At 38.2% G+C, this 72089-nt stretch overlaps 2 pseudogenes; both read left to right on the top strand.

Annotated features, from left to right (window-relative positions):
• Positions 1 to 18316: 18316 nt before the first annotated feature.
• On the top strand, positions 18317 to 23381 carry LOC119231529 (ras and Rab interactor 2-like; annotated as a pseudogene).
• An 8632-nt stretch (positions 23382 to 32013) lies between these two features.
• On the top strand, positions 32014 to 32330 carry LOC119231201 (60S ribosomal protein L36a-like; annotated as a pseudogene).
• The last annotated feature ends 39759 nt before the right edge of the window (positions 32331 to 72089 follow it).

The raw sequence follows: 72089 nt of genomic DNA, 5'->3' as shown, positions 1-72089 counted from the left end.
TAGGGTGAACAAAAGGGACAAACCTCCTGTATAAAATAAATAAGTTCTGGAGCGGTAACGTACAATATGATGACTATAGTTAACTACATTTACGGTCATGCTGAATTCAGTTAGAGTGGGTTTTTGGTGTATGTCACTTACCTGTCTCATAGTTTACATTTTCTGCATGCAAAAAATGGAAAAAGGAAAATGAAGGTATGTTAGACAATAGAACACTCATCCAACATCTTGGTCCCTACTAGACAACAAAAACTCTAGGTCACAGGAGTAATGTACAAGATGATGAACTGCAGTTAACATGCAAATTTGAAAGTTGCCATGGAATAGGCTCAGAAGCAGCCAGAAGACAGTTCCTGACAAATTACACGAACTCAATACACATGTAGGAACAGAATCACTTGTCTTTGTAGGAAACTAAGAGTTTTACATAAAAAATAAATCCATGGTTTTTCAATACTTTGCATAAAGTTTTCAAGAATTAGCTAATATGTTCATTAATATTACCAAAAAAGGAACTAAAAAGACTTATAATAAAATCTAAAGTGCTATATATTAAGCGGTACTTCCTCCTTGATTATCATACAGTATGTGTAAAATTTTTTCTGAGTAAGAGATAATTTTTTTAAAGATTTATTTATTTAATACAAGAACCGGGGTACAGGACAGATGTGCGGAAGGGTGAGAGGATTCACCAGACATAGAGTGGGGAACAGAATAGGCAGACTGCCTGAAATACACTGCTGAGGGGAGCAATGGGTGAGACAGGAGAGGTCTGCCATGCCATGTGAGCATCTCCACAGCTGGCCAGGATCAAACCTGCACTGCAGAGGCTGCAGACAGCTTCAAAGCGCTGCACTCAACAGCCTGTGCCACCAGGGAGGCCCAAGAGATAATAATTTTTAAATGATTGGGCAACAAAACTATATTTGTAATTCAAAAAAGTAAAATAATAAGTTTTAACCATGTGAAGTGAGGAATGTGAACCACATGATGAAAAAATCATCCTGTAATACATATACATGTCAAATCTTTATGGTGTACATTTAAAATTTGTTACATGTCAAGTTTACCAATCAACTATTGGAGGAAGAACCAAATCTGATTCAATGCTGAATTCAATCGGAGTAGGCCTTTGTTGTATGTCATTTACCTTTCTGATACGCTGCTTCTGCTGCATAAAAAGTAACACAAGAAAGCAAAACAAAGGTATGTTAGATAGTGTCTTCCTTACCCTATCCACAGAAAATCACCCATATCTTGGTTTACACTTGAAAACAGGAACCGTAAGCTTACATAATAGTGTTCAACATGATTATTGTAGTTAACAAATTGGAAAGACGCTAAGACATTGACCTTAAAGTGCTCATCAGAAGTAGTATATGTGAGGTGGTGGATTGCAACCACACAATTGTGGTCATCATTCTTCACACATATATATATCAAATTGTTAGTTGTACCTTTAAAATATATGTGATGTCATATGTCAAATGTCTCAATAGAACTGTGGGATGGAGGATAAAATCTAAGGTCAAGGCTGAATTCAATTTGGATGTGTCTTTGCTGTATATCACTTACCATTCCCACTCAGTAACAGTTCTGTCAATAGAAACATAAGGAAGCAAAAACAAAAGTATGTTAGATTGGGTGTTTCTCACTCTCCACATAGACAATCCACCTCAGATCTTGGTCCCCACTGAGTGCAGAAACTCTAAGGTCAGAGAGTTTATGTTCCGATCTATAAACAACACTTATTACATTGACAATTCCCTATTTCTAATATTTCCTTTCTTGTTTATTCCTTTGGATGAGGTCTCAAATCTGAAAATATAGGTGCTAAGTACCTTAACACTCTATCCGTTCCTCCCATGATTTCCTAAAGGCGTGATCTATAACTGACTTTGATATTCTCATTTCATTGCTTGAGCAATTATGAGTTGATTGGCACAGTAAGAATAAGCTGAAATAACTACTAAGAAAGTGTGTATTCCCCTTCAGAAAGTGATTTCACTAAAGAAAGACATTGGGAATGGGGCTGCTTTACTTACTTTAGGATCAATAGACTGGGACCTTTTACACAATCAGATCAAGCAATAATATCTTTCAATATGAAAGAGTGCTAAAATCTAGTATGTTCTCTGGAGTTTCAAAAAGAGAGGTGGTATTCTGAGTCATGACTCCAAATGCTCCAAAACACAGGCTGCTGAGCTGTCCTGTAGCCTCAGGAGCCTGAAGCACTGGATCTTATATTGATCTGAACCTCATGTTGATTTGGCCCCAGAATGGACTCCAAATTCTGTAGATTTAGGGGTGATTGGAATTTCTAAGGTATATTCTGTGAACCATGTCATATTAACTTATCATTTGAGATTTTCTGGTAACAAGAATGATCACTTCCCCTCACAAGTCCATTTTTAGAGGTTTCCTAAATAGAAAACAATCAAAAATATTTGTTGGACAGTGCCAGATTCACACAAAAGAATACTTTTGTGGAGGAAAAGGCTTGTCTCACCTGAGAAAACTCATCTGTGAGTTTAGATGCTCAAATACTCTTTTTTATTGCATAGCGATAAATTTAGATGGATTCCTCAAAGTCCCAGTTCCATTACATAACCTCATTTATGTCCTTCCCAGAGGGACTGACTGTCTAAGATCTTCTTAGAATGCTTCCCTTCTTCTTCCAGAATAAATTGGAGTTTCTTAAGATATCTTAAGAGGAGATCTATTCAAAATAGTTTATGGCCAAAGTTCTTCATCAAAGTTCTCCTTTGATCCTCAAGAGGACTGCTAAGTTCATGGAGTTCAAATCAATAAGAGATCAATTTATTATCATAAGAGATTATTTATTAGACATATCAGATTCAATCAATTAACTGTTTTATGATGTTTAGTCTTGGACCAAAAGAAATAAAATATTAATCTCTTGCTCTTCATGATATGGAAAAATAATGAGCAGAACAAAAATGGGCAAAGAAAACAACAATCTTATTAAGCTCATTTTCTTATCTATAGATATGTGTGGACTGATCACCCTGATCTGGAGCCAGCACAGATCATGGTCTCTCAAAAATGTAGGACATGTGGCCCCAACTGTTGCCTGCACAAAGTACCATGCAATGCAATAATGAGGGGGCATGGTTTGGGGGTCACTGAGTATACTCAGATCACTGGATAGTTAGTGAGGAATCACCAGGCTCCCACAGGGGAAACATGATTCAGGGGAAATGATTAAGCAATAAAATTTTCAGATTGGTAAAATACAAGAACAAAAGCACAAAGATCATTGGATCACTAGAAAAACTAAGAAATGAGGTGAGGGAGTTTAAAAACTAAATAAAAATAGAAAGCACTTACAGAGAAAATAATTGACAATGTGAGTCAAAGCTTATACATACTCTATATAAACAATTTAATATATCATATGAAAATACAAATCCTTTTAAAAAGTCTTGTGTTGGTGTTTGTACATTGGGTTAGCAACTCATAATTAAAAATAAAAACTAATATTAACTATAACATAATAATAAAGCACTCAGGAATTAGAAATAAACAACTTGAGAATCAAATTGTAAACATGCCAGAAATAGTAGAAAAATACATAAAGGTATTTTCAAGTTATTGTTGTGGTCCAGAAAAATTTAACAAATCTACTAAACAGAAATATTTGCTACCATATGAACCAGTAGTTCTTCTTCTATATATTATTGAGGGAAGTGAAATCACTATCCAGAAGCTTATATGTCTTTCCCTGTTCATAGCAGCCTGCTGGACATGGACATGGCAGCAACTTATGTGTCCCAGATGGATGGATGAACGAAGAGAGAGTTTGAAACAGACAACTCACTCTGTGTTTTGTGTTTTGTGTGTGTGCATGAGCGTGCACTTGTGTGCGTCTAGATAGACAGGGTTATAGATAGATATATGTGTACATGTCTATGTATGTCTGTGTTTATATCCACATATATATTGGAATCCTAGTCAGCTAGAAAAACAACAGTTTAATTTTACTTTTTAAATAACATGGGTGAAAATTGATGGCATCATGTTCAGACAAAAATCAGAGAGACAAATGGTGTGTCATATCATTCAGAGGTGTAATTTACAAAAGAAAACCTCACATAAACATTAACTTTTGTGGTTCCTAGAGGTGATGGATGAGCAGTAGGGTGAACAAAAGGGACAAACCTCCTGTATAAAATAAATAAGTTCTGGAGCGGTAACGTACAATATGATGACTATAGTTAACTACATTTACGGTCATGCTGAATTCAGTTAGAGTGGGTTTTTGGTGTATGTCACTTACCTGTCTCATAGTTTACATTTTCTGCATGCAAAAAATGGAAAAAGGAAAATGAAGGTATGTTAGACAATAGAACACTCATCCAACATCTTGGTCCCTACTAGACAACAAAAACTCTAGGTCACAGGAGTAATGTACAAGATGATGAACTGCAGTTAACATGCAAATTTGAAAGTTGCCATGGAATAGGCTCAGAAGCAGCCAGAAGACAGTTCCTGACAAATTATACGAACTCAATACACATGTAGGAACAGAATCACTTGTCTTTGTAGGAAACTAAGAGTTTTACATAAAAAATAAATCCATGGTTTTTCAATACTTTGTATAAAGTTTTCAAGAATTAGCTAATATGTTCATTAATATTACCAAAAAAGGAACTAAAAAGACTTATAATAAAATCTAAAGTGCTATATATTAAGCGGTACTTCCTCCTTGATTATCATACAATATGTGTAAAATTTTTTCTGAGATTATTTTTTTTAAAGATTTATTTATTTAATACAAGAACCGGGGTACAGGACAGATGTGCGGAAGGGTGAGAGGATTCACCAGACATAGAGTGGGGAACAGAATAGGCAGACTGCCTGAAATACACTGCTGAGGGGAGCAATGGGTGAGACAGGAGAGGTCTGCCATGCCATGTGAGCATCTCCACAGCTGGCCAGGATCAAACCTGCACTGCAGAGGCTGCAGACAGCTTCAAAGCGCTGCACTCAACAGCCTGTGCCACCAGGGAGGCCCAAGAGATAATAATTTTTAAATGATTGGGCAACAAAACTATATTTGTAATTCAAAAAAGTAAAATAATAAGTTTTAACCATGTGAAGTGAGGAATGTGAACCACATGATGAAAAAATCATCCTGTAATACATATACATGTCAAATCTTTATGGTGTACATTTAAAATTTGTTACATGTCAAGTTTACCAATCAACTATTGGAGGAAGAACCAAATCTGATTCAATGCTGAATTCAATCGGAGTAGGCCTTTGTTGTATGTCATTTACCTTTCTGATACGCTGCTTCTGCTGCATAAAAAGTAACACAAGAAAGCAAAACAAAGATATGTTAGTGTCTTCCTCACCCCACCAACAGAAAATCACCCATATCTTGGTTTACACTTGAAAACAGCAACCGTAAGTTTACAAAAGTAAAGTTCCTCATGATTACTGTAGTTAACAAATTGGAAAGAAGCTGGGACAGTGATCTTAAAGTGCTCATCAAAAGTAATATATTAAATTTTCACTTGTGTGAGGTGATGAACTGTAATCACACAATTGTGGTCATCATTATTTAATACAGATAATATAAAATCTTGTATGTGATGTTATATGTCAATGTATCAATAGAACTGTGGGACAGAGGACAAAATCTAAGGTCAAGGCTGACTTCAGTTGGAGTAGGTCTTTGCTGTACATCCAACTTACCATCCATATTCTCTGCTGCTTCTGTATGAATAGAAATGCAAGAAAGCAAAACAAGTATGTTAGATTGTGTGTTTCTCACTCTTCACAAAGACAATCCACCTTAGATCTTGGTCCCCACTTGAGTATAGAAACTCTAAGGCCAGAGAGTTTGTCTTTCAATCTATGAATGACACCTATTCCATTGACAATCCCATATTTCTAATCACATACAGATTTCCATTTCAGAATAAAACATTTGACTCACTGATAAATACTGTTGGATTTGTAAATGGCTATATACATGTAAAGGAAACAAGATACTAAAAAGATTCTCTTCTTTCTTGTTTGTTCCTTAGTGAGGAGGTTTTAAGATTGGAAACAACGGTGCTAAATAACCACAACACTATTCTTTCTTCCCAGGATTTCCTAAGGGTGTGACCTAAAACTGACTTTGATAGTCTCATTCCACCTCTACAGCAACTAAGAGAGGCTCTGGCATGTGACAAGAAGAAACTGGAATAACTAATGAGACAGTGTGTATTGCCTTACAGGGAGAGATGTAACTAAAAAGAGGATTTGTGGATGGGGCTGCTTTACCTTGGACCAAAGAGGTTGGTACATTTTGTGATCTCACGCCAGATGCTGTAAGAAAAAGCCATAAAAGCAAGCATGTCTCCTGGAAATTCTGAAATAGGGGTCCTCATCGACCCACACCTTCAAATGCTCCAAACCCACAGGCTGCTTGCTGTCCTACTTTACTTCGTTAAACATAATTTGGATTAAAAAAACAAGCAAAAAAAAACTTTATAAGATCATTTCTCAAAAGTTTCTTATAAATATATATTTCTCATGTATGTGTGTATACATAAATATGGTGAGATTCAGAAGCTTCACAGGCTATTAGTATCCAGCTACACTTACAGAAATGTAAACAAATTAGGGTACAGAAAAATGGACTCACTAAGGAGGTGTTTTCTTCTAGGGGTTGGGGGCAAGCAGCAGTCATTGCTTGGGTGAAAAATCCTAATTTGTCAATGTGTTCTTTTTAAGCTCACACACACACACACACACACACACACACACACAAATCAGTATACTGATCCACCCTGAACCCCACCCCCCCAAATAATTAGAGGACATCTGATTTCTGATAACAGAAAAGGACATATATTCTAATATTAAAGAAGATTTCAATTAACAAGAAATGTCACAGAGCATTTGATTACCTTTGGGATAACAAATCTTGTTTCCAACCCACAAATTTAAGTGCTAAATCACAAATAAACCAAGTATATGTGTCCCTCTTTCTCTCTCAAAATATATATACATTTATATTTATACAAAATACACCTATACATTTATATATACACAAAATATAGATACATTTATATTGTATATATAAATATATTATATATGATATTATAATATATACACAAATATATAGTATGTATATATACATAATGTATAACTGTATATTTATACATGTATATATCTGCATTATTATTTTAATCCTTGTTCATTTTTTCACAATATAAAATTTCTCCCACAAGGTGTGGTCACCATAGATGTCCCACCATTACTACCATAACCCTCCTCCATAGTCTTTTGTGCTCTTCCCACTTCCTACCCCCCGTTTTCTATCCTCCTGGATGCTTCAGATCTATGGTGTGTGCTCTTGATAAGATCTCTGACCTTACTCAGACAACCTCTATTATCTGACCATGTGGAACCAAGAGTGTGTAGTTAGAATTATTTTCTCTTGTCAGATGTTTTTCTTCTCAATTTTAAATGCTAAATATTCCCTATTAGCTTTTCTGACATTTTTGTTATTATGGCCTCTGTTTTTTCCATAATTTCCACCCTCCCGCCCATGATATCCTTCCCACTCTTTTTTGATTTACCTTTGGGTTTTCTAGTATACACAACATATGCAGCACCAAAGGCTACAGGAGCAACAACCAAGAGAGTCAGGAGCACAGCAAACCCCACATTCCAGAGATTGTCCCTGGGGAACAAGGTATCTGAAAAACAGGAGATCTTTCATTTAAGATCCAAGTTGACATGAAGTGACTTGGCTGCTGGGAAGACATTCTAAGAGCTTTTCTCCAGGAGAATTATGGAGACAGAGATTCTAGCCTCACCCATCTCTCCTTGCAATTCAAAGCATCTCAGGAACCCCAGAAAGGGTTCTATTTCCATTCTTCTTCCTATGTACAGATGTATGTTTATTACATAAATTTTGATAATGTTTTAATATGCTATACACATGAAAATAGTGATTCAGATGCCTATGTACCCTCATATTTTAACAAATGTTAATGTATTAACATATTTGTGATATTTAATTCTCTTATAATAAATAAAATGCTACAAATGCAATGAAGGATTGCCTTCCATCCAGCTCCCCATCTCTCCCATGGTGTCCCAAACTGACTTTACCATAAGTCCTTTCTATTCAATTATTTTCTACATAAATACATATGTGATCTTGGCATAGGTGGATGAGTGAGCGGCACATAGAACTTCTAAGATTAAAGACAGGACTGTGAGGTCTGATGGTCTAGATCTCTGAGTTGAGAATTCTATCGCATTAGATGTCTGAGATCTAGTAGCTTAAACAAGTAATAATGGCTGGTTCCAGTATTTTCTATTAAAAATTGTTAGGTCAAATGAGGCACCAAGCACATTTTCACTTAAGGATACCCTCATTTAAAATTCCAACAAGACATTGTGTAATTGTTAACTATTTCTAATACACAAATATAAAATGATTTTTTCTATTTTATCTTCTACATTCATGTTTTCAAGAACTTTATATTATTTTGACTTGAAAGTTATTGATTTTTGCTTTTCTCAGCCCTAACTCATTATTCCATCTTAAATGTTTCAATTCTTTTCTTCAATATAAAATCCCAAGTGGAAGGCTTGATTAGTTTTCCATCATATAACTTTGTTTTTCTAAACTTGTTTTAAAAAATCTACTTTGGGGCCTCCCTGGTGGTGCAAGGGGTTAGCACCACACTATGAAGCAATCTGCAGCCTCTGCAGCATGAGTTCGATCCGCAGCTGGCCATGGAGCAACCCACATGGCTCAGCAGACCTCTCCTTTCTCACCTGCTGCTCCCCTCAGCAGTGTATTTCAGTCAGTCTGCCTGTTCTGTTCCTCGCTCTGTCTCTGGTGAATCCTCTCACCCTCCTGCACATCTGGCCTATACCCTGGTTCTTGTGTAAATAAAATAAATCTTAAAAAAAATCTACTCTGATATATGTGTTTGTCTTGTTCACAATTCTAAGTTTTTTCTTTCTGATTATTTTATACCAGTATGTCTGCTCAAACTCTAGTTTTACCTGTTGATAAAAGGGTACACACTTTTTTTTTTAATTTATACATTGTGCAAAAATATATTGTGACTTGGTATTTTATTACATTGTGGGAATAAAGCAAAGTAAATTCTACTTCTTCTGGGGAGACAGTGAAACATAATCAAAATAATGTGAGAGCAAAGAGGGCACTTAAGATAGAATAGGTTAAATTTGGCTTTCTAGAAAAGAGGAGAAGTTAGGTCTTGAAGGACCAGTGGGAAACTATAAGTTAAGAAAAACAGAAAGATTGTGGTGTTAACAGTCTATGTACATGGTTGAGGATGTAACCAGATTTTTGTGAGAAAGGTGAGTTGGGAGGCAAGGGAAGAGGGTGATAACAAATGAAGCTAGAGAGGAAGAAAAGTACAAGAGATGGCTTTGCTAACAGATTACAATATTTCAGATAAGGAAATTTGCAAGTAAGGGACTTTATAGGATATCATTTGAGCAAATATTGTTTCTTTGAACATTAACATTCAATGTGGTAAATACTGAGAGTAGTCTGGGGTATCTGGGTTCCTCTGCCAGTGATATCACCTATCATGTTGCTCTGAGGTAATCCTTGTAACAATCTTATGAGGAAGAAATTATTATTATACCTATTTAAAAGTTGGGAACCGGGTACAGGACCTAACAGTTGCCCTGGAGTTGCTTATGTTTACAAAACTGGTAGATAAAACTGCCAGGATTCCAACTCAATTTGTCAGATGGGGAAAAGAATCAAATTCTTAAAAGCATCTTTCCTTAAGCAATGGGATTAGGACATATTTAGAAAGAACTCTGACAGTTTCCTCAAAATACTTCATTAACCTTTGAAGCTTTTGTGCATCTGTGTATTCATTTTTATAAAGTAAAACAATGGCATTTCTCTGTTGCAAAGAGAAATACAAAACAAGACAAGATTAATTTTTACTAGCTCTCCACAGAAGAATTACAATTGGATGAACTAGAACATTCTTCTAGATCATTCAGTCTTAGGTCTATGATAGTCAGACCTTCCTGATAAGCAGTGATACCTCAGGATCTTGACTCTCAAGGGAACTGACCTGCTATAGAAATGTGCACTTCCTTCACCTCATTGAGAACTGGGTTCCTTATAAGACAGGACACATCTTCTTTTGAATTTTCATCCACTGTTACAGATGTTTTCACTTCAAATAGTCCATTTCCATCAGTTGCCTTTGTTTCAGAGACTGATGTCAAATGCTGTCCTTGCAGATTCTTCCATTGCACCTCAGGCTCTGGAAACCACCCCGTAGATGTACAGGTCAGCTTAACTTCCTTAGTGTTACCAGGCTCAATGTGAATATGAGGAGTCACACCTGAGGCTGGGAAAATAAAGGAGAGACAGAAAGTTCACTGCTTTCAAGAGTTTTGTAGCAAACTCACATGGGCCAGGGAACTTGTGGTTACTATTTTCTTAAATATCAATTTTGTTATTATAAAGTTGTGATTCAAAAATACTGACCACCAAGAACTTTTTGGAGGAGCAAATTAAATCATGTTTGACATATGCCAAACATGTCCGTATCAATTGTTTTCTTTTTCCTCCCTCTCCTTTGAAACATTGTCCATCATTTTATCTGATAATTTTTAAAGTTGGGTAGCAGAACACTCTATCAATCCATTCATAGCCTGTGAAGTTAAAGGAACACATCAGTTGATGGTTTGTATAAGCAGGGGGGAATTTAGTCACACAGACACAAGGAAAATGGCTATGCCACAATGGAGGCAGAGACTGGGATGATTCTATCACAAATAAAGGAATGCTCCAGGCCTACTAGCAGCTGGAAAAGGCAAGGAGAATTCCCTCTATATATTGAGTTGAGAGCATAGTCTTGATGACATCTTGATTTTTAGACTCTGGCCTCCACAAATCTGAGAAAAGAAATTTGTTTTTGAGTCACCAAGTTTATGGTAATTTTTTTGCTGGAACCCTAGAAAACAAGTACACCCTTCTATTAAGTAAATAAAGGAAAGTCATATGTTGTCATCTGATGTTGCTTGGATGGCCAGACCCGAAGGAAACACCACAGGATGAATAGTGAGTGGTGCTCTCTGCTCCTGAATACCTGGATGATACAATGGTGGCTGACAGTGCTGGTACTGAAAACTTGGTGTGTTCCAAAACCAATGTCTTTTATTTTTAAAAATAGTTTGAAATATTTTGTATTCATTTTTTAAACATCTTGGTTTATTTCTTAACAATATAGGATTTATACCCTCAGATGTGGTCACCACCAAAGAGCCCACAGTCTTTTACAAGCACTACAGCATCATGGTTGTAAGGATAAATTCTAGACTCAAAGGGCAGGGTTTCTGCCTGTTGCCACTAGTCACAAAGTGCAATTAAAGACTGACTCTCTGTGCCTCAATTCTCTCTCTGTAAAATGAGGATAATAACAATCACTCTTGTAAGTTTTAAGCTGACATATTTGAGATCTGTATGGTCTCTGACACAGCACAGGCTGACTTTAATAAATCTCAAATTTTATCAATTTTGAGAGTTTAGAATTTTTACTATCTTATAGTCATAAGGGGAGAGAAAACCTACAGTTTTCATCTGTATAATGAGACTGTGTGATTATGTGATTTGCTATCAAATCACTTAATATTTTATTTCTTATATCTTCATATTTTGGCTAATTTTGATTAACCACCTTTTAATTTTATTTTTAGTTTTTTAAAGATTTTATTTATTTATACACAAAACTGGGGTGCAGGCCAGAGGTGCATGGGGTGAGAGGATTCACCAGAGACAAAGTGGGGAACAGAGAAGGCAGATCTACTGAAATATACTGCTGAGGGGAGCAGCAGGTGAGACAGGAGCATTGGGTGAGATAGGAGAGGTCTGCTGTGCCATGTGGGTCAGCTCCCTGATTGGAGATGGAACTCAAGCCATGTCAGTGGGCCTTCACAGAGGTAATGCAGAGACTTAACCCCTAGGCCACCAGGGAGGCAAACCACCTTCTTTATAGCTGTTCGTAGTTAATTGATGGATTTGTTTATTTGCTTATTATGATAAGTAAAAAGCTAAATAGATGATACAGGTCAATGTTGAGTGGTGACTTTAAAGCAGAACGTAAATCAAAATTCACTGAATTATGCAGAAATTTTATTACCCACCACCCATTTGATATTTAAACAGCACAGAGTAAGTTTGGATAGCTTGGACTCAGGATGTGAAAGAACTCTCTTCTCTAGGAGGTAATACAGGACTCTGGGTTTGCCTGAGAGATTGCATCTCCAGCAGGAACTGATACTGGGCCAAATTTCACTTTTTTAGGATGAGAGGTAGGTCAAGAGATGTGTGTGAAGGGATCAGAAAAAGGTAATAATTATAATAAATTGAAAAACAAAAATAATAGGCAACTATTAATCAGAGACACACTGTGGGGCATGGGAAAGGGAGGGATCAAAATAGGGGAGGGAATGTGTTCTAACACAAGGGACTATAATGATGGAGCACAGGTGAATTGGTGATGGGAATTTTGTGGGGACTACCCCTGAGAGGAGAAAGCATGCATTGTACAAAAAGGAAGAATGATGTAAAATAAATAAATAAACAAATAAATAAATACATAAATACACACACACACACACACACACAACCAAGAAAATAACAGGAAAACTTGAGGTTTCCTAATAGAGATGATCAGGGACTCTGAGGACTTAGTATTTTCCCTCAGACTGGCAAAAATAAGTCTTGATACCAAACAACATCAGGCACTACACTGGTGTGGGTGCTGGGTAAAAGTGAATCTGCCCTAGGAAGAACAATCCAAATTTATGGCAGGCATTCACAGGGAAGAGATAAGGACATAAAACTTTCTTTTTTTGATTTATAAGGTTGAGGTAAACAGATAAAAACAAACAAAAGGGCAGTCTCCCTGGAAAATATCCTCCCCAAATTTAAGGAGCACAGAAATCTTACACTTTAGAAAAATGTTTAGATTCTTCAGAATATACTTATGATTACTTATTATTTCAATAGTGATATATAAGCATACTGTAATAGGCTAGCACATAATAATTGTCTAAATAAGTCCATCTCATTTCATAAATTTGAAATTAATTCCATGGGTACACTATAATGTTTTGCACTGAACATATTATACTTACAATAAAAAATCTACAACAATGAGCAAGTGAGGTGAACTTCTTCATGTATAGTGAAGACTCTGACTTCACAAAAAGGAGTGTGGAATTCATGGGTACTACTTGTATATGTCTACCATGCAAATGAGGAACTTGCCTTAGGCTGTATCTTAGCTTTATTTCTCTTCCTTTGTATTTGGGTGGAAAGCGTAACTATCCTAGCAACTCTCTTTTGGAGAAGACATGGATGTAATTTATCAGAAACTTCACCTGCTGGGATATAAGAGATGGGAAGCTGATTCAAGAAAGTATGCCAGTTAACCTTTGTTGAAGCTCAGAATAAGCTCAGGCACAAGCAAGATGGCTGATTTAGTGCCAATAGCTTCAAGATGGGAAATACACGCTTCTGAAGAATTGGGATAAAGTGGAAGAACAGTGTGAAGCTGTTTTATCTTCAGTGGTAGAATTACTCAGGATAAAGTACAGAAGAATCTAGGATAATGCATATCACACTGATCTAATAGAATGTCATCTTAATCACTGGAGAAACAATAGTAGCAGCTGGCTCTCACAATAAAAACTGTTTACAAAGGTTTACCTGAGACTTGGGAAATGTTTTCAGGACCTCTGGATGTAGGTGTCTAACTCCTAGATTCCTTAGAAATTACCATGCTAGTGATAATCAAAACTGCATGGTATTGGAACAAGAACAGACATATGGACCAATAGAACCATATAGAAAATCCAGAAATAAACCCACAGATTTACAGTCAACTAATCTTTGACAAAGGAACAAAGAATATGCAATGGAGCAAAGAAAGTTTGTTCAATAAATGTTGATGGGAAAACTGGGTCTCTACATGCAAAAGAATGAAGCTTGACTACTGCCTCACACTATGCACAAAAAACAACTCAAAATGGATTAAAGAACTAGACATACGACCTGAAACCATAAAATATATAGAAGGAAATATAGGGAAAACACTACATAACATACTCCTCAGTAACATCTTCAAAGACACGTCACCCAGAGAGTGACAGTGAAGGCAAAGATAAACAGCTGGGACTACATTAAATTAAAGAGCTTTTGTACAGCAAAAGAGACAGTAACCAAAACAAAGAGACACCCCACTGATTGGGAGAAAATTTTTGCTCACAACAGTAATGATAAAGGACTGATCACAAAAATCTACAAAGAGCTGACTTGACTCAACAAAAACAAAGTAAATAATTCAGTCAAAAAAGGGGCAGAAGAGCTAAAAAGAAACTTCTCCAAAGAGGAAATGCAAATGGCCAACAGGCATATGAAAAAATGTTCAACATCACTTGAAATTAGGGAAATGCAAATCAAAACTACAATGAGATACCATCTTACACCAGTGAGAATGGCACATATTAAAAATAAATAAACAAGTAAGTAAATAAATAAGTAAGTTTGGATAGCTTGGACTCAGGATGTGAAAGAACTCTCTTCTCTAGGAGGTAATACAGGACTCTGGGTTTGCCTGAGAGATTGCATCTCCAGCAGGAACTGATACTGGGCCAAATTTCACTATTATAGAATGAGAGGTAGGTCAAGAGATGTGTGTGAAGGGATCAGAAAAAGGTAATAATTATAATAAATTGAAAAACAAAAATAATAGGCAACTATTAATCAGAGACACACTGTGGGGCATGGGAAGGCGAGGATGTGGAGAAAAAGGAACTCTTCTGCACTGTTGGTGGGAGTGCAAACTGGTCCAACCACTATGGAAAGCTGGGTGGAGATTCCTCAAACTACTAAAGATGGAGCTTCTATATGATCCAGCAATTCTACTCCTAGGTATTTACCCAAAGGACACAGAAACATTAATTCCATAGAGCACCTGCTCCCCTGTGTTTATAGCAGCACTATTTACAATAGCTAAGCTATGGAAACAACTCAAATGCCCCAAAATAGATGACTGGATCAAGAAGATGTGGTACATATACACAATGGAATATTACTCAGCAATCAAAAAAGATAAAAAAGGGATCATGCTCAGTGAAATAAGCCACTATGGTCCCACTCATAGCAGGAATTTAGAAAACCTAAATAAGGGGCCAGGAAAAAGACTAATTATAATAAAGTAAAAATCAAAATCAACAAGCAACTATAAACCAGAGACACACTACAGGGGTGGGTGGAGAAGTGAGTAGGATCAAAACAAGGGGGGGTGGGGATTGTACAGGTACTATAACCAAGATGAAAATGCATACACCGTGCAAAAATGAAAAATGATGTAAAAAACAAATAAAATAAAATAAAAATGCTCAAAAAAAAAAAAAAAGCAATTACCATGCTAGAGTGGAAGATTCCCACCCATAAATAGAAGCTTAATGAATGGATCAACACAAAGGAACAAAACTCCACTAGCTTGAGCTGTGCCTGGTTCAATACCTCCAGTGGCAATGGCCCTTGTTTATGTAGAACGGACACTTATAGTAAGAAGCACCATTATACTTATTGAAGGAAGCAAGGTTTCTATAAACTCAAAGAGAATTCTTTGGGGATGACAACTATCCTCTCTATGACCCTGCAAAAATTCTATTAGGGGGTACATCACCAAGGTGTCTGGTTAGAAAAATTTTTTTGGCACAAAAAATTGTTTAAAAATTGAAAAGAAGTCTCTTTTCCATAGTCTTCTTTAATTTATGAGCATCATGTAAGTGCCCACATTTTCTAACATAAATGAGAGTTGAGGACCAAGTAGAGCACATATGGACATGTCACTAAATAGAGTTCATGGGTATTTGCACTCATGTCAGGGAGTCCTGGAGGAAAATTTTTTTCCTCTCTGGAAGCTCAGTATTATTGGACTCCCTCTGATAGATTGGGAGGTTTCTCATAAGGCCCACTATGAGGGAGGTCATAAAGAAATTCATTACTTAAGCTTTGGTCAGGTTCTGTAATGTTTGTAGAGAAAGGGCTGATTCAGACTCAGTGTATGGTTAAGAAACTTTCTTTACACTTGCCTCCCAGCAGGACAGGTATTTTTCTGGGGATAATGTCTGAGCAGGCATGGGATCATAAAGACAAACATGTTCAGGTAATTGTGTAAACAAGAATATTATAACAAGGTCATAGGGAGCAAGACACACATTTGACTAGGAAATAAAGTGTCAACTATGGACAAGAATGAAGTGCAGGGCCTTCCTGGTGGTGCAAGGGGTTAAATCTCAGCACTATGAAGCAATCTTCAGCCACTGAAGCATGAGTTTGATCCCTGGCCAGGGAGTTAACACACATGGCACAGCAGACCTCTCCTGTCTTACCTGCTGCTCCCCCCAGTAGTGTATTTCAGTCAATCCATCTGTTCTGCTCCCCACCCTGTCTCTGGTGAATCCTTTCACCCCCACACCTCTGGCCTACATTTCAGCTCTTGTATGCATAAATAAATAAATCTTTAAATAAAAAATAAAAAGTTCAACATTTAAAAAAAAAGAATGAAGTACACTGTGAGTGAAGACAGGCAGAGAGAGGGTGGGCCCAGCAGGCCCATGGGGAGCAGCAACCACCAGTATGAGTGCCATTTGGCCCACATATGGCTCCATAGACTGCAGGAAAGTTGGTATGGCTGCGCCCAACACATCTGGCCTGTCAGTGAAGACAGGTGGGTAGAGGCAGGGCTCAGCAACCCCATGGGGAGCAGCAACCACCTAGAAGAGTGCCTTTTGGCCCATTACAGCCCCAGAAACTTGGTGACCTCTAGGGTAGCACCTGTCAGCCCATCCACAGCATCACAGTCTTTGCAAAACCTGGTGTAACAGTGCTGGACCTGGCCTGACCATAAGTCCCTGACGTCCCAATAGGAGCACCCTGAAGGAAGCCTGCAGGCACCAGTGGTATGGTGGCCATGCACATAAAACATATCAGAAAGTGAACAATAGGGAAGAAGAAAAATACAAATAGCCAAGCAAGCCCTCTGGGGAACAACACACCACAAAAAGATAATCAGCTCCCAGAACTCAACAACACCAACATGGAAGAATTTCTTTGCCTGAGAAAGAGAACTCAGAATTGCCAAGAATAAAGAATATAAAGGAAAAGAATGATATGAGAAATATAATCAATGAACTGGAGAATGAAAATGAGTCTTTAAAGAAGGAAATAAAGAAAATGCAAGATGTTAAAAGATTAATAGAGGACCTGAAGAATTTTGGGAAAAGCAACAAAAACTGAATTGAAAAGGAAGACTGAATCAGTACTCTCGAAGATACAGATGAAAAAGAACCAAGAAAGAAAAAGAGAGATGGGCAAAGGAAAGAGAATGAAGAAACACTTCGAGAAATATTCAACCCAGTGATGAAAAGAAATATAAGATTAATAGGAATCCTAGATTGTGAAGAGAGAGACAAGGAAATAATCAAAGAGAACTTCCCAAACATGAAGAAAGAATAGAAAATAGACATACAGGAAGCTAGAAGAACACCAAATTACAACAATGAGTGGAGAACCACAGCAAGACATAATAGTGAAGCTTCCAAAAGTCCAAGACAAAGAAAAAATAATAAAGCTGATGAGGGGGATGAAACAGATAACTTATAAAGGAAAACCTATTAGGCTAACATCAAACTTCTCTGAAGAAACACTATGGACAAGAAGAGAATGGAGCAATATATTAAAAAAACTCCAAAATAAAAAATGCCAGCCGAGAATACTTGTGAAACTCTCCTTCCTATATGAAAGTAAAATAAGGACAGTCCAGACAAAATTTTTGATTAGATAAAACACAATATAAGTTATCTGAGGGTATTCATTCCCAGAGACTCACCTGTGACCAACACTTCAAAAAGTGCGTCATCATAGTATGAAGCACTTTCAAAGAAACACCTATACTCCCCAGCATCAAAAGGGCGGATGGATTTAATCTTCAGGACTGCTTGCCCTGTGGTGATATTCTCCATCACAAACTCTGTTCTTTCTTGGTACTCTGGCATCTGCTGCTCCATCACAAATTCTGTTCTTTCTTGGTTCTCTGGCATCTGCTGCTCTGTATAATCCTGGAAAGGACCATAATGATGCACCAGACCTGAAGAATGGTTTCGGTACCATCTCACCTCCATGTCCTTCGCATTCATCATTGGTTCAAGGTGGCAGGACAACAGAGCTTCTTTCCCGACTAAGGCAAGGATGGGTACTTTTGGTCCTATCACAGTGAATTGCCCTGGAAGCATTAAGGAAAGGATGGAATCATCAGTGAGACTGTGGCAGGCATGGTTGTGACCTCCTGAGAAAGAAAATAGACCAGTTCAACTAGCAAAGTGAGGTCAACTAGTGAGTAGATCTAAAATAAGGATATCCAAATATAGTGGTAGCATAAAAGGTAATGACAGAACATGTCAGTGTACAACAGTGATATGCTCTTATCAAAATTTGTGTTTTCTCATTTGCCAAGGATAGGAGTTCAAATTTATACATTATCACTTAAGTCTTAAAAACTTCATGTTTTATAGAGTGTTATCCCTATTTGCAAATGAAGAAATTGAGTCTGTGAGTGATTAAAAATTGAGTCAGTGATTAATGAATTGAGTCAGTGATAATTTGCCCCCAAATTCTAAGGCACAAATTGAGAATTCTAATACCAACAGTGTAGTGCCAGGCAGACACAGAGCAGGGTCTCTATGATCCTAGCAGACAGGGAAAGGAGAGTTCTGGAGCCCTCGGTGGCTTTTCAGGCTTTTATTGGGCTTTTTACAAGATAGGGGGCCCCCGGGGAATCTTCACTCTTTCTGGGCTCTCTGGCATTCTCATTTGTCTCTTATTCCCTTGCTGCTTCTCGTTCACCTTCTATTCTGCTACTCTTGTTCTCTTGCTCTCTTCTGCTGGTTCTGTTCCGCTGGCGTCCCCATGACACCACCCTTATAAGCCCAGTCTCAGCCCAGGTGTACCCACCTATGCAGGCTCACACCCTACTCCAGGTGCCCGCCATCAGGCATGCATGTAAGACTGCAGAGATCCATCATTAATGCAAATGGCAGGAGGGTGGAAAAGCCTGATAATTTTTCACTTACCCTACAAACAGCCAACATTTCCTTATTTTACATGTGTTACCCAATATAATGGGAAATCATTATACTATGTTCCCATTTTAGAAAATAAGTGTAAGAGCATATGTCAGTGTAAATACATGAAAACATTACTATAGATTCTGAGAATAAGCAATGTGAATAATGAAGTAGCAACCACAAATATAAAAAGAATTTTGCCCTTTTAGATCTTTTTTTTTCAAAAGATTTATTTATTCATTTATCCATAGAAGAGCTGGGTTATAGGCCAGAGGTTTGGGCGGGGGGAACAGTTTAGAGGATTCATCAGAGACAGAGTGGGGAGCAGAAGAGGTAGAACTACTGAAATACACTTCTAAGGGGAACAGGAGGTGAAAGAGGAGCGGTCTGCTCCACCATATGTGGGTTAGCTCCCTGGATGGGGATCTAACTTAGGCAGCAGAGGGCCATTGCAGCAGTAGCACTGAGACTTAACTGTCAAGTAAGATAAGCCTCTTGCTGGCTTTACAACTTAGAACTGTCGATCTTAAGAGGGCGTAGCAGCTGGAAGGGACAGTGCAGGATCTCTATGACCCGAGAACATGGAGTAAAGGAGGAGTCCTGGAGCTCTCAGTGGCTTTTTCAGGCTTTTATTGGGATTTTACTGGGTACACAGCAGGCAGGGGTGCCGGGGGGCCAGGAGGCTGGCAGGCCTCTCCGCCCCCAGCACATCTTCACTCTTTCTGGGCTCTCCGGCGTTCTCTGCTTCTCTGCTCCTTTTGCTCTTTTGTTTTCTTTTGCTCTCTGTTCTCCTGGTGTCCCTGTGATGCCGCCCTTATAAGCTCAGTCTCTCAGCCCAGGTGTACCCACTTACTCATGCCCACACCCCACTCCAGGTGCCCTCCATCAGGCATGCATTCAGTACCGCAGGGATCCATCATCAATCCTAATGGTGGGAGGGCAGAAAAGCCTAATACTCTTTCATTTACCCTACAGAGGGTGAATCAACCAGTCTGAAAAATAAGCATCTAAGATGATAGCACCCCTTCTCTCTGTCTCTGGGTATGTTTAATCTGGGAATGCTCTGGCTCCAGGTTGTAGTTGCCTGCTTGTCATAGGGAAGGGGAGGTTACTGAACACAAAGTAGCAGAAGAGAACTTCAATGACTCATGATATTTTTTTTTAAAGAAAATTTTTTTAAAGATATATTTATTTATACAAGAGCTGGGGTATAGTTCAGAGGTGTGGGAGGGTGAGAGGATTCACCAGAGACAGAGTGGGGAGCAGAACAGGCAGATGGACCAAAAACACTGCTGAGGGGAGGAGCAGGCGAGACAGGGGAGGTCTGCCACACCATGTGGGTATTCCCCTGGCCGGCTGGGAATCGAACCAGCGCTGCAGACCCTGTGGACAGCTTCACAGCGCTGTGCTCAACCCATTGCACCACCAGGGAGGCCCTGACTCATTATATTTTAAGGAAAGGAAAAGATGAATAACTTATTTGGGAGAAGACGATTATAGCACATATAGCAGGCAAAGGGTATTTGGCGCGGGCCATGCTACTCATGCTGTCTGACAGGGTCCGGGCATGAGGGAAAACTCCTGAAAAGTCAGGAAACTCATGCTGTCTGACAAGGTCCGGGCATGAGGAAAGTTTCTGAAAAGTCAGAAAACTCCACAGCTGGTTCCTGCTACTTCCTTTCATTTGTTTGTGGCAGTTATTGAAACCATGGAAATTTTCTATAAGCTTTAGAATAACACAATGAGTGTTGGCATTAGTGCCAGTAATGCGCACTTCAGTAGTTTGAGAAAAGTACCTTCCAACATGATTGACAATTAAACGTTTTCCAATAATTCTCCACGTCCTCCAATTTGTAATTCAGTTACCATGAGTAACATTGCATTTTCTAACAAACCACACTTGATAGAAGTGATGGAACTGAGCCCAGCAAATGTCCCCCACAAGAGAAGGCCCTGAGTTGCCTCGGGAGGTGAAATGGTCTGAGAGAAACACAACACATATTGTTCCCATGGCACCAGGACCCCTTGGTTCTATGTAGGAAATAGAAGGACCCCCTCGATTTTACAATGCCTGCTTAGCTTTGTTTTAGTTACCTAGCTGAAACGTATAAATCACATTGCGTATAGCACCTGTTTCTATTTTCTGACTAACATACATCACCTAGGGAAATATGTAACCAAGTTAATGTAACCAAGTGACCAAGTTAATCATAGACTAGGAAAATTAAAAAAAAAAGAAGACTGTGCATTGTTAATGATCATTAATAATTTCTGAAACAATGTAAAAGTAAAATCAATCATGATTGCATGATGTAATGATCAAATAACAATTTCTGATGTATAAATAAAGCTCTGCTGAGGTTATCAGTGAGAGATGTCTGCACCCTGATCAAGTGTCAGTGTCTCCTCACTACCTCATCTACCTCATCTCCCCCCTCCCCTCATCCCTCCACTTCACTGATGCCATCTCGTCCTTGCGGAAACCAGTCCCGGTAGGAGATGGACTCTGGCAGGTATTGTCAAAAACATTCATGCTTTTAAAAGCCTACAAGTAAATCAGAAAACAGAAGCAATTCAATGAAAAAAAGGCATAAAGAAACATAACATAAAAGGACACCAAAACATAAAAGAGGAAAAGGACATCAGTAATTAGAGAAATGCAATGTGTCACTTTACATACATCTGTCTGGCTCCTGCCCCCTCCAAAAAAAAAATAAAAATAGATAATGAATAGCACCTGTTTGCAGTGATATGGAGCAATTGGCATAGTTCTAACAACAATTCTAGCAATATGGATTGATGTTTTGCTCTGGAAAGGCTTAGAATAGTTCCAAGTTTTCTAAACTTTAGTGTTTAAAAGAAAAAAGGCAACAAAGGCCCAAAATAGAGTCATTCTGGCAAAGACCCTCCAAGACTTAATGTGTAACCTAACTTCAGTTTCAGCCTCTCCCAAAGTGGCAATATAAACTAAGCAGTATGAAGTTTCCTGATCAGCACTATTAAGGAAACTGCTTGATGGGCTCTCCCTGCCTTTCCCTAAGGAAACCTGCTTGAAGTAATCCTTCTTTTCTTTTGCTAAAAACCTTGTTCCAGTGCACCTACTTCAGCTGCCTGGTGCAGGGCTATATGAATTTCCTGCAGGAGAACAAGGAGTGCCATGTGTCCAGCTTCAGTATGCTCAGACTATCCAGGAGTTCATGACCCAGGTGAAGAACTATCTGTCTCAGAGTTCAGAGCTGGACCTTCCCATTGAGTCTCTCATCCCCGAGGATCAAATAGATGTGCTGTTGGAGAAGGCCTTGCACAAGTGCATCTTGAAGCCCCTGAAGGGGCATGTGAAGGCCATGCTGAAGGATTTCCATGTGGCTGATGGCTCCTGGAAACAACTCAAGGAGAACCTGCAGCTTGTGTGGCAGAGAAACCTACAAGAGCCGGGGGTCTTTGCCCCAACCTCTGATGTTGTGGATGTGGAGAAAATCAAAGTTAAGTTCATGACCATGCAAATGTATTCTCCAAAAAAGAGTCACTGCTGTTGAGGGTCTGCAAGCTTATTTACACTGTCATGGAGAAAAACTCAGGGAGGATGTATGGAGCTGATGATTTCTTGCCAGTCCTGACCTATGTCATAGCTCAGTGTGACATGCTTGAACTGGACACTGAAATCGAGTACATGAGGGAGCTCCTAGACCCATCACTGTTACACGGAAAAGGAGGCTATTACTGGACAAGCACACTCTCTCTGATAAAGAACTTTAAAGAAGAAGAAGCAGCGAGACTGCTCAGCTTGGAGGCCAGAGACACCCCAAGACAGTGGCACAAGCAGAGAACCACCAACCGCACCATCCCTTCAGTGGACGACTTTCAGAAGTAACTTTGCATTGTATTCCAGCAGGTTAACAGTGGCTGCACAGGAAATACCCTCCTCGTGAGGCCTTACGTCACCACCGAGGACGTGTGTCAGCTATGTGCCCAAAAGTTTTAGGTGAGGGACCCTGAGAAGTGCAGCCTCTTCCTCTTTGTTGATGAAACGTGGCAGCAGCTGGCAGAGGACACTTATCGCCTGCCCCCAAATCAAGGCTGAGCTGCACAGCCGACAATAACCATACAGCTTCCATTTTGTCTACAAGCGCATCAAGAATGATCCTTATGCTGTCATCTTCCAGAACGGGGAAGACCTCACCACCTCATAGAAGACGCATGGGACTTCCCAGAAGCGCATCTCAAGGGAGGGGTTAGGAACTTTGCCTCCCAGCTTCCACTTATTTGTGCTTGAAACGAAGTCACCTCCTTGGGGACTCCTCAGTTCAGCGACTAAGCCATCCTCAGGCCCACTTGGTCAAGGGCATCTTGGTCATATCATCTCAGCAAGGTGGCTGAAGTTTAGGACATGGTAGGATTCTCCTTCAGCGATGGAGATTGCATTTGATGATTCAAATGTCGGGAGGTTTTTGCTACCCACCCCCCTCCCAGGCAGGTTCTAGGTTGGCTCACCTACATGAATAAGTGCTGAATAAACATTTAAGGTACAAGGTGTCCTCTTGAATTCAACAGCAGGTGTTGTTTGACAAAACAATCTGATGCAGTGTGTCAGGTCCTTCTCACCTCCATCTTCCTCTCTTTCTTTCTTTCTTTCTTTCTTTCTTTCTTTCTTTCTTTCTTTCTTTCTTCTTCTTTCTTTCTTTCTTTCTTTCTTTCTTTCTTTCTTTCTTTCTTTCTTTCTTTCTTTCTTTCTTTCTTTCTTTCTTTCTTTCTTTCTTTCTTTCTTTCTTTCTTTCTTTCTTTCTTTCTTTCTTTCTTTCTTTCTTTCTTTCTTTCTTTCCTTTCCTTCCTTCCTTCCTTCCTTCCTTCCTTCCTTCCTTCCTTCCCTTCCTTCCTTCCTTCCTTCCTTCCTTCCTTCCTTCCTTCCTTCCTTCCTTCCTTCCTTCCTTCCTTCCTTCCTTCCTTCCTTCCTTCCTTCCTTTTTTACAAAGAGCCTTTGTGTTTTTATGTATTTCATAGAAATGTTTATAGCAGTTGCAGGTAAACTGTGAGGATTGGTTTTTAAAATATTTTTGTAGTTTTAAAATACTCCATAATTCTGCATGTGATTTTAACATTTAATATTCAAAAAGAAATCTCTTGATGGATTTGAGAGTATTGCATTTTAAAAGTCTCTCTTCCGTAATTGCATTTTTGGCAACTTTGTGGGGAGAGATTGCTGGATTTCTTAAAGCAACTGACACTTGCCACAGAACGCCTTTGGGCCTCTGATATGCCATTACCTTGTTCACACGCGGTGATATTGTATTTTTTCATGTTTTAATCAAGCGATGTTGAGAACCGAGAGAGAAATGAATGTAAAGAAAGGTCGAGCGAGAAATACATATTCTAACAAAAGACTAAGGAGTATAGTCTGCTGGTTCAGGCTTCTGGAAGGACTCCGGAAAAGGAGATAGAAGGAAGCACCTATTCTGAAAATACTGTAAATAATGCACTGAGATTTGGCAAAATCTATCACTTGTTATTTGCTTTTGGAAACAGTTTTCAAACCCCACAAGAAAAAATAAAGACAGTGTTTTTTTCCCACTTTTCCACCTACATCAAAACTAAAAGCATCAACTTATTTGGGGTAAAAATCAATTAACAGGTAATGTAGCTTTCATTGATTTAAATCAGATGCTGTTTGGAAATGAGTTTGCAAATACACCAAAAAGTGCATCTGTATTATAAGAATGTATGGTGAAGTTAAATTTATGTTTCATAAGATCTGTCTGGGTGTGCACCAAGTGTGAGGGTCTTGTATCAATGTAACACAGGTTGTGTCAAAAGCAACCTGTTATTGTACTATGTGAAGAAACATAGTCATCTGATTTGGTTGGCTTTGTATTCTGTATCTTCTCTAGCTTTTGCTGTCCATCTAGAACCCTCAGCATACTCTGTATGCCCAGAGTACATTTCAAAACCATGAATTAAAACTCATTAAATAATTGTTAAATCCTGCAGCTAGAAAATTGGGATATTTAAATAAACATTTTCCTCAACTAATCAAACTGTCCTATCACTGAAGTGTCTCAACAGTTTAGGACTCTACCACATTCATTTTTTATATGCTATTTCTCCCTCATTCCTACCAATCCAGAATGATACACTAAGAGCTGATTAGACATATATCAGGCAAAAATACACTAATGACCAGTTGGGTCATTATGTATCTACAACCATAGGCTTAATCACTGTGATACACTTAATCTATTTTTTTTTTTACAAGCCCCCTGTGGTATATATACCAAATATATATATGCATTTGGTCTTTGACCACTTTTCCTGACACAGAGGTGCTAAACCTTTGGAGTTTCCTGAGTGATAGTAGTGCAGTTTATCATTGATAAAGAGTTCCTTTAGACCACACCTAATTTTATAATATTGTGTTGACTCAAGTTATGTTCTCTGGAATGCTTTCACTGGGGGCTAATCATCAGAGGAACCAACCATGAGATTAAAGGAATAGAAACTTTTGCTCCAACCCCAAAATATCTGGGGAATAGGGGAATTTTCAATCACCAAAGGCCAATGATTTAATCTAACAGGTTTATGTACTGAAATTGAAATTTGCATTTAAAACTCAAGCAATGAGGTAAAGAAAAGTTCCGGGTGGGTGAACATGTCAATATGACCTGAAGATTTTGCATGCAGATTCCAAAAAGGGAAAGCATGGATGTTCTGCTTCCTATCTATCAACTTGTATTATATGTGTCTTCTATAAGACACATAATCGGCACATTTCTGAGTTCTATGACTCATTCTAGAGTATTATCATCTTGAGGGGGGTTAACTGAAATCATTGTATTTATAGGAGCCAGGCAGAAATTGAGGTAATTTTTGGACTCCGTTTATGGATGGCTCTGAAATAGGGACAGTTAGACTAAGCGCTTAACTCATGAGTCTGTGCTAACTCTAAGTAGTGTTTGTCAGAATTAAATTGAGTTGTCAAATACCCAGCTGGTGAGGTTGGATAATGACAAAATAGTGTCCCAGTAACCTACAGAAAATACAGAAGCAATTGTGCCAATTTTTTATGCCTTATAAGTTTCAACTTGCTGTAATGTAAAATTAAGCATCATGTTTAACCAAGTAACCTGACCACTATGGGAAGAAAAAATAAAAAAGTGGAAATGTCCACCAAAAAATCTCAAAAAAAAGGTGCTAAAATTTATTTAATGATTTACCAATATTGAAGCCATAAAGCAACTGTATTTGCTTGGAGTTACATTGCATATATTGCAATCAAGAGTATTTGAAAAATATTTTATAGGTATTATAATCTGCGATACACATGAGTAGACTGACACAGTTGTCAGAACCTGATGATGCAGAGGGAAACAGCTGAGTTTAAAAACAAAAAGAAATTCAGATAATTTTGGTATAACACTATCCGTCATTCCCTGACAAGCAAGAAAAGAGTGTTTACGGAATGTATCACTTCCCTAATGTTCTGAATACCTGTTCATTAGAATTGAAATGATGAGAGGTAAGAGGGATCAAAGAACACCCATCCTATGCTCAATGACTTTCACAGATTGAGTTAATTGACAAACTTTTCCCCTGCATAATAAGGGAGGAGCTACTATCCTGACTTCTGAGCAATGCTAGAAACTATTAGACATAACCTTCTTTAAATCACCCCTGATGATAAGAGAGGCAATTAGATATAACCTCCTCCTTCTTGTTTTCAAGTGAAATACTAAGGGTGGCCCTTCCTTCTACCATACTCTCCTGCAAACTGAATCCAGTATTTAACTGGTAACTACAGAAAAATACTGCAAGTCAAATGCCCCTTGCTTTAGAGGATTCCATTTTCAGAAATGGCCCTGAATATCACAGGAGGTGAGATGATAACAGCAAAGGAAGTTCAGGGCATTTCCAGTGATGTCAGGCAGGAAAGAATTAAAGAATGATATGTGAGTTAAGCTCGGCAACTTGGAGCCCACACTGAAGCACTGAATTTTCCCAAATGATTAGAACTATTCATTTGTAATTTCATTCTCTTCTGAGCTATGCCACACCAAAATCTCAGAGTAGAGTCACCAAGACAAAAATATATGATTATGTCCAGCTTCAAGGGAAAACACTTGATGGAATAAATAGTGACGTGTTGAGAATCAACTCAGTGGTTGAAAATTCACAACTACCTGAGCCTGACATGGAGGAAGGTGAGTGTGAGCAATAAGGCAAGTGGAGCCATCTGAGAAGATGTTCCCTGGGTCCCTCTCTCAGGCCTGGAGGGAGGCCTCTCTGGTGACTTGAGATGCCAATAACTTGAAGTTCTCTTATGAACAGTTCATCTCACTGGATGTAAATCATGCAATTATGTTTCAAAGTTCAAAGATAAAGTGTTCACCTTTATCTAGACACCTTTAACCACCCATCCATGGCCAGGGAAGCAGGGCTGAGAGTGGGGCCAATTCTGATGACCGGGCACAAGCTGAACAAACTGACTTAACCTTGTATAAAAGGTCAAATAAGGAAGAAAGAAACCCACACTTTAAAATGAATGTAATGGCAAAATAATAAAAAATATTTAGTTAATATTTAAAAATGTACAATCTCTGTAGGAATTTGAAAGTTATTGGAAGATGTGCCTCAGTAAAATACTGGAATTCATATTTGAGAAATATAGAGAGGATAGAGAAATTTGTTTCAGTGTGATGAAGAGATAGTGGAAGGTGAGCTCCATAAATAAAATGATTTTATATATATGGTAAATAAAAACTGATGATAATATATGATAAAGATATTCAAAATATATGAGTAAAGAATATGAATTGAAAGCATGTAAATGAAAAAACTGAAGGTCAATACCAAGTTCAGGGAAAATGAAGGGTCTACTGCAACAGGCACATGGTGGAGCAGTGCTACAGGATTACAGTGGATGGCACTGGTACACTCCAGATGATAACCAATATCCCAAAGACAGGTGGGAAAACCCCACCCAAGTGACCAGGCACCTCAGGAACAAGGCTGGATCTGTCACAGTTTCTTCTCCTGCCTCCGCCTGACTGTGATGGAGAGACACTCAAATGGTCCAGTGAAAATCTTGTGCAGTTTTTAGAATTTCACACCATCTCTCTCTTTTTTGCAGCATACACACCCCCAACCCCCAACCCCCTACCCCCCCACACTCACACACACACACATATACATATATATTTACCTTTCTGTTCACTAGAATTCCTTCCATTAAAATCAATGTGAATTTTCTTTGTTAAAATGTAATGATAGTTCACTGTTTACTTTTTGATTTAAATGCAATATTTTGAGCTTATTTCGAGCTATCTATTGTCTAGCAAGTGCATGTGTTCTCAAATAGAGCATTTTCTAGTCAACTCTATCTAAGTATAAAATTCCCATAGAAGAATTGATATTTAATTTGAGTTCAAACACAGATATAAACAAAAGAACATTTGTTAAAGCCAAAAGCATTCTAACACTGCCCCAGATTATGCAGCTGGGTTGGTGCAACTGGATCCTGGGACCCAGAAGAATAACTGAAGGTATCATTTTTAGATTGTTTACAGCTTTACATAATTTATTTTCCTCAGAAGTCAGATAAAATGCTTTAAAAAGACTCAGAGAGAGAGGACAGACTGGAATGACATCAATTCTAAAGTTTCAAGTCCAGGAAACAAGAAAACAGCTGCAGCTCTACGAATATTATGTGGAATAAAATGGCTTCTAAGTCAGGCTCCAGTGTAAAGAAAAGCAGTTGTTCCTCATTACCACTCACCTGTGATTTTCCAGGGCAGCAGGGCTGAGAGCAGGAGGGTCCCAATGACCTTGCACAAGGGCTGCATCCCAGCTAGGGGTCTCGGTGTTAGAGAATCACATCTCATCCTCCCACAGACTGTTTTGAGTCACTGTTCTGGGGTCTGTATCATCTATATTCACGCCTCCTAAAAACGCTGTGAATACGATTCCTAAAACAAAACTAGATCATTAAGACATCTGATGGGAAAGTGAAAGCAGGAAATCAGTGGACTCTGATCAAGTTGATGCTAACTTTTTTTTTATTGAAAGGTACAATAAGGAAGAAAGAAATGTAAAGCAGATTTATTGATTACATGATGTATAAGAATTTATACAGTATCCTTAGCTATGAGGAAAATGCAATATAAAACCAAAATGAAATAGTATTACACATCTGTTAAAACAACTACAACTTATTTCTTTGAGTAACTATACCATTACTGGTAAGGATACAGAAAAACATATACACATAAAACAATTGTTCATAACAGCTAATTTTTTAGTAGTAAAAATGTTGCAACAATTGAATTGTTTTTCTGTGGGTGAGTAGCTAAACAAAGTGGCACATCCATCTTATGGAATACTACTCCTCAATAAAAATGAATCAATTATTTATACACAAAAAACTTGCATGGATTTCAGTGGAGTCATGATGTTAAAGAAGTAAATGATGAAAGTTTCACATGGCACAAATTTATTCAAATAACATTCTTTAAAAGATAAAATTATAGATATGGGGAATTGATTAGTAGTTGATAGGGCTCAGGTACTGGTAATGTACTGGTAACAAGTTTGAGGTGTCGGCTAGAAGGTGAGTGTGACTAAAAAGGGGTAGCACAGGAGAATTTTATGCTGATTGGAATTTTCTATTTATATTTTAAATGAATTTATTTTTTATTAATGAAGCACCTTTTTTTTTTTACAACTTTGTTAGTATTTTGACAATATAGGATTTCTCACCTTAGGCATGGTTATTATTGCTCTCCCATCACCAAAGCACTCCATAGTCTTCTACTATAGTCTGTTGTGCTTCTCCCACCTTCTGACCACTCCCCCTTTCCTTTCCTTTCTCCCTTCCCTCTTAGATACCTCAGAACTATGGTAAGTTTTCAAGGGTTGGTTTTAGAGTTTGCTTTGTTTGACCTTTTGTTTGGTTACTCTATGTTCTACATGTAAGTGACACCATCTGATATTTAGCTTTATTCTTCTGCTTTATTTGCTTAACATAATCCCTTCTAGCTCCATCCATGGTGCCAAAAAAGCCATTCCATAGGAAAAACTGAAAGGAGTGGGCCCTTTCTCCACTTGCACTCTTACCTGTTGGGTTCTGTTTGCCTGGAATTCTTGACAGGACCCTATTGGTCATGTGGACCCATGGCCAGGTTCCCATGGCAACTCTTTATGTTCCTCCCTTTATTTATTTTGTGTCCCACAGCATTGTTCAGCTGAGCAAAATGCAGACACTAAGTTTTAATTTTATTAAATGATACCTTCTCAATAAGTCTCTAAATATATAGCATAAATTTTAAGTATCTATTTTTTTTTTTAACTCAATGCACAGACAAAACCAGAATGACATTTCAGGGATTTTCCTTGTAGAAATCCTTGAAACGGTTCATATTGTGAACTGCATATAATCTTTACTGAGAAGCTAAGAATTTGGGCACCTTCCCCAGACTTAGGTGGAAGTTTTTCCTGGGCTCCAATCCTCAAGTCTTGATTCTTTATAATTTAATCAGATAAGGCATTAAACCCCCCCCCCAAAAAAAACATATAAAAACCACAATGCTCTCTGACTAGAAGCAGAATGTTAAATTGATGTGTCAGGAGCAGAGCTAGGCTAGGAGAGCACTAAATTGGGCCCTCTGAGTCTGAGCATGTGGTTAGAGCAACAAGTCAAATGAGAGTTCAGTCTTGTGTTGATTATTGCGAATGGTCTAAATGGTGCTTGGATGAAGAATCTGATTACTGTCAGCATTACCAACTGTTGTAACTAGTTTAGACACATTCTGATCATTTATTTTTTAAATGTCATTCTTTTGAACGGCAAGTGTACTTGTGAATACAGAGTATGATAGCAATGCAATATAAAGGGAAAAGAATAAGCTTAAAATTGGTAATCTCATTAAGATATTTGTCATGTAACCATCCCAGGCTGGGTAGGTTCATTGTCAGTTCTCACAGATGAAAAGAGAATTTGGAGTCCTTGTTAGATGTTTGGAGCCTTTTAACGCTGAGACGGGGGACTGTATACACAGGCAGGCAGACAGAGCAAGAGAGACTCAACACTGAGAGAGGCAGAACAGCAACTCCCCTGCCTAGCCCCCTGTACACTGTTAAGTGCCATAACCAAATAATCAATACACTGTTGCCCATCTGTTGTTTGTTAGATGTCCAAATGGTGGAAAACAGCATTTCAAGGTATATATAGGCTTTCTATGTGTGGGAGGCAAAAAATAGCCTAATTTACCCATTTTCCTTACAATATTCATTCTGTGTTACCAACTATACTGTTCACTCTGACACCATTGGACCTTCCATAAAATCCATTTTATTTTATTTTTAAAAAAGATTTATTCATTTATTCATTCATTTATTCGTTTATTTATACAAGCATTGGGTACAGTCAGAAGCACGGGAGGGTGAGAGAATTCACCAGAGCCGGAACAGGGAGCAGAACAGGCAAAACAACCTAAGTACACTGCTGAGGGGAGCAGCTGGCGCGGCAGGAGAGATCTGTGTGCCATGTGGGACCCTCGGCGGCCAGCCGGGATCAAACTGGCGCTGCAGAGGCTGCAGACAGCTTCACAACGCTGTGCTCAACCGCTGCGCCACCGGGGAGGCCCTCCACAAAATCCATTTTAAATGGAGTTTTATTATTTTCCCTCCCCCATTTGAATAAATTAGCCCAATCTCTGATATGCATTTCTGAGAAAGAAAAGAAAGTTTGAGGGCCCAAATGCACCTGTTTAGCAGGGAGCTAAAGCATGTGGACGCCAGATTTTCAATTTTCATTGCGTTGACAACACTTCTGCAAAGATGATTAACGTAACTAAAACCCAAAAGACATTCTGCAAGAAGTGTGGGAAGTATCACTGAGAAAGTGACCCAGTGTAGGAAGGGCAAGGATCCCTGCATGGCCAATGAATAAGACACTATGACGGGAGGTAGGTTGGTTATGGTGAGCAGACAAAGCCAATGTTCTGGAAAAGGGCTAAAACCACAAAGAAGATTGTACTGAGGCAGGAATGTGTAGAACCTAACTGTAGATCCAAAAGGTTGCTGGCCATTGAGAGAGGCAAGCTTCTGAACTGGGAGAAGATAAGAAGAGAAAGGGTCAAGTAATCCAGTTCTAAGCTTTGGGATTCTTCTGTTATTTTTTTATAGGAAAATGTCGAAGCTACAGAAAAATTGCCTATGTGAAAAGAAATAGCGATATTCTTTTAAAAAATAAAGAAACAAAATGAATGCACAATAACTAAAGACACAGAATGCCTGGAGTTTTTTCCTTCACCAGCAAGACAGCCACGCAGTCTAGTGACTGGTGCCTTGCTGCCCTCTGGTGGTTCAGATGGGAATCCTTTGTTAAAGATGTAGGGACCATAATTTTTAATCTTTTAAATATTTTTATGTATATATATTTTACATCATTGCTCATTTTTGTACAATATTTTCTTTTTCCTCTCAATTGCAGTCCCTGGTAAAATTCCCATCACCAATGCATCCGTGCACCATCACCATAATCCCTTGTGCTCTTCCCTCCCCTGTTTTCATCTCCCTCCCCCTCCCCTGTAGAATGTCTCTGATTTATAGTTGCCTGTTCATTATTATTATTATTATTATTATTCCTGATTCCTTATTTGATTCCCCTATATTCCTCCTAGAAGTGAAACCATCTGCTATTTTTCTTTCTTCCTTCTGACTTATTTCACTGAGTATAATCCAAGTTGCTGCAAATGGCATATGAGTTTATCTTTTTTGATTGATGAATAGTATTCCATTGTGTATCTTCTTGATCCAGTCATCTATTTTTGGGCATTTGGGTTGTTTCCCCTATCTTTCCCCTATTGCTGGGTAATGTGGTAGCTCCATTTTTAGTAGTTTGAGGAACCTCTACACAGCTGTCCATAGTGGTTGCACCAGTTTGCATTCTCACCAGCAGTGTAGGAGAGTTCCTTTTTCTCCACACCCTCTCCAATGTGTGTTGTTGCTAGTATTTTTCATATGTGCCATTCTCACTGGTGTAAGTTGGTATCTCATTGTGGTTTTGATTTTCATTTCCTTCAGGAAGCATTTTTATTGTAAGTTTCCCAGAAACAAAAAACAAGCCAAAATTAAATAAAAATATGAAATGTTTGATATATATACTTAAGTCAAATACACAAAGAGCAGGAAGTATTATCCAGTAGAAGATTTCAGATTTACAGTGCTCTGACCTTTAAATCAGTGAAATATCATTGAAACTATAACATTTCACCCATAATTTAAGATTCACTTCATTAATGACTCATTTTGTGGAAGTGACCCTTGTTGGGTCACATCTCAATTATAATCTAAAATTCACACACATTGCATGGAGGACAAGGAGACACAGAAGAAAAAGATGGGCCACTCCAGATTGGTAGGTGGTAGTTTTAATAACCAAGGGAACTTCCATAGAGGTTTTGTCAGGGGCAGTTGCAAGACAAGTAGTTTCTTGCATCGACCTCCCTGATCTTAAACATTCATGTGGAGGCTTTAACCAAGTTTATACATGTGTACTATCCAGACAGTTTTAGCAGCACGTTTCATCTCAGGCACTCATCTTTGGTCATCTAGAAGGCAAGTGACATACACGTACTCTGGGGTTGTGGGGAGGGGAGAAGCCTCCAATTTTGAACTTCTCAGGTCCAGCTTTTGGGTGAGCAGGTGGTTGTGACCTATTGATTTGCCTTCTGCAACAGATTCCTGGGACCATTTCTAAACACACAGCCTCAGATGAAAGTCCAAATGGAGTAATTCTTTACAAAAGACAACATGTGACACATACAAATATGAATCAAGCTGACAAAGCCGTCATGTCCCCAGTGCTTTGTATATGACCTTGATCCTGAAGACCCAGGATTTTCACTGCTAGAACAAGGAAGTTTCCACCTGGTTGGGATAAAGCACACATACAGAGGAACACAACACAACACACACACACACACACACTCACGGAGAACACAGAGTGGTTTCTAGCCCAGGTGGCCCCAGCTCCCCCAGGACTCACTCATGGCTCAGAGTGGTTTCCACCTGAGCAAACACAAGGGCATCAACTCTGATGTCCCTGCTCAGCCCCCTCTCTCTGCAGCGACTGCTCCTATACCAGCATTTCCCTGTCAACCAATATAAACACCAATATGAAGCAAACTCAAAGTTTAGTAAAAGAGAAGTTTATTAGAATTTATTCTGAGCCAAACTGAGACTTCTGGAACATAAGACCAATATTAGATTTATTTTATTTTATTTTTTATTTATTTAAATATTTTATTTTATATAATTCTTACATCTTTTTTCATCTTTGCAAAATGTATGCATTTTCATTTTGGTTATTTTCCCAATTGCACCCCCCCTTATTTTGACTCTAGTCCTTCCTTTCCTTGCCCCTCCCTCCCCCTTACCCCCCGTAGAGTGTCTCTGGTTTATAGTTGCTTGTTGATTTTGATTTTTACTTTGTATTGATTAGTCTTTTTCCTGGTCTCTTATTTAGGTTTTCTAAAGTCCTGCTATGAGTGAGGCCACCTGGTATTTTTCTTTTTCTTTCTGACTTATTTGGCTGAGCATGATCCCTTCTAGCTCCATCCATGTTGCTGCAAACTGCATGTGTTTATCTTTTTTGATTGCTGAGTAATATTCCACGGTGTATATATACCACATCTTCTTGATCCAGTCATCTATTTTTGGGCATTTGAGTTGCTTCCACAGCTTAGCTAGTATAAATAGTGCTGCTATAAACATAGGGGTGCAGGTGCACTTTGGAAATAATGTTTCTGTGTCATTTGGGTAAATACCTAGGAGTGGAATTCCTGGATCATATGGAAGCTCTATGTTTAGTAGGTCCAGAAATCGCCACACAGCTCTCCATAGTGGTTGGACCAGCTTGCATTCCCACCAACAGTGCAGGAGAGTTTCTTTTTCTCCACAACCTCGCCAACATTTGTTGTTGCTAGTTTTTTTAATATGTGCCATTCTCTCTGGTGTGAGATGGTATCTCATTGTAGTTTTGATTTGCATTTCCCTGATTTCAAGTGATGTTGAACATTTTTTCATATGCCTGTTGGCCATTTGCATTTCCTCTTCAGAGAAGTTTCTTTTTAGGTGTTCAGCCCATTTTTTGACTGGATTATTTTCTTTGTTTTTGTTGAGTCTCATCAGCTCTTTGTAGATTTTTGTGATCAGTCCTTTATCATTAGTGTTGGGTGCAAAAATATTCTCCCAGTCGGTGGGGTTTCTCTTTGTTTTTGTTATTGTCTCTTCTGCTGTGCAGAAGCTCTTTAATTTGATGTAGTCCCAGCTGTTTATCTTTGCCTTCACTATCACTGCTTTGGGTGATGTGTCTATAGAGATGTCTTTGATGTGCATATCATGTAGTGTTTTGCCTATATTTTCTTCTATGTTTTTTATGGTTTCAGGTCTTATGTCTAGTTCTTCAATCCATTTTGAGTTGGTTTTTGTGCATGGTGTGGTTTTTGTGCATGGTTTTTGTGCATAGTGGTCAAGCTTCATTCTTTTGCATGTAGCGACCCAGTTTTCCTAGCACCATTTATTGAACAAACTTTCTTTGCTACTATGAACAGTTATATGGAAACAAGTTCAACAATCTAGAAGGGATGGACAAATTCCTACAACTCTACAATCACTCAAAGCTAGATAAAGAAGGCTTGCAGGGAAATGCGCGGGGGCCCTCACTGAGGTGAATGTCCCTCACTGAGTAATCAGAAACCAGGCGCCTGGACACAGGAGCAGGGAGCAAAGGGCGCCATTTCTGTGGACACTGAACTAGGGTACAGCCCATGTCGTGGACCTGAGGGCTTTGGAACTGAGACCCGGGGCATGAAATTCGGGGCGTGGAATCCCCACGACGGTGGGGCACAAGACAGACACAGCACCCCAAGGCTGTTGAGGCTTTCCCCACCACTCCCACTCTGTTCCCCTGTCCCACGGGGTAAAAAAAAACAGCTCCCCAAGGGCACTAGGAGAGATCTCTGGCACCATCTAGAGACCAGAAAAAAAATCACCAACACCCCATAGAATAGGGATCTTTCTTCAGTAAAGACGGCTTGAAACTGGCAGAAGGCTCCCAGAGGAGCCAGAGGTTAGCTGGGAAGTTTGCCCACGCCAGGCCCCTTCTTGTCCAGCAGTCTGAGCCCTGAGGGGGAGCGGGCACCCAGGGCCGGGGCAGACCAGGCACGCGGAAGAGTGTGCCTATCTCCGAATCGCCATTTTAGAATAGGGACCTTTCTTCAATAAAGACTGCTTGAAATTGGCAGAAGGCCCCCATGGAGCCAGAGGGAGAAGGTTCCCCGTGCAGTCAGAGGTGAGCTGAAGGCCCCCACAAGCCCAGTACCTCCTGGCAGGAAGTGGGAGCCCAGAGGAGGATCAAGATATTTGGAACTCAGAGAGCAATCCAGCTGCCCCCCCCACCAGGGAAGTCTGTGGGACTTCAACACTCACATTTGTAATTAAACACAGAAGGAGGAGAGATTCTGTGACAGTGACCATTAACATACTCAAAGTACCACTACCTCACTAGACTTCTGGCATAACAGTTTTTGATTGTTTGGATTGCCAGTTTCTGAAACTCCCGAAAGAACACACCAAAAAGATGCCAGCCATACCCGTGGCACAGTGTCCCAACGCATAAGGCAAATTAGAAGACAGGTAACAGGGAAAAGAAAAACTACAAGCAAAGTAGCAACTCCTCAGAAAAAAGACACACCACAAAAAAAAAAAAAAAAAAACACAACAAAAAAAACACCCACCAGCTTGCAACTACGGTGACTTGGAAGAACTTCTGAGCCTTCCAGAAAAAGAATTTAAAATTGCCATGATGAAAAAACTGATGGAAGTCATTAAGGAAAACAACACTCAGAAGAATGAAATTGAGTCCCTAAAGAGGGAAGTAAAAGAAATGTAGGAGATCAAAGAATTTATGGAGGCATTAAAGAACTCTGGGAAAAGCAATGAAAGCAGAATAGATGAAATGGAAGAGTGAATAAGTACTCTTGAAGACACAGAAATAAAAAGAACCAAAACAGAAGAGGAAAGAGAAGTGTGAAGGAAAAAGACAGAAGAAAGACTTCGGGAGCTATCTGACTCCATGAGGAAAGGAAATATAAGACTTATAGGAATCCCAGAAGGAGAGGAGAGAGATGTAGGAACAGAGAAAATATTCAAGGAAATAATTGAAGACAACTAGCAAATGTGAAGGAGCTGAAAACTGATATACAAGAAGCAAGAAGAACACCAAACTTCCATGATCAAAGGAAAAACACAGCAAGACACATAATAGTAAAGCTCCCAAGAATCCAAGACAAGGAAAAAATAATGAAGCTGACAAGAGGGAAGAAACAGATAACATTCAAAGGAAAACCAATCAGACTGGCATCAGACTTCTCTGAAGAAACACTATGGGCAAGGAGAGAGTGGAGGGACATAGTCAACAGACTCCAAGAAAACAGATGCCAACCAAGAATACTCTATCCCACAAAGCTCTCCTTCCTCTATGAAGAAGGAATAAGGACCTTCCCAGACAAACAGAAACTCTGGAATTTCATTACGACTAAACCCCCACTCCAAAAAATACTACAAGGAGTCCTAGAGCCAGAACCTCAGAGGGATGAATAACAACAAAAGAAGGACAAAAAAAAAGTTATTAAAAGAATAAATAAATAAATAAAATCAAAGGAAAGACAAACACAATGGCAAATACTGATGCTAACATATCAATATTAACTCTAAATGTAAATGGACTAAACTCTTCAAAAAAAAGACACAGAGTCACAGACTGGATTAAGAAATAAAACCCAAGAAACAAGATATAAATCAAATAAACAACCTAATCTAAAAAACCCCCCAAAACTAGTAGAAGAAAAGAAATAATAAAAACCAAAAGCAGAAATAAATGAAATTGAAACTAAAAAAACAATCCAAAAGATCAATGAAACCAAGAGCTGGTTCTTCAGAAAAATAAATAAAATAGACAAATGCCTAGCCAGGCTCACAAAGGAAAAAAGGGAGATAGCACAAACAGCAGGATCATAAATGAAAAAGGAAAAATCACAATGGACACTGCAGAAATCAAAAGAATAATCAGTAACTACTATGAACAGTTATATGGAAACAAGTTCAACAATCTAGAGGAGATGGACAAATTCCTACAACTCTACAATCACCCAAAGCTAGATAAAGAAGAAATAGAACACCTAAACAGACCAACTACCAGCAGCGAAATTGAAATGGTAATCAAAAACCTCCCCCAAAACAAAAGCCCAGGACCTGATGGATTTACGAATGAATTCTACCAAATGTTCAGAAACGAATTAGTGCCTATCCTTCACAAACTCTTCCAAAAAATTGAGAAGGAAGGCATAATACCTAACACATTCTGTGAAGCCAACATTACACTAATACCAAAACCGAACAAGGACAACACAAAAAAAGAAAACTACAAGCCAATCTCGCTAATGAACACTGATGCAAATATCCTCAATAAAATTTTAGCTATCAGGATTCAACAATGTATCCATAAGATAATTCACCACGACCAAGTAGGATTCATTCCAGGAACACAAGGATGGTTCAACATCTGAAAATCAATCAACGTCATCCAACACATCGACAAAAAGAAATACAAAAACCATATAATAATATCAATAGATGCTGAGAAAGCTTTCGAGAAAGTGCAACACCCATTCATGATAAAAGCCTTTGAAATTCTTGGGATACAAGGAACATACCTCAACATCATAAAGGCCATATAAGACAAGCCTAACAGCCAGTATCATTCTCAATGGTGAAAAGCCGAAAGCATTCCCATTAAGATCTGGAACAATACAAGGATGTCCACTCTCACCACTGCTTTTCAATATAATACTGGCAGTCCTAGCCAAAGCAATAAGACAAGAAAAAGACATCCAAGGAATCCAAATAGGAAAAGAAGAAGTCAAACTATCACTATTTGCAGATGATATGATAATATACATAGAGAACCCCAAAAACTCCACAGAAAAACTAATTCAACTAATCAATCAGTTCAGTAAAGTAGCAGGATACAAAATCAACATGCAAAAGTCAGTAGCCTTCCTATACACCGACAATAAATCTGAAGACAAAGAAATAAAAAAAAAAATCCCTTTTATTATCTAAACAAAAAAAATCAAATACTTGGAAATAAATCTAACAAAAGAGGTAAAGGTCCTATACTAAGAAAACTATAAAACACTGTTAAAAGAAATAGAAGACACAAAGAAATGGAGACATCCCCTGCTCATGGATTGGAAGAATAAACATTATTAAAATGGCCATCCTACCAAAAGCAATATACAGATTCAATGCTATTCCAATCAAAATTTCAATGTCATTCTTCAAAGAAATAGAACAATTATTGATGAAATTCATATGGAATCACCAAAAACCCTGAATGGCCAAAGCTCTCCTGAAAAAAAAAGAAGGGAATGGAGGCATCACACTCCCAGACTTCAAACTATACTACAAAGCCATAATCATCAAAACTGCATGGTATTGGAACAAGAATAGACACACAGACCAATGGAATCGAATAGAAAATCCAGAAATAAACCCACAGATTTATGGTCAACTAATCTTTGACAAAGGAGCAAAGAATATGCATTGGAGCAAAGAAAGTCTGTTCAATAAATGGTGCTGGGAAAACTGGTTCATCGCATGCAAAAGAATGAAGCTTGACCACTACCTCACACCATAAACAAAAACCAACTCAAAATGGATTAAAGAACTAGACATAAGACCTGAAACCATAAAATACATAGAAGGAAATATAGGCAAAACACTACATGATATGCACATCAAAGACATCTCTATAGACATATCACCCAAAGCAGTAATAGTGAAGGCAAAGATAAACAGCTGGGACTACATCAAATTAAAGAGCTTCTGCACAGCAAAAGAGACAATAACAAAAACAAAGAGAAACCCCACCGACTGGGAGAATATTTTTGCACCCAACACTAAAGATAAAGGACTGATCACAAAAATCTACAAAGAGCTGATGAGACTCAACAAAAACAAAGAAAATAATCCAGTCAAAAAATGGGCTGAACACCTAAAAAGAAACTTCTCTGAAGAGGAAATGCAAATGGCCAACAGGCATATGAAAAAATGTTCAACATCCCTTATCATCAGGGAAATGCAAATCAGAACTACCATGAGATACCATCTCACACCAGTGAGAATGGCATATATTAAAAAAACTAGCAACAACAAATGTTGGCAAGGTTGTGGTGAAAAAGGAACTCTCCTGCACTGCTGGTGGGAGTGCAAACTGGTCCAACCACTATGGAGAGCTGTGTGGCGATTTCTGGACCTACTAAACATAGAGCTTCCATATGATCCAGGAATTCCACTCCTAGGTATTTACCCAAAGGACACAGAAACATCAATTCCAAAGAGCACATGCACCCCTAAATAGCAGCACTATTTACAATAGCTAAGCTTTGGAAACAGCCCAAATGCCCAAAAATAGATGACTGGATCAAGAAGATGTGGTACATATACACCATGGAATATTACTCAGCATTCAGAAAAGATAAACACATGCAATTTGCAGCGACATGGATGGAGCTGGAAGCGATCATGCTCAGCAAAATAAGCCAGAAAGAAAAAGAAAAATACCAGATGGTCTCACTCATAGCAGGAATCTAGAAAACTTAAATAAGGGACCAGGAAAAAGAATAACTACAGAAAGAAAATATCAAAGTCAACAAACAACTATGAACCAGAGACACTCTATGAGGGGTGAGGGGCGGGGAAAGGAGGGCTTGGGGTCAAAATAAGGGGGTTGTAATTGTATGGGGAATATAAAAAATAAAATTTAAATTAAAAAATTTAAAAAAATGAATGTGACATCTTTCTGTCTGCCTATCTTCTCTCTACCTCTCTGTCTCTATGTCTCTCTATGAGCTGTCTGGATGCGTTTTTATTTTCTCTATCTATATAACTGCTACTTTTCTCTCTATCTACATATTCACTTATCTAATAGTCTGTCCAAAAGTCTTTGTAAATGCAGGGGAGAAAGAAGGTCCTGCAATGAAATTTTATGCAGACTTGCTCTTCCCAATTACTTTGGAAGTAGGCAGCATGGAAAAGAAAACAAAAAGAGCAAGACTGGCCAACAGTAGTAGAGATTTTGATGGAGGAGCAGGCCCTGCTCTGCATTTAACTGCAGCACCAGGGCCTCCCTGGTGGCACAAGGGGTTAAGTCTCAGCACGATCAATCTATTGCCAGCCACTGCAACATGAGTTTGATCCCAAGTCAGGGAGCTGACCCACATGGTGCAGCAGATCTCTCCAGTTTTCACCCATTGCTTCCCTCAGCAGTATATCTACCTGTTCTGCTTCCATCTCTGTCTCTGGTCAATCCTCTCCCTCCCTCCTTGCCCCCGTAACTCTGGCCTATACCCCAGTTCTTATACGCATAAATAAAAATAAATCTTTTAAAAAAATAAATGCAGCACCAGGTGCCTCTCCCTGATTTTCTTGTGTGTTTACTGACAACCTTTGTGCACTTTGTCCAGTTTCTCTTAGTTATAGAATCAAAGTAATGTTTACTTCCAAGGGACTATGAGATAATGACCCAAAAAGACTCAAGGAGAATTGCACAAACTAGTTGGGACAAAACAGGAAGTAAAGTAGAATCCTAAATCTTAACTCTATATTCCCTGTAACTATACAATTATTTTCTAAATCTCTCCTTCAAAATCAACTTATCCTTGTATTGTGATCAATTACTTAAACTCAGGAAAGAAATGAGTGACTTACCATGTTCTCATTGAATTCATCTTTAAAAACAAACACAAGTAAATTAGAAGGCAAGTTCATTGCTCTGTGAAGGTTGTACAGCCTTAGATATAAGTGGGAAATTACCTAATTGATGAATGTGAACCAAGAATGTGCAGCTGGATCACAAATAGAGAGAAATTTCACCTACAAAGAAGACTGACAGACTTTGGAGAACACATATTGCCATTCAGAAATATCTGAGACATCACCCTCCAGCACTGGGTCCCAGGCAATACTGTCCAGGAGAATGTTTCACTTGTTTGGTGAATATTTAATAGCACTGAGCTGCCCCACACTAATATATCCCCAGAGGACAACTCTATAACAAGCATTCATCATATTTTTTTAAATTATTTCAACTTTTGAATAATAATCTTTTGAACATTATTAATTACAGATTTGGCATTTGGGGAAGGCAGGATGCAATGGTATGAGAGAGAAGTATTTATCTCCAAATGATAATTCTATGCTCAGGAGAGACCAAGGTTTTGCTATTTCACACCTTCAATTCACCCAGCAAGAATTTTCTTTCCAACTTGGGAGCTGTGGAGCTCTGGAGCTCAGGAGCTCTGGAGATTGCATACAAACCTCTACCAAGTCTGGAATTTCAGGCTGGCCCAAGAGAACTGTGTATGATCAAACCAAGCAGCACTCTAGAGGGCCCCTGTGGTAAGACATTGCTTGTTGTCTCCATTCTCTAACTTCCACAGATCTATATTATCCCTTCAAACTCTCAGTGCTCTGTTTCCCTCAGGTCAGAGGCTAGCTCTGTTAGGGATATGCTGGGGGATAGTAGTAGGAAGAAAGGTCTGTATGTTCAGCTTTCATATTGCATCCAATATCCTTTGTGTGCATTTGGGCAGGTCAAATAGACAAGAGAGCGCAATTTCAGATGTGTAAGTGTCCTAATATCTGAATAACAACATTTTATAGTACTGGGTATAATTTTTTCATTGCTTTTTATTTTTCAATCAAAATAGAAGAAATGCTACTTACAAAGAAATTTTGGTCATTTTTAGCTAACTATTTTTATCTTATTCTCAATTTATTGTACAAAATTTAGGTGACATGGAGTTGAACTGTTCTTGTATTATTTTAATCCATCATGAAATGATTATACAAAAACTTTAAATTCCAATGTATAATGTTCTTAATATTTTTCTTTTTTTTTTTTTGTATTTGCATGTATTTATTTATTTATTTATTTATTTATTTTTTTAATTAATAAATTTTATTTTTATATTCCCCATACAATTGCAATCCCCCCATTCTGACCCCAATCCCTCCCCTCCCGCCCCCCCCCCCCCAAAAAGTGTCTCTGGTTCATAGTTTTTGTTGATTTTGATTTTCACTTTCTTATAGTTATTCATTTTCCTGGTCCCTTATTTAAGTTTTCTAGATCCCTGCTATGAGTGAGACCATCCGGTATTTTTCTTTTTCTTTTTGGCTTATTTCACTGAGCATGATCCCTTCCAGCATCATCCATGTTGCTGCAAATTGCATGTGTTTATCTTTTTTGAATGCTGAGTAATATTCCATGGTATATATGTACCACATCTTCTTGATCCAGTCATCTATTTTTGGGCATTTGGGCTGTTTCCAAAGCTTAGCTATTGTAAACAGTGCTGCTATAAACATAGGGGTGCAGGTGTTCTTTGGAATTGATGCCATAAGTAAATGATGGTATAGCAGTAGCAGCAGTCCTCATGGTTTCCCTACCGGCTCAGCAGCATCGCATCACCTGCAACCTTCTTAGAAATGTGAACACCCAGGCCAAACCCAGAGGAATTGAATCAGAAATTTGGGGGTGTGGTCTATCAATCTGTGTTTGAACAAGCTCTCCAGTGATTCTTGATGACTGGTCAAGTTTAAGAGCTTCTGCTTTCCTGGGCCCTTAGAAATAACATGAGTACAATGATACTGTGTTCTGGCCCTGGTCTCTGAAACTGAAAGACATGGCAACTCCTCGGGGATGTGCTAGAACAGGGCACATGTGTAACCCGTGGAAGAGTTCACTGGCCTTTCCTTAAGCTTCCACCGTAGTGTCTCTATTTTAGCATGAGTAAGATTAGCTCTGTAAGAATCTCCATGCACACAAAGTCCCTGCATTGTTTTCTTTTCTTTTCTTTTTTTTTTTCAGACTCCACTATTTTATCTTCAACTCAGAAATCACAAAATCTAGGAAAAACTATTTCAATTTTAATGCACTTAATTTTTAATTTTTAGTTTTTTTTAAATTTTAACTTTTATCATTTTTTAAATTTTTTAGACAATATTTGCTTCCCCCAATCCCCTCAGATTGAGTCCCCATATAATTTCTTTCCCCAAGGCACCCGTGCACCATCACCACAGTCCCCTGTGCTCCTCCCTCCCTCCCTCTGATCCCTCTCCCACCTCCTCCCCTGCAGTATGACTGTGGTTTATAATTGTCTGTTTTTGCTTTGTTGTGTTTTGCACTGTTATTATTATTTTTTTACACTGATGTCTTATTTGGTTCCCCTATATTCCTGTTATAAGTGAAACCATCCAATATTTTTCTTTTTCCTTCTGGCTTATTTCACTGAGCATAATACCTTCTAGCTCCATCCACGTTGCTGCAAATGGCATGAATTTATCTTTTTTGATTGCTGAATAATATACTATTGTGTATACCACATCATCTTGATCCAGTCTTCTATTTTGGGGCATTTGGGTTGTTTCCAGGTTTTACCTATTATAAATAGTGCTGCAATAAACATAGGTGTACAGGTGCTCTTTTGAATCACAGTTTTTGTGTCCTTTGGGTAGATCCCTAGTAGTGGAATTGCTGGATTGTATGATAGCTCCATTTTTAGTAGACTGAGGAATCTCCAGACAGCTTTCCACAGTGGTTGGACCAATTTGCACTCCCACCAGCAGTGTAGGAGAGTTCCTTTTTCACCACATCCTCGCCAACATTTGTTGTTGCTTGTTTTTTTGATATGTGCCATTCTTACTGGTGTAAGGTGGTATCTCAGTGTGGTTTTGATTTGCATTTCCCTGATGATAAGGGATGTTGAACATTTTTTTCATATGCCTGTTGGCCATTTACATTTCCTCTTTGGAGAAATGTCTTTTAAGTTCTTCTGCCCATTTCTTTTCTTTTTTTTTTTTTAAGATTTATTTGTTTGTTCGTTTTTTTAAGATTTATTTTATTTATTTATACAAGCACTGGGTACAGTCAGAAGCATGGGAGGGTGAGAGAATTCACCAGAGCCAGAGCGGGGAACAGAACAGGCCGATTGACGAAATACACTGCTGAGGGGAGTAGCAGGCGCGGCAGGAGAGGTCTGTCACGCCATGTGGGACCCTTGCCAGCAGCCGGGGATCGCACTGGCGCTGCAGAGGCTGCGGGCAGCTTCGCAGCCCAGCGCTCAACTGCTTCGCCAACAGCAAAGGCCCTCTCCCATTTCTTGACTGGATTGTTTATTTGTTTTTGTTGAGCCATGTGAGTTCTTTGTATATCTTTGTGATCAGTCCCTTATCAGTTGAATGGAGTGCAAAGATTTTTTTCCCAATCAGTGGGATGTCTCTCTGTTTTGGTTAATGTCTCTTTGGCTGTACAGAAGCTTTTCAGTTTGATGTAATTCCAGGTGTTTATCTTTGCCTTCTCTATCACAGCTTTGGGTGATGAGTCTTTAAAGATGTTTCTGAGATGTATGTCTTGTAGTGTTTTACCTATATTTTCCTCTATATATTTTATGGTTCCAAGTCGTATGTCCAGTTCTTTTATCCATTTTGGGTTGATATTTGTGCACGGTGAGAGGTAGTGGTCTAGTTTCATTTTTTTGCATGTGGAGGTCCAATTTTCCCAGCACCATTTATTGAACAAACTGTCAGTGTTCCATTGCATATTCTTTGCTCCCTTGTCAAAGGTTAGTTGTTCATATAAGTGTGGCTTTATTTCTGGGCTCTCTATTTGGTTCTATTGGTCTGTGTGTCTGTTTTTGTTCCAATACCAAACTGTTTTAATTATTATAGCTTTGTAGTATAGCTTGAAGTTTGGAAGTGTGATACCTCCTTTTTCCTTTTTTATCATCAGTAAGGCTTTGGCTATTCGTGTGTTTTTTTGTGGTTCCATATGAATTTCATCAGTATTCTATTTCTTTGAAGAATGTCATTGAGATTTTTATTGGAATAGCATTGAATCTGTATATTGCTTTTGGGAGGATGGCCATTTTAATAATGTTAATTCTTCCAATCCATGAGCAAGGGATGTCTTTCCATTTCTTTGTGTCTTCTATTTCTTTTAACAGTGTTTTATAATTTTCTTTGTATAAGTATTTCACCTCTTTTGTTAGGTTTATTCCCAAGTATTTGATTTTTTTTTTGTTTCAATTATATAAGGGATGGTTTTCTTGATTTCTTCTTCAGATTTATTGTTTGTGTATAGGAAACTACTGATTTTCATGTGTTGATTTTGTATCCTACGTTACAGAACTGGTTGATTATTTTGAGTAGTTTTTCTGTGGAGTTTTTAGGGTTTTCTATGTATATTATCATATCATCTGCAAATAGTGATAGTTTTATTTTTTCTTTCCCTGTTTGGATTCCTTGTATGTCTTTCTCTTGTCTTATTGCCCTGGCTAGGACCTCCTATATTATATTGGAGAAGAGCAGTGGTGAGAGAGGACATCCTTGTCTTGTTCCTGATCTTAAAGGAAAGGCCTTCAGCTTTTCCCCATTGAGAATAATATTGGCAGTGGGTTTGTCATATATGGCTTTTATCATGTTAAGGTATGTTCCTTCTATCACGAGAATTTCAAGGGCCTTCATCATAAATGGATGTTGGAATTTGTTGAATGCTTTCTCAGCATCTATTGATATGGTCATATGGTTTTTCTTTTTCTTTTTGTTGATGTGTTGGATTACACTGATAGATTTTCGTATGTTGAACCATCCTTGTGCCTATCAGATAGAATATTAATGATCATCATGATTAAAAAGCAGAAAGAAAACGAAAAGGAAAAAAATTATTGAGACAAATAATCACTGAACTGAACAATGAAATTGAGACCATAAGAAAGGAAAGAAAAGAAACACAGGAGATAAAAAGATTACTAGAGGAGATAAAGAACTCTGGGAAAAGCAATGAAAACAGAATTGATGAAATGGAAAAATGGATCAGTACTATCAAAGATACAGAAATAAAAAGAGCCAAAAGAGAAAAGGAGAGAGAAAGTGCAAATGAAGTATGAGGATAATCTTAGACAATTATCAGACTCCAGGAAGACAGGAAATGCAAAAGGCATTCCAGAAGGTGAGGAGAGAGACAAAGGAGCTGAGAAATTATTCAAGGAGATAATTGAAGAAAACTTCCCAAGCATGAAAAAGGAGATGAATATAGACATACAAGAAGTAAGAAGAACACCAATTACCACAATGAAAAGAAAACTACAGCAAGACACCTAATAGCAAAGCTTGCAAGAATCCAAGACAAGGAGAAAATAATGAAATTGGCAAGGGGAAGAAACAGATAACTGTATTTCTTCTTTGTGTTGTGTCCTCCTGCGGTCTTGCTTGGTTATTTATATTTTTTCTTCTCCCTGTTGTTTGCTTTCTAATTAGTTCTCTGAGTTGGGACATTGTGCCACTGGTGTTGGTGGGCATCCCTTTGGAGTGCGCCTTTAGGGGTGTTGGAAACTGTTTACCAGACTGAGCCCAGCACTGGTATGCCAAAACTCCCACCAGGGCGTTGATGCTGTGGCTGTTTTGCTGAGCACTCTACCTTACAGTTCCCTCCCTCTGTATTAGTTCCAACAGGGAAGCAGCTAGTTGGTGATTCTTTTCTGGTCACTTGGTGATGCCAGAGACCCATACTTGCTGACCTATGCTTTTTCCCAGTGGTTTCTGAGAAATGGAGGTGGCGGGACTTGGGGGGTGGAAGCACCTCAACACAGGGGCTCTTATTCAAGCTGGGTGCTGTGTCTGCCCCGTGTTCACCCCGTGCTGTGCCCACAGCTGTAAGGATCTCGACCCCTGAATTCTGCACTCTAGGTCTCATTTCCAGGGTTACCAAATCCAAAATGCTGGCTGTCACCCTGTGCAGTGCCCACTGCTATGGCGCATCCCACGTCCCGAATCCTGTGCCTGGCTCTCAGTTCCAGAATGGGGTCTTGCTCCATACCTTATTTCCCTTCTTACCCCTGTTTGCGTGGCCCACCCTCTCTCAGAGCTTGAGGGTGTTCTGGGGAATCCCTGGTTTCCAACTATCAGGATGTTGGTGATTTTTTTCTGTTCATTAGGTGGCGCCAGAGATCTTTCCTAGTATCCTTCAAGAACTGTGTTTCTTTTTCCCAGTGGGTTGCTGGGGAACAGAGTGGGGGTGGCGTGGAGTGCCTCAACTGCATGGGGGTGCTGTGTCTGCCCTGTGCCCCGCCGTTGTGGGGATCTCACAGCCCTAAGTTTGTGCCCTGATTCTCAGTTCCGAAGCCCTCAGATACCGGACACCAGCTTAGCCCAGTTCAATGTCCGCAGAAATGGTGCCTTTTGCACCCCGCTCCTGTGCCCGGCACCTGGTTTCTGATTACTCAGTGAGGGACATTCACCTCAGTGAAGGCTCTAGCGCTTCTCCCCACAAACCTAGATCACGGACACAGGGACCTGGGCAGCTGCAATTTGGGTAAGCACCACTTTTCAGCACAAACTTACCGGCTGGCCTTGGGCTATTTGTAGGTCTCCACGGAGTCCTTGTTTTCCTCTAATGGCTCCTGGAGCTGTTCGCTCACCTCCGTGGCAATTCCCACATGGTTCTCTATAGTTTCCATTCATGGGGTGCGGTCCCTGAAATAGTTCCTTTCTACTCACTGTACCACTTGATTTGTAGTTTGTTTTTGTTGTTTTATTTATTTTTTTCCTCCTTTCTGTTGGTCGGAGACTGCTGACTTTGTGGGTGGGAGAGGGTGACAGGGTTCTGAGCTTTCCTCTCTTCTCGTCCTCTTTTATGGCAACTTTACTCTTAGGGCAGTTTGCCAGAGTCGCTCCATTTATCTTCCCTGTCCCAGTTCTCACAGGGACTTGCCACTTTTCCTTCCTATTAACTTTCTTTTTAATGGGAAGACTTACTCGCAGCATTTCCCCACTGCCATGTTGATCTCCATGCATATACTATGTCTTAACAACCCAGAGACAACAGAACATCAGGAGGCAGAGGTAAAACTAAAAATGTTTGGCTTTCAACCCAAATACTCTTGTTAAGTATTTCTACATTCAAGTCAATCATGATAGATAACAATCATGTTTTTATTGATATATATCCATTTTAACATTAAGTGTAAAATTCAGTGGCATTAATGACATTCATATTGTTGTGAAAACACGCCACTATTTCCTAAACTTTTCATTACCTCAAACAAAAACTCTGTTAAATATTAAGCTAAAATTTCCCACCCATTCGATCCTCCTCATAACCTTAAATCTACTTTCTGTCTATGAATTTAATTATTCTATGCATATCAAATAATTCTGACTTATTTTACTTAGCATAATGTTTTCAACACTGACACATGTTGGAGCATATACCAGATTGTCATTCCATTTTTCATAGTTAATAATGTTTCTCATATATATATGAATAGATATACATATTTATAAATATGTATATATGTATGTCAACATCCACTTTGATTACTGAAGTTTTGAAATTGGGAGGTATCATTGCTCTAATTTTTAAATTCTATTTCAAGATTCTTTCTGCTGTTCGGACCTCTTTTAATTAAATATGAAGTTAAAGACTAGTTTTTTCCATTTGAAAATAATACGCTTTTGAAATTATACTAATAATCACTTTGAATCTGCTAGTTGTTTTGGGTAATACTGATATCTGCACAATATTAAGTTTTCTGAACTGTGGTTGTGAGGTTCATTTCCATTTATTTAGATCCTCTACACTTTCAGCTTTGTAGCTTTCAATGTGCAATGTTTCACCTCCTTGATCACATGTTTTCCCCCTTGGTTGGTTAATTAATTAATTTATAAGATTTATTTATTTATTTATATAAGCACTGGGTACAGTCAGAAGCGCAGGAGAGTGAGAGAATTCACCAGAGCCAGAGCGAGGAACAGAACAGGCAGACTGACGAAACACACTGCTGAGGGGAACAGTGGGCATGGCAGGAGAGGTCCAGGCACCTTGTGGGACCCTCGCAGGTGGCTGGGGATCAAAACCAGCGCTGCAGAGGCTGCGGGCAGCTTCGCAGCCCAGTGCTCAACTGCTGTGCCACCAGGGGAGGCCCTTGGTTAATTTTTTAGATGCTATTGTCATTGCAGGTATAGAATATATTATTGATATTTTAAAAATATGTATTTTTATTTATCAGTGCATACAGGAACTGGGGTGTAGGCCAGAGGTGTGTGTTGGGGGGAAGGGTGAGAGGATTCACCAGACAGAGTGGGGAGCACAACAGGCAGATCTACTGAAATACACTGCTAAGGGGAGCAGTGGGTGAGACAGGAGAGAACTGCTGCACCATGTGGTTTAGCTCTCTAGCCAGGAATCAAAATCATGCTTCAGTGGCTGATAATAGCTAGATAGAGCTGAGACTCTAACTCCTATGCCCACCAGGGTGGCCCCATTATTGATTTTTCATGTGTTGATTTATAGTCTGCATATTTCATGAATTAATTCTTAGGTTGTCCCATGAAATTTTTTCTACATGCAGGATCATGTCTTCTGTGAATAGATTATTTAATTTTCTTTCCAATGTGAATGTCTTTTATTTCTTTGTCTTGTCCTGTTGCTCTGGGTAGAAACTTCCAGTATGATGTCCTAGAGTTACTGAATGAATAGAAAAACAAAACACAACTATATGCTGCAAATAAGAGACTCATGTCAGAGGTGAGACCACAAACCCCTTTATTTTTAAAAATAAAACTGGTACAACTATTCTCATATTCAACAAAATAGACTATAAAGGAAAAACTAATAATACAAAGATAGATTTTGCATAATAATAAAGGGATCAATTCATCAGGAAACTATAACCGTTATTAATATATATGTTCACAATATAGAAACACCAAAATATAAAAAACAATATTAGTAGACCCAAAGGGAGAAATTGACAGTAACATCATAATATTAAAGAATTTTAACACCCCACTTCCAACAATGGATAGATCTTTCAGACAGTAAATCAGCAAGGAAACATTGGTCTTAAATGAAATTTTAAAAGATGGATTTAATAGATATATACAGAACATTCCATTGGAAAGTAGAAAAGTATACATCCTTCTCAAATTCACATGGAAAATTCTTAAGGATAGATTATATGTTGGGACACAAAACAAGCCTCAATGATGTTATGAAGATTGAAATGCCATTAAGCATGTTTTCTAACCATATTGGTATGAAGTTAGAAATCAATCGAAAGAAGAAAACTGGAGAAAGTGAATAGAAGAGAGAAAACAAATATATAATAAATAAATAAATTGGAAACTAAAGTGGAAAATGAAAAATTTGTGAAACCAGGGTTGATATTTTCAAATAAATAAATAAAATTGACAAGCCTTTATCTAGAATCTAGATAAAGATAAATCTAGCTTTTATCTAGAAAACTAATTTAAAAAATGAAAAGACTCAAAATCATAAATGAAAAAGAAGTTGCACAGGATACCACAGAAATGTAAAGGACTATAAGACTACTATGAAATTATATGCCAATAAATTAGACAATCTAGAAGAAATGGATAAATTCTTAGAATTATACAATCTTCCTAAATGAGATTATGAAGAAATAGAAAATCAAGGCAGATCAAACACTGCACTTCAATTTCAAGTAAAGAAATTGAAATAGTAATCTAAAACATCCCCAAAATCAATATTCCAGCACCACACAGCACCACTGATGGGATTTATTACATTCAAAGATTCAATATCTATTCTTCTCAAACTCTTACCCCCAAAAAATAAATAGGAGGGAAGACTTCTCAACTCATTTTATAAGGGCAACATTACCCTGATACCAAAGCCAGACAAAGGCACAGCAAAACAGAAAAGCAAGGCCAATATCTCTGATAAATATTTGAGCAAAAATTTTCATCAAAATACTAGCAAATTCAACAAAACATTAAAAGCATCATGCACCATGATCAAGATTTTTTTTCAGGGTATAGGAATGACTCAACATGTACAAATCCATCAATAGTATATGTCACATCAACAAAAGAAGGGTAAAAATCACTTGATCATCACTTCAAATGTAGAAAAAGCGTATGACAAGATTGAGCATCTGCTTATGATAAAATGTTTGATTTAATGGGTATAGAATGAATATACATCAACATACTAGGGTCGTATATGACAAACCCACAACTACCAACATACTCAATGGTTTAAAACTAAAAACTTTTCCTATAAGATCAGAAACAAAACAAGATGCCCAATCTAACCTCTATTATTTAACATAGCATTGGGATTTTTATTCAGATAAATTAGGGAAGAGAAGAAAAGGCATCTAAAATATAAAGGAGGAAATAAGAACATCACTATTTGTAGCTAATATTATACATGAAAAAAAGCCTAAAATATTTTGATAAAATATTATCAAAAATAATAAACAATAAAGATGCAGGCTTACAAGATCATTATACAAAAATCTATTCCATTTTCAATCTCAAACAGCAAACTATGAGAAAGAATAATTAAGAAAAGAAAAGTATTTGTGGGGCCACCCAGGTGGCCCAAGGGGTTAAGATGCAACCTATGAAGCTATCTTAAGTCACTGCATCATGATTTCAATCCCTGGCCAGGGAGCTTCCCACATGGCTCAGCAGACCTCTCCTGACTTGCCCACTGCTCCCCTCAGGAGTGTATTTCAGTCAGTCTGCCTGTTCTATTCCCGACTCTGTCTCTGGTGAATCTCTCACCACCCCCCACACCTCTGGCCTGTACCCCAGTTCTTGTATACATAAATAAATAAATATATTTTTAAAAGTATCTATGATTGAATAAAAAGCAATAAATAACCCATAATAAATTTAACCAAGATATTAAAAAATGTGTATACTGAAAACTATTTAAGACACTATTGAAAAAAAAGTTGCAAAGAAATTGAACAATGTTTTGGACTTATGGATTAGAATAATTAACAGTAAGAATGTTGATTTTACCTAAAAGAATATGTTGGTTCAATGCAATTCCTATCAAAATCCCAAGGGCAGTATTCACAGAGATAGAACAAAAAAATCTTAAAATATTTATGGAACCACAAAGGCTTCAAATGACCAAAGCAATCCTGATAGAATAAAAATTGGAGGTATAACAATCACCAACTTGAAAAAAAATTTGTAAATCTACAGTAATTAAAACAGCATAGTGATGGAATAAAAAATAGACACACAGACCATTATATTCAATATACAACACAGGAGCCAAGACCACAAAATGGAGAAAGGAATCAATTCAACAAATGGTGGTGCTGGAAAAACAGGGCAGCCACATGCAGAAGAATGAAACTAGATCATTATATTATATATTGGGAACTTATATTGATACATCTCATTTCAATCCAACTGTAAGAATTCAGGGTCTTATTGTTCTCAGTATATTCATTCATTCTCAAGTCTAAACTTAACAAAAAGTATTTCACAATTGTTAAGTAAAACCGCAATGAAAATACCTACAAAATGAGTTATCATTATTTCTATTTTATTATTTTTCAATCGTTTCTAACATAAAATTTAAAATATTACGTATTACTTATTCAATGCTGGTGACAAATCCTCTCCAATATTAGTTTCTTAAAACAGAAATAATCATACATATCAGTTGCTTCTCAGGATGTCTGTGATTTAGGTGTTTGGGTGCTTGGTCAGGAGTTGTGGTTTTGTCTCCCATAAAGGTGCAGTTCAGTGTAGGCTAGCTGGGCTGGAATATTCCCTTCAAGGTTACTCATCCTCATGGCTGTGAGCAGGAAACCTCAGGTTTTGTCCCCATGAGACTCTCTACAGGACAACTTGAGTATCCTCATGTCATGGTGGTTGACTTCCCCCAGAGTGAGTGATCGGAGAGAAAAACATGGAAGCTGCAATACCACTTAGGACATACTCTTTGGTGCTCTTATATCCATTATATTTATTCTGTTGGTCATAACAATTATTCACTGAGACAGTATCTTCAAAAGGACACAATAACATGAGGAAAGGAAGACTGGGACCACCATGGAGAATGACAACCACAGAGTGAAAGAAAACAATCTTGAGTGTACAAAGAAATGCATTTTAATCCATGTATACATCCAAGAAACCTTCATCTCTATCACAATATGAAGCACTTCTATCACTCCAGAAAGTTAATTGCTGTTAGCTCTTCATTGTGACTCTAATAGAAAGAAAAGTAAATATTACAATGGAATACACTGTATTTTCAATTTAGCATATGAGAAACACAAAATTTACCAAGTTCTTTACTAATTTTTGTATAAAAAATAAAATGAATATGTTAAAAATAGTGGTTTCTGATACTCCAACAATTTTGATGCCAGGCTTTGGCCCTATATAAATTGCAAGTTATCAGTGAAATTTTCTGTGCTGATTTTCTGTAGTTTGAGGCTCAAAGATAGAAGGGGCAACTTGTCCTAGACATCCATCTGGGACACAACTTGTGTTGTTAAGCAAAACTGACACTGGCACACTTTGCCTCTTGTTTGTCACAAACAACTCTTTCATTACTTTTTCATTATTGCAGAATCAGTTCAGTTTCCAATTGTAACATCTCTGAATTATCTGAAAGAAATTTTCTATTCACCTAGCAAAGTTTTAACAAAAGTCTACTTTAATTTAAGAGATCTTTGCTGTACCAGAGCTAGTTTAACTATGTCAGTCACCTATAACTGTCCTAAAAGTACTAGTATTCCATGCTTTAAGTGAACAAAGAAAGGTCACCTCAGGATTCCTACAGCTGTTTTTTTTTTTTTGACAAGGATTATTTAAAATATTTTTGCTTAAGTAGAAATACTGTCTATTTAGTACAAAAGGATCTTATGTTGCTTTCATTAAAAAGGCAGAGTAAAAAGCAATCCCATCAATTTTCTATTACCCAGATACAACCTCTTTAAAGTATCTTGCAATTTATATATCCATAATATAATTATACCATAACAACAAAATGAGGTCTTAGTCTTCCCTATTTACTTAAAAATAACAATTTAATCAAGTGGTTAATTAAATAATTTAGATTTTATTTTAAATAATTAAAATAATACAATATTATGAAAAGCCTTCTTCCATAGCATAATTAAATGGCTAAGGGTATTAACTTTTATAGATGACATTGATTATCTAGTCTTTTTGATGTATTTATGATTTTATTTTCCTTATTTTGATAAAGGAAAAACCCAAACCATTGACTATTTATAAATCTTAACTATGAGATTATCTTAGAGAAAAGGTTAAAAACAGAAGCAAATAACACATGGAAAAATAGAAAAGGAAAGAAGGTTAAGAGAATTGATGAATTAATGAACTCTGTGTCCAAGGGATTAAATCCCATCACCATCTCAGAAATGATATTAATGTATCCAGTTGCACAGACTGTAAATGTTGAAGTATTCTTTGCTCCTCCTTCTCCATTACCTCCCACTTTACCATACACATGGATTCTTCACAGGGACTTCTTGATTCTAGAGCTAACATAGATCCCAGCTGCATTGCCCTCCCTTTCATAATTCTACTATATCCACTAACCCCCTATGTTTTCCTTAAAAAGGAAGCCCTTTTCCTGACTCGCTAATATCCTCTCTTATACATAACAATGGATTTGATAGTGTAGTCTTTTAAAAACCCAGATATCATGATCTTACTAAGTTAAACTCTTTCCCTCAAAATTCCTCAGCATTTCACCACTCATGAGATGAGTATAAAATTCTAGATGTGACCTGTTTTGAGGAACTTTGTGATCTGCATTCAGTCTACCTCTTCAATCTCATATTTTATTCTAGTTATTCCATATCATATTTATTTAATGTTATTTTTATTTTAATGTTACACACATCAGGAAAATGAATATATATATTTTATTTACTCATGCATCAACATTGTAAAACATAATTTCTTTAAAAAGGAAGCCATTGACTAATGAATATAAAATGAAGACAATAATGGTGAAATGATTTTTCTTGTTATATTTTCTCCAGATGACTAACTTAGTTGTTTAAACTAGAGTTAATCTTTTCATTCTTCCAAGTGTGAAATTTTACACCTTTTTAATAAAGGAAGATGTTTGTTGATATACTCTCTAAAATACATTCAAGTGTTCTTTCACTTAAAAGAAACATTAATTCCATTCTGGGAAAGTGACCTGAATTATTAAAAATGCAAATAAATCAATGTGACGTGGTTTTCAAGTTGAGATTAAACTGAAGTCAATGTCAATGCTGAATAGAATTATTTATTTATTATTTTTGTTAAAGATTGATTTATTTATTTATACAAGCACTGGTTACAGTCAGAAGCGCTGGAGGGTAAGAGAATTCACCAGAGACAGAGCAGGGAACAGAACAGGCAGACTGATGAAATACACTGCTGGGGGGAGCAGCGGGAGACAGAGAAGAGGTCTGCGTGCCATGTGGGACCCTCGAGGAGGGCCGGGGGTCGCACTGGCGGCACTGCAGAGGCTGCCGGCAGCTTCACAGCCCAGCACTCAACCCCTGCGCTACCAGGGGAGGCCCTGAATAGAATTTTTTAAAAGACAAATTCAATGATATTCTCCCTATAAGAGATTCACTTTATTTTTAAAAACACACATGCACTGAGAGTAGAGATACAAACAGATATTTCAGTGGTAACCAGAAGAAGGCAAGAACATACACACCTATATCAGACAACATAGACATTCAGCTAAAAATCTGCCAAATACAGAACATATAAAAATCTACTATGAACATGCATATGCTAACAAGTTTAATAACCTAGAACAGATAAAAAATTCTTAGAATTATATAATCATACAAGATTGAATAGTGAAAAAATAGAAAACCTGAACAGATCAATCACAAGCAAGAAATTTGAAACAGTAATCCAGTAATCAAACTCTCCCAAAACACAAAAGTCCAGGACCAGATGGCTTCACATGAGAATATATAGAACTTCAAAAGTGAACTAATATCTACCCTGCTCAAATGTTTCCAAAGGCAGCACAAAAAAGGAGAATTAGAGACAAATTTCCCTGATGAATAGAGATGCAAAAATTCTCAAAAAAACCTTAGCAGTCTGAAGCCAATAATTCATTAAAAGGACTATATACCACAACTATGTGGGATTGACACAAATGTGGTTTAACATCCAAAAATCAATCAGTGTAGTTCACCATATCAACAAGAAAGATAAAACCCATACGACCATATTAGTGACGCTGAGAGCATTTGATAAGATTTCAGCATCCATTTATGATGAAAACCGTTGAGGAAGTGGGAATAAGTAGAAAATCTTAACATTATAAATGCCATTTGGACAATGTCATAGCTAACATAATTTTTTTTTTTAGCTAACATAATTCTTAATGGTGAAAAACTGTAAGATTTTCCATTAAGATCTGGTACAAGACAAGGATGTCCATTCGCACTACTATTATTCAACATAGTATTGTAAGTCCTAGTAAGAGTGATTAGGAAGAGAAAGATATATAAAGAATCCAAATTTGAAAAGAAGAAATAAAGCTATCATTATTTCCTGACAACCTGATAGTATGCATAGAGAACCTTCAATACTACAATGAAAAACTAAATAAAACAATAATCCTGTTCAGCAAAGTGGCAAATTACAAAAACAAAACACAAAAATCAGTTGCCTTGCTATGTGCAATGAACTAGAAGTAGAATTATGAAAATGATACTCTTACAGTAACACATACACACACACCCCCCACACACATAAATTAAATACCTAGAAGTAAATCTAAAAAATGAGGCAAATAACCTATACAAAGAAAGCCATAATACAATTTTTAAAACAAGTAGAAGAAGACATAAAGAAATAAAAAGTAGAATGCCAAAATGGCCATTCTACTCAAAGCAATATACAGATTCAATACAATCCTAATCAAAATTTCAATGGTACTCTTCAAAGAAATGGACCAAGCATTACTCAAATTCATGTGCAACCACCAAAGACCCCAAACAGCCAAAGCAATCCTGCAAAAAGAGGAAGAATGGCAGCATCACACATTCAAACAACAAACTATACTACAAAGCCCTAATATTTTAAAACATCATGGCAATGGAACAAAAACAGACACACAGACCAAGGGAATACAATTGAGAGTCCGCAAATAAACCCACACCTATATGGACAACTAATCTACAGCAAAGGAACCAAGAATATACATTATAGCATGGAAAATCACTTCAGTAAATGGTGGTGGGAAAACTGGATGGATGCATGCAAAAGAATGAAAGTAGATCACTATCTTATACCATGCAAAAAAATCAACTAGAAATGAGTAAAAGACTGGAATATAGGACCTGAAAACCAAAAAATACATAGTAGGAAAACAGGCAAAAAACTCCATACCACAAACCTCACTGATATTTTTTGCAGATTGGTCTCTAGCAACAAGGAAAACAAAAGAGAATGTGAACAATTGGTATGACTACAAACTAAAAAATCTTTGGCACGGACAAAGAAACAACAACCAAAATGAAGAGACACACTTTTGAATGCGGGAAAGAATTTGCATACTATAAATGACATAATAGACTAATATCAAAAATCTGCAAAGAATTCATACAATTCAACAGAAAGAAAACAGATAACGCAATCTATAAACAGTCAGAAAAAGCTAAAAAAGGCAGTTCTCCAAGGAAGACATACAGATGGCCAACAAGCACATGAAAAAATGTTCATCACTGCTTATCAGGAAAATGCAAATCAGACCACAAGATACCACCTCACACCTGTGAAAAAGGCCTACATCAAAAAGCCCAGAAAGAAGTGCTGGTGGGAGTATGGAGAGAAAGGAAACTCTTACACAGTTGGTGGGAATTAAGATCATCCATAACTTATGGAAATCAGTATGGAGGTTTCTCAAAAGATTAAACATGAATCTGCCATACAACTTGGCAATTCCACTCTGAGGTATCTACCCAAAGAATACAAAACTTCTAGCAGGACTTTTACAGTAGTCAAGCTATGGAAAAAACCTAAGTGTCCAAAAATAGATGAGTGGATTAAGAAGATGTGGTATATAAACACAATGGAATACTAGTCAGCAATCAAAAAAGATAAACTCATGTCATTTGTGACAACATGAATGGAGCTGGCAGGGATTATTTTGCTAAGTGTAAAAAGCTAGAAGGAGAATGAGAAACACTGGATGGTGTCACTTATATGTGCCATATAGAGCAATCAAACAAAGGGTCAAAGACAAACATTAAAACCAACCACTGAGTGCCTCCCTGGTGGCACAAGGGGTTAAGCATCACACTATGAAGCAATCCCCAGTCTCTGCAGCATGAGTTAGATCCCCGGCCAGCCAGGGAGCAACACACCTGGCGAAGCAGACCTCTCCTATCTTGCCCGCCGCTCCCCTCAGCAGTGTATTTCAGTCAGTCTGCCTGTTCTGTTCCCCACTCTGTCTCTGGTGAATCCTCTCACCCCCCACCCCACACATCTCTGGCCTGTACCCCAGCTCCTGTATGCATAAATAAATAAATCTTTAAAAAACACACACAAAAAAACCCAACCATCCAGAGGGGAAGGGAGAGGAGAGGAGTGAATACAGGCAGGATGGGGGAAAGCACAATGGACTATCCTGGTGAACTGGTGGGTGCACTATGACAACTGCACCTGAAAGTGGAGATTCTGTACTTCCAAAATACAAACAAAAATTTAAACCAAGAGTACCTCAATAAGAAATCTAAGCAACAAAATAAAGAAGACATGGTATAGATGCAAAATGGCATACTGTTCAGCTATATAAAAAGATAGAATCCTCCCTTTCATAACAATGTGGATGAACTGTAAGATACTGCTTAGTGAAAAAGTCAGACAGAGAAAAACAAACTACATTTCACTCACACGAGGTATAGAGAAATACAAAATGCAGATTAACAAAATAAAAGAAAAATAAAATTTTAGAATATAAAACTGGTAATGTAGCAGTTACCAGAAGGGATGGGGCAAAGGGGCTGAGTAAATCGGGTAAAAACGGTCAGTTTTATGGAGGATGGAACTGGACTTTAAGTGGTAAACTTAATGTACTATATACACATGATGATTTGTAATGATGTATGATATGCCTGAAATTTGCATAAAGTTATAATGCAACGTTACTTCAATAAAAAGGTATTAATAAAAAAGAAGAAAAGTGAGACATAAAAGCACCGAAGGCTATGAGTAGCCAGCCCTGTTTAGAGAAATGTAACAAAAATAGGAGACAGAAAAATGGACTCTTTAAGAGAGCATTTTCTTCTAGGGGTTGGGGGAAGGTAGGCACAGGCAGATCATGGCCTGGCAATAAGTCTACTTTGTCAGTGTCTTCTTGATTATGCTCATACGTGCACACACAATGTTTGAATACTGCTCCAGCCTGCACACCCTTCTACTGCCCCCCAAAATTAGAAAACATGTGATTTCTGATAACAGAAAAGGATGCACATCCTAACGCTAAACTAAGACTTTAGTTAACAAGAAAAGTCAGAGATCAGGTGATAATCTCTTGGTGGATAAACAATTAAATACATAAACAAATGATTCTAGTTTCTGAACCCAAAAATTCAGTGCCAGATCACAAATAAACCATCTTTTCTTGATGAGATCGCTGACCTTAACCTCTATTAGTTGACAAATATGCAGATCTGAAGTATGTAGCTAGAATTATTTTCTCCTTTTGGGGGTTTTTCATCTCAATTTTAAATGCCAAAGATTCCCTATTGACCATTTCTGACTTTTTGTTACTATAGCCTCTGATTTTCCCATAAATTTTCCCGCCCCCACCCTCAACCCATTCCTCATACTCCTCCCCACTTACCTAGGTATATTAAGACACCAAGACATACACAGCATGCAAGATTAGCAAAAACCAGGATACCCAGGGGCACAGCAAGCCCCACTATCCAGGACCAGGGGAACAAGCCACCTGAAAAATAGGAGATCTCTCACTGTCAGAGGTGACTTGGCTACTGAGAATGAATCCCAAGACATTTTCTCCTGGGAGGCATTTTTAGGGAGGCAGACATTCTGTGTTATACCCACCCCTCCCTACAACTCAAAGGATCTCAGGAATCCTTAAGTGGCTCCTGTTTCTGTTTTTCTTCCTAATATAGAGCAAAGAAGTTTTATTACATTAATTATGAAACTGTTTTACATGCTGGAAACATAAAGATAATGTATTAGATGCCCATATTCTTCAATCAACATTTAACAAATATTAATATATTAACATTTGTGACATTTAAGTATTTTATAATAAAAGAAATGCTACAGATGCAATAAAGGATTGCCTTCCTAGAGTGTCCAAAATAACTAACACATTACATGAGTGAATTAGTGGTGGGAATTTCATGGGAACTATTACTGAGATGAGAAAGCATACATTGTAAAAAAAAGGAAGAATGATGTAAAAAATATATAAAAAAATAAAATTAATTTTAAAAAGAGAGTACACATAGAACCGTGATCATATAAATAGTAAAATTATTTTGTGACTTTAAAAAATTAACTACCATATGACCTTTCTATACAATTATTTTCTACAACACATGTATGTAAACTTGATAGTATATAGGGCCTCCCTGGTGGCGCAAGGCATTAAGCAACACACTATGAGACAATCCACGGCCTCTGCATCCGAGTTCGATCCCCAGCCCTCCAGGGAGCAATCCACATGGCGCAGCAGACCTCTCCTGACTTGCTGCTGCTCCCCTACTCAGTGAATTTCAGTCAGTCTGCCTGTTCTGCTCCCTGCTCTGTCTCTGGTGGATCATCTCACCACCACCCCCATCTCTGGCCTGTGCCCAAGCTCTTGTGTGCATAAATAGATAAATCTTTAACAACAACAACAAAAAAACTGACACTATGTAAATGAGTGAGAGACCTGTGGAGCTTTAAGAGTAAAGGCAGGACTATGAAGTCTGGGGTCTAGGTTTCAGGGGTGAGAATTCTATCTCATGAGATATCTGACAGCTCTATTAGTTTAAATAAATAATAATGGCTGTGGCCCCAATATTTTTCTATTAAATAATATTGGTTCAAATAGATTCCAAGGGCAATTTCATTCAAGGATTACCCTCAATTAAAATCTCATCAAGATGTTTGTGTAAGTGTTAATTATTTCAAATACATAATTATAAAGAAATATTCTTTTTTCTATTTTGTCTCTTACATTCATGTTTTGAAGAATTTTATATTATTGACTTGAGTGCCCTTAAATTACTTTTCTCAGCCCTAACTCATTATTCCAACATCTTTCTCCAATATAAAATCTAAGTGAGAGCCTTCGTTAATTTTCCCTGATCTAACTTTGTTTTTCTAAGATTATTTTAAAAAATATACTCCTCTGACATCTGTGTTTGTCTACTTTGAATTTCTAATTTCAAAATTTTCACCGCAACTTTCTTTTTTTATATTTTATTTTATATATTTTTACATTATTTTTCATTTTTTCATAATGTATGCATTTTCATCTTGGTTATAGTCCCCATACAATTCCCACCCCCCTTATTTTGACCCTAATCCCTCATCGACCCCCCCCCACCACTGTGTCTCTGGTTTACAGTTGCTTGTTGATGTTGATTTTACTTGTTGATAAAAGGCCATACACATTTTTTAAATTTATACATTGTGCAGAAATATATTGTGATGTTTGTTTTCCTGAGTAATGGGAATAGAAAAGAAGAAAGACAGAGCATTCCCAGAGAGTCCACACTTCACCCGAGGAGATGGTGAAACAGAATCAAAATAATTTGAGAATAAAGAGGGCACTAAACAGAATGGGTTAAAGGTAGCTTCCTGGAAAAGAAAGGGTTAGGTCTTGAAAGACCAGTAGTAAACTCTTAGTTACAGAAAAATAGAATGGTGCTAACAGTCTGTAGCGATAGTACATGGTTGAGGGTGTAACAAGCTTGATGTGAGATGGAGTATGAGAAAGGGCTCACAACAAGGGAAAAAGAGATGAGATGGTCTTGCTGACAGGCTGCAGTACTTCAAATAAGGAAACATGCAATTAAAGGAAGGTGCAGGAAGGGGAGGAGGAGAGAGAGAGGTCAGAGGGAGGGAGGGAGGAGCAAGGGGACTGAGGTGATGGTGCAAGCGTGCATTGGTGAAGGAAACTCTATGGGGACTCACCTGAGGGGGTGGAGGGAGGCAAATGTTATTTTAAAAAGAACAATGATATAAAAAATAATAAGTAAAGGAAGGTGCAGGTGATAATTGGGGCAAACATTATCTCTTTGAACATTCATAGAGTAGACATTGAAAGAAAATTGGGGTATATGAGTATTTCCCTGCCTGAGATATGAATTGTTATATTATTATGAGTTAATCCTTAACAGTTGAGAATTTGGTATAGGAAGTTCATTAGTTGTCCAAGGTCACAATACTGGTATGTGGAACTGCTAGAATTCAAACTCAATTTGACCAATGGGGGAAAAAACCCACCAAAATGTTAAATGTAACTACCCTTAGGCTGTGGGATTTGGAGATGTTTAGAAAGAATTTGACAGATTCCTCAAAATAGTCATCACCCTCTGAATATTTTGTGCATTTATGCATTCATTATTATAAAGTATAATAATGCCATTTTTCTGTCACACAAAAAAAATACAAGCTAAGCTGAATTTTTGCTAGCTCTCTATGGAAGAGTTACAAATGGATGAGCTAAACATCCTTGTAGTTCCCTCATCATAGGTCTGTGAAAGTCAGACCTTCTTGATCAGCAGTGATGTCTCAGGATACTGACCCTGGAGGGAACTCACCTGACACAGAAATGGACACTTCCTTCTCCTCATTGAGGATTGGGTTCCTTATGTGACAGGACACACCTCTTAAACTTATATCCATTGTTAGAGATGTTTCCACACCAAACAGTCCATTTTTATCTTTTGTCTTTGTCTCAAAATCTGGTACCAAATGCTGTCCTTGCAGGTCCCTCCATTGCACCTCAGGCTCTGGGTACCACCCCGTGGATGTACAGGTCAGCTTAACTTCCCTAGTGTTACCAGGTTGAATGTGAGTATGAGGAGACACACCTGAGCCTGAAAAAATAAAAGAAAGACAAAGAAAGTGCATGGCTTCCAAAAGTTTATTTGCCAGTGAACATGTGCTTATTCATTAATCTCTATAAATATCAAATATTTCATTTATAAAAGTGGAGGTTAAAAATACTGAATCCAAAGAAATTTGGGGAGGAGCATTAAGTCAGCTTTATCATTTAACACATACCAAACATGTCTGTGTCACTATTTTTCTTTTTCCTTCCTTTCCTTTGAAACATTACTAATAATTTTATCTGATTTTTAAAGTTCAGTAGCAGAACATCTATCAATCCATTTGCAGTCCCTGGATTTACGGGAGCATATCAGTTGGTGGTTTTCTGTAGCAAATTGCTTATTGTTCCCCAAATATTCAGTTATCCTTTCTTCAAGAGAAGTGATTTCCAATAGGAACCTCCTGGGATGTTGGGAAGACTCTCAACATAAGTATGATTTAAATGTAGTTGCCACAGTAGCTACTGAGCACTCAAAACATTGGTAAGGTTAACCGAGCTTTTAAAGATCAAAAAATAGCAGCGTCATCTTACCATAACTAATACAAAGTAACCAAAAAACAGCATCAAATTTAATGGAACTGAAACATCACTGTTTGGGGTTGAATTGTGACCCCTAACAAAGATGTTCAAGTCCTGTTATTCAGTATCTGTGAAAGTTAACGTATTTGGAAACATCATCTTTATAGATCAGTAGTTAGTAAACATGAATTCATACTGGATTAGTGTATTAGTGACTGGTGTTTATATAAGTACAAGGAAATTTAGACACAGAGACATGGGGAAAATGGCTGTGCAAGGATGGAGGCAGAGACTCGAATGATTCCATCAGCACTGAAGGAACTCCTGGTGCTACCAGAAGCTGGAATAGGCAAGGAAAGATTCTCCCTAGACATCTGAGTGGAAGCATAGTCTTGAGGACATCTTAATCTTAGAATCTGGTCTCCATGATTGTGAGGGGAAAAAACTCATTTCCAAGCCACCCCGTTTGTGGTAATTTGTTACTGGAACACTAGAAAACAAGTACAACCTCCTATTAATTTGATGAAGGTAATTATATAAATGATCTGATGTTACTTGGATGGCCACACGCTGGAAAAACACCATGAGATGACCAGTGAGTGGTGCTCTAAGCCTGGGACGACCTGGAGGGCACAGTGGTGGCTCCCAGTGCTGGTGCTGAGAACTACTGTGTTCAGAAGGTAATGTCCTTCAAAGCAGTAGAGTATTGTGGTTATGATGATAACTCTAGACCCAAAGCATAGGTTTGCACCTGTTCCCATTGGTCACAGAGTGCAACTAATGATTCTCTCTCTGTGCCTCAATTCTCTTTCTCTAAAATAATGGTAATAATAATCTCTACGCACTGGATTGGTGTAAGAATTACTCCATATGATGTGCTTAGGGGCTCATAATAAATTAACATGACTCACCTTGAAGAGTTAAAATCAGTTAAGAATATAAAGAAAAGATGATTTACATTCACTCTTTGGGAATTTTCATGTGAGGAATAAAAACCCCACAAAACATTATGTCTTGGACTCTGGCTATCTGCTGGGAGAACTGACAAAATTGTGATCATCAGTAGGTATTTTCTAAAGACATATTTAATAGGAATACATAGAAAAATGATAAATGTTTAATTCAGGCATCAGATTTTCTAGGACTAAATCAACTAAGTTGTTCTTTGAATCAAGCAATTTTGTTTTTCTTAAGTGTATGGGCTAAGGGTAAGTAAGTACAGCCTCTAGAAAGGTTGCTATTGTAACTGCTTACCTCCAGCATCAATTTTAGAATTGGAGAGAGAAGGGGGGGGGGGAGCCCTGCATAATTAAAGAAGTTTGAGAAAAAGTATTCTAAGTGTTTCCAAAACCATTAATTATGTGGTTTTATTTATGTTGTTAAGGGTCAAAAGGGAGAAAAACTGCTAGAACCCGAGGAAAGTCAGGTCACCTTGATGCTGCACTCTTGGGAGTTTTTGAGATTTGGATGGTCCCTGACACAGCACAGGCTGACTGTCATAAAGCCCATATTTTATCAGTTTTGAGAATTTATATTTTTTACTCTCTTATGATAATAGTAGGCGGAAAAACCTGTATTTTCCCCTAGTGTTGTTACAGGGCAGGGTGTGGAGCTCCCTGGGACCCCCAAGACTGCCTGCTCTAAATGGGTTCTGCCATGCGCCACATCAAGACAACACATACTCTAGTGCCTAAGACCTCTAAGGAAAGGAACTTTAATACAATTAGTGTGCAGGAAAGAGAAGATCAGGAAAAGACTAGTTTCCAGCTCAAGCATCCAGAGTCACCCATTTCCTCAGAGGTACATGTCCAGCCAAACAGGGTTGGCTCAAAGCAGGACCACTGAGGCCTGAAAACTTGCCACAAGCCTAAGGCAGCTTTGGTGGGGACCCTTAGGAAAGGGGCAAAGGTGCCAGACAAGAGTGGAAGGAAAAGAGCAAAATCAAAATCAAGTTAAATGCTGCCATCGGTAACCTCCCCGCGGATCGCTTACCCTCGTGTTTCAGGTGTCTCCTTCCATGTCCCCCAAGCCCTGGTACAAGTCTAAGGCCAAGAACCAAGTGCAACTTCTTTAAGTGTCTGTCTGCTCCATGTGCCTCCTCCAGGTCTCCTTCTGGCTCCATCTCCCTTCCTTCTCCAGTCTCCTCTCCAGCCTCTCCTCCCACCTGCTCAGCTCCACCCTCCCTTGGGTGAGGCTGGTAATATAGAACCTCCCCTTCCCTGGGGACCACCTTGGTATAGCAATAGTATGAAGACTTACTAGGATTGATAATAAGGCCTCATATTTTATTTCTTATATCATCATATTTTGGCTCAGTTTGGTCAACCATTTTAGCTTTTTGTGCTTATTTGTAGCCGCTTGGGAGAAGTGATTAACTAGAGGGTGCAGGGGAAATGAGTTATACGGCTCTTTTTCACCTTCCAAACAACAGCCTATAAATTTGAAATGTTATGTTTTCCACCTTTAGAACATCCAGCAGACAACAGCTGGGCCTTGCATGTGCAACAATGTATCAGATGTGTGCCCATGGTTGCCTAACAATGTACAGGGAGCTAGGAGGCTCAGAAGCCATCTGCCTTTCAGTCTTGCAATCTGTCCCTGCCTGCTTGCCTGCCTGCCTGTGTATACTGGTCCCTGTTTCAGCATTACAGTTATGCTAAAGTGGAAAAAAGTCAGGCTGACCTATTGATTAGCTGAAGTTGGACATGGCCTGTAGAATGAAAGTTTAAGGAACAGCTGATAAGCATCCTCAAGGCCACACTCACCCTGATTCATGCATTTCCAGATGACTATACTCCATAGTCAATATTCTGTAAACTAGTTGCCTGGTGCTGAGACTTCGGAAAGAGATCTTCTCTAGGCCCGACGGTATAAAACCACAGTGTAAATAAAGAACTTCCCTCCTCCTCTCTGAGTGATACCTCTTCCCTGACGGAATTCTGCCATAACAAGGTCAGATACCTCTAAAGGCCACAAAATCATTGTTCTGTTTGCTGGAACTGACAAAGAACCTGTCTAGCCTGGGACATTTGCACCACACATGGTATAGGTAAATTTTATGTGATGACTTTAAGCAGAATTCAACTTAAATTTTTCACTGAAGTTCAAAATTCTGGAAAAATTTTACTATCACAACCCCCTGATATTTAAAATAGAACTGAGAATGAGTTGGGACTACTTGAACTCAAAGTATGAATGAACACTTTTTTTCTGGTTTTACCTGCAGAGACTGACACTCCAACAAGACTATGTGTGAGAAACCACACATACAAAAAAAAAAAAAAAAAAAAAAACACCCCAAAACCTGATGTACCCTGGAAGAGCAGATAAGAGACTCTGATTGAGGACCTAGCATTTGACAATACACTACCAAAAATAAGAAGTCCTAATGCCACAAAGCTCCACACACTACACTAGGTGTGGGTGATGGGTACAAGTGGATCCACCTCGGAAAGAACAACCCAAGGTCATGGGAAACATTCACACAGAAGAGGTAAAATGATCGGACTTCATTTTTCTTATTTAAAATGGCTGAGACTAGGGGCCTCCCTGGTGGCACAGGGATTAAAGACAGCATTATCAAGCTAGCAGCAGCTACTGCAGCATGAGTTCAATCCCTGGCCAGGGAGCTACCCACATTGCACAGCAGACCTCTCGTGTCTTGCCTGCTGCTCCCTTCAGCAGTGTTTTCAGTCCATCTGCCTGTTCTGCTCTCCACTCTGTCTCTGGTGAATCCTCTCACCACCACCCCAAATCTCTGGCCTGTACCCCATCTCTTATATGCATAAAAAAATAAATCTTAAAAAAAGATAAAATTACTAAGGATAAAATATGAAAAAGTGAAAGGTCACCACTATAATCAACAAACATGACTAAAAGGGCAGCCTACCTGGAAAACATTCAATGTGTAAGCCCCTGAATTTAGGGAGCACAGAAGTCTTCGTGGTAGAAAATAACTGAGTATTTGTAACTGGTAACTGAAGCCAAAGACCTTTACAGGTGGTATACCCTGGAGGGCGTTGCAGGTGAGGATAGACAGCCCCAGAGAAAATGCTAAAAACTATGGCATTTGGAGGAGGAGTACCTGATAATAAATATAAGGGACTAGAGAAGTAGTGGCAGAATATTCAGTCTTAGGGATTCAGCGTTTGAGCATTTAGTGTTTGGGATTCAGCGTTTTTGGGGTCAGAGATTACGGCTCCCTCCACGTCTATCTTCCAGAAGGCTGTTGTGAGCCTCTGAATGTGGAGAGGCCTCAAGCAGCCAACCTCAGAGAGGAAAAGTTCAGAGGCTTTGCAAGTAGCCAAGCAAGTGAAACGGTTCCTGGTTTTGCTGCTGTACAGCTGGCAGAAAGGGTGAAGACCAGGAGCAGGAGCTAGGCCATTTGTCAGGTCATTCAGCCGCTGCAGCTGCTATTTTGAGTGTCGCTTGACAGGTGAGATGCTGGGGCATCTTGGCAGCTCTGGGAGCATCTCCTATTGAATCTTCTGTTGTCTTCGTGAGTTGGAATTTGGCCTATAGTCTGGCTGCCATGTGTCTACGGTGGCAGGAAGATGCCATCTTGGGCACGTGGCCTTTTGTTCAGGAGAGGAGCTCAGCCTTCTCATTGGCAGGAAGCCTTCTCATTGTTTTTCAGGAAGACTGAGAAGTTGCTTTTGTTTAGGACCTGAAAAACTGGTCACTGCTTTGGGTGATGTAAAGAGCCATTTTTGGCCTCAGTAACTCTCTGTTTTTCCCTGGTTTGTTAAACAAAGCCCATTGTTCTCTGAGCCTGAGTAGTGCAATTGTGCGTGCGGGTAAAGAACTCAGACAGTGACTGGTAAACTATTTGGGCAGTATCCTTGGCCAGTTTTAGTGCCCTTTGCTGTCCTGTATCGTAATGTTATTCAATATTGATATATAAACTTACACTAGAGGGTGATAACTGTCTAAATAATTTAGAAGTGCATTTATACCATAAATTTGGAATTCATTCCATAGGTACATAGTAAAGTTTGTGCCAGCAAATATTATACTTAGTTGAAATATAAAATCTAGGATATCTTCACTGCCAAAGGACAAACGAGAAAGTGAAGCAAACTTCTTTCTTTACGATGGGGACTCTGACAATTAAAAGGTATGCGGAATTCTTGGGTATATTTGTGGTATATGTGCATAGTGCAAATTAGTACTCTTGCCTTTGGTTATAGTTTAGTTTAATTTTAAATTTTTAAAAATTTTTTTTCATCTCCCTTGTCTCCATCCCTATTATTTTATCTTTTTTTGTGTATGATTGCTTGGGTGGAAAGCAGAACTACACTTGCAACTCTGATTTGGAGAAGTTACGCAAGTGAGGTATCAGAAACTTTACCTAAGGAGTAAAAATTTAACCCCAAAAAGAAAAAGAAAAAAAAAGAAACCTCATCTGCTGCAATATGGGAGATTGCAGAGTCAATTCTAGAAAGTGTGCCTGTTACATTTGTTGAAGCTCAGAACAAACTCAACACAAGCTTTATCCCTGGGATTAGTACCAATAGCTTCAAGATGGGAAGTATATGCTTCAGAAGAATTGGGATAAATGGGAGAGCAGTGGAAAGCTCTTTTCTCTTTAGTGATAGAATTACTTTGGACAAATAACAAAAGAATCAAGGACAAAACTTATTACACTGATCTGATGAAATGATGTATGAATACTGGAGAAGCAATGGAAATGTTTTAAGGACCTCTACCAGCGGGTGTCTAACTCCTAATTATGATACTAGGGTGGAAGACCCCACCTATAAGTGGAAGCTTAGTGAAAGGATCAACACAAAAGAACAATTTGAGTCCAACAAATATTTGCAGTGAACAATTCCAGTAATTGTTGAAGAAAGGGATTCTTACAGAGAGGCAACTATGCTCCCTAAGACTCTGCAAAAATTCTGTTAAGGAATACATGGATCAAGGAGTCTGGTTACCAAAAACTTTGGCACAAAAAATTGTTTAAAAATTGAAAACAAACCTCTTTGCAGTAGCCATCTTTAATTTATGAAGATTATATGTGTACCCATGTATTATTATGTAAATGTGAGCTAAGGGTTAAATATAGCACATCCTTTATTGTCAGTGAATAGGGCTCATGGGTATTTGCACACATGTCCGGGAGTCCAGGAGGAAGAATTTTTCTCTTTGGGGGTCAATATTATTGGACACCTGCTTATAGATTGGGAGGTTTCTCTTAAGGCCCACTGTGAGGAAGGCATAATGAAACTCTTCACTTTCTATTAGGTCAGATTCTGTGATGTTCGCTCAAGCTCAGTGTAAGTTCAAGAAACATTCCTTACCCTTTCTCCCTGGTAAGACAGGTATTTTTCTGAGGACCATGTCTAAGCAAGTGTGGGATCCCAAAGAGAAACTTGTTCAGGTATCTGAGTAAATAAGGATGTCATAGCAAGGTCAGAGTAAGCAAGACCCACATTTGACTAAGAAATAAGGTATCACCTGTAAATACATCCCACACTGATAGTGAGCACAACAGATTCTTCTTGCCTCTGTCTAGCTGCTTTTGGGTTTTGAAAGACAGAATGAGATGCATCTCTAATACTTTTCTGAAATAGAACATACTACCATTTCTATTTTCTATTCTCTTTAAGCAATTATTTTTACAAAGAAAAGAGATGTTAGTATATTTCTATTGCAATCTGAAGAAGTCAGAATAGATGGATCAGATGAACTTCACCTATAATATTCTTAGTATTTCATCACAGTATTTGTATAGACTCAGCCACTTCTATCCAGTATTTATTACAACACTATAGTTTGCTGACTAGACCAAAACATAGTACAAATTGTATGAGTTTTCATTTCAGAGGCTCACCTGTGACAAACATTTCAAATTGTGCTTCACTGTTATATGTGGACTTTTCAAACAAACAGCTTTACATTCCCTCATCAAAAGGGCGAATGGCATGGATCCTCAGGGCTGCCTGCCCTTTGGTGATATTCTCCTTCAGAAACTCTGTCCGTCCTTGGTACTCTGGCATCTGCTGCTCCATATGCTCCCAGGAAGCACCATAACGATGCACCAGACCTGAAGGATGGTTTCGATACCATCTCACCTCCATGTTCTGAGCATCCATCATTGGGTCAAGGTGGCAAGACAATACAGCCTCTTCCCCCACTAAGGCATTGATGGGTGCACTTGGTCCTATCACATGGAATTGTCCTGGAAGAAATTAAGAAAACAATGGAATCATCACTGAAATTGTGGCAGGCATGGTTGTGAACCTCTGAGAGAGAAAATAGACCAGTTCAACTAGCAAAGGGAGGCCACATTGTGCATAGATCTAAAACAAGGATA

Source organism: Talpa occidentalis, unplaced genomic scaffold, assembly GCF_014898055.3.
Source record: "Talpa occidentalis isolate TD23 unplaced genomic scaffold, MPIMG_talOcc4v2.1 talOcc4.7, whole genome shotgun sequence".
NCBI classification, from domain to species: Eukaryota; Metazoa; Chordata; class Mammalia; order Eulipotyphla; family Talpidae; genus Talpa; species Talpa occidentalis.
This window is presented reverse-complemented; position numbering and strand designations above follow the sequence as displayed.